Genomic DNA, 72,089 nt, shown 5'->3' with positions numbered 1-72,089 from the left:
CCCCATTCTTCACTGTTGCTTTGCCTTTGGGAAATAATTTTATATATAGGCTCTTTCATTTTCAATCAATGATGGGTATATTATTCATAAGTTTTGGGTTATACAGATGCAAGGCACACATCCATCCCTCTGATCACTCTTGACCCATTAAAACCTTTTAAAGCCGCTACCTTCCACTGATCTTTGCAATGATCAGGGTAACTATTATATCCAAAGTTTCACCCATGAACCAAGGCCCGAAATGTGTCTTATTTGTTTGCTTTGTACTTTATTTGTTCTTCAATGAAGAGAAACCATGTTTTGTTATTGTTTTAATTGCACCTCCTTTTATCTATATTCAGGAGAGCTTAGGATCATTTGAAAAACTATTCTAGATATTCTCAAAATAAATGTCCACTATTTAGTAGTTGTAGAATTATTTAATATACAGCTGTTCTTATATTATGTAGTCCTTCTTTCATGTTTTATAGGAAGTTTAATATTTTTATCTACTGAGAAATATTAATTAGAATGAAAGATCAATCAATAATAACCACTATGTGAATTAAATTATCTCCTGCATGCAAGATTGCAGTTATTAGATTTTGTGAGGATATTTCTATTAATTTCTTTGTTCTTTTGTGGAGGAAACTAGAAATGGATATGAAAGAAGGCTAAGTAAATAGATATGCATTTATCTATCAGTAGAGTTTTTAAAAACATTCTGACAATAAATCAAACGCTTAAAATAAGAGACTGGGTAGGCCACATTGTTTTGCAAAAAACATAAGAGAAAGTTAACAGTAACATAATTTTCACTTAGATTTACCAAATCAGATAGAACATATCTAAATATCTTTACCTATCTGTCTACCTATTTACCTATCATAACTTTAGCTGTAGGTTATTTATGCAGCTGGCACCATGTATGCTTCTCAGAGATATGAGTGTTTGTCACTAAGTTTCATGGACTATTTGGATATACAAGATGAATTGATAAACCCCCAAGAAATAATTTATACAACCTTATCATACCGTGGAGGATACAAATGTAATGGGGTAGGCCAGAGCAGAGGTCCCTGAAAAATAGGGGAACCGCAAGCCCTGTAAAAGGCAGGGTGGGGCTAGAAGGGCCCTGAGGGAGCCCAAGGCACAGTGTTTGAGGCACATTGCATAACAAAGGCAGATAAAACAGCTTCCTGACGGAAGGAGCTGTGCAGGGAGGCTGCTCCCAGGGCAAATTGTAAATGTGACTAAAAGATAGATGGGGGAGAAGCTCATTAGTGTCTGTGGGGGCTGAACGCCCCACTCCGAACTAACAGATACATATGCACCTTTGCATGGCTGGGAAACTTTTGCCCGGATTAAAGAGGGTTGAAGACATCTGGGAGCTGACAAAAATGGCACCATAGGAAAAGCTGGACACTCCCACTGGCTTCCTGAGCATGTGGGTATCAAGGAGGGCCTTTTAAAAAGTAAAATGTAAAAGAGGGTTCTCTCTTTCTCTCTCTTTTGTTGGGGGCTGGGATAAGCCTGAAACAGGCTGATACAATCCGACCTGAAGGTTGCGCCTGAATAACAGGATGCTGCGGTTAGGAGCCATAGAACTCCCCCTCCTGGACATGCGGGTGGCACACCACTCAGTGCCTTGATCACGTGCCTACCATGCACACCCCGGCCAATCGCAGGCTAGAGCACGCTTTGAAGCCACCTATCCACTGCGCTTCCTCCACTGCCCTCCTCTATATAACTCCCTCCATTTTGAAATAAATTTGCAGCTTGATCAGAATTGCTGCCATTCTTCGCGCCTCCTGTCCCATCCCCCTTCATCCGTTGCAGGTATATCGGCGGACCCCGTTGACTGCCTCGCGGGCCGAGGCACTCTCTCTCTCTCTCACACACACATGCTTGATATGAAGTGACTATTTTGCTCTGGAACTTGGTGCAAGCTCTTTCTCTCTTTGCTCTTTTGGCATTCGGATGTTCTGGGCCTCTGGCCCTGCTCTCTGCAGGTACAAGAGTGCTCATGGTGTTACCGAACAAGAGGTCTGGGGGTGGGGGGCAATATTTGGCCCACCTAGGGATGCCAAAAACTGCTACAGAACAGGGGTCCCTCCCAAGGACAAAATACTAATATCTACTGGGCTCTTCTGTCCGTCTCCAATTGGAAAGACATCTCTCAGTGCCAGAGATTTGTGAAAAGGAAACAAAATGTTTATTTAATGCTATTTAGGCTTAACGCCTCCACTAAAATATCAAAGTCCTTTAGGGTATACTCCTACACCCACACAGCGCTCCCTTCTCCCACTGTCCCAACTCCGGGTACCGTAAATCAGGAAAAGGGCACAAGTCTGTGTTGCAGGCCCCTGGCACCGTCAGCTGTGTCACTGTGCAGGCAGGATCTCTAGTTAATTCAAAGTACTGTGGTACCCTCTTATGGTCCACTGGCAAGAGTTCTTTTGTACCCAGTTCTAGTCAAAGTCTCTCTTGCTTTCCAGGCCACGTGGCCAAAGGGGGCACCCCAAAGCCGCGTGGGCCTCTTCTACCAAAGCTGCAGGTGTTCGCACTCCACCAAAAGCGTGTGGCTTTCTTCTTCACCTGGCTGCAGGGATCTCCATTCTGGCAAAGCTGCGTGGTTTTTCCTTTCAACTGGGAAAGAGGAGGTCCACACTCTGCCAAAACTGCGTGGCTCCCCCTTTTATCTGGCTACAGGGGTCCCCATTCTGGCAAAGCCCAGTGGTACTCTTTCACTCTGCTGAGACCGCGTGGCTCTCTCCTTTTTCACCTCTGCAAGAGGAGGTCTTAACTCTGTTGAAACTGCGTGGCTCTCTTTCATCTGACTAAAGGGGTCCCCATTCTGCCCCAAACCACGTGGCTCTTTCCTCACCTGGCCAAGAGGGGACTGTTACTTCGCTGAAATCGCGTGGCTCCCTCCTCACCTGGGCAGTTATCCCCTCATATCCCAGAGCCCATCTTTTCCAAGCTCCCATGCAGGCCCTATAACTTGGGGAACCTGCCCCCAGTTACATCCTTGGTAGAAGCCACTCCCTTCTCCCTGGCTCAAAACTTGGCCACAGCTATTTAACATATCTATGAAACCAGTGAAAGGTTATAGATATGCTAAATAATCATTCCAGAGGTTAGCTGCAAAACTGTTGCTATGCAAAACAGCTCTCAGTGGCCCTGGCTCTATTTGTCTCTTCCAGGAGGGGGGTGGTGAGGACATCCTATATGTCTCTCCAATATTCCTATACACTTTGAATTCTGGACACTATTCCAAATCTTTTTTGCCCCCCCCCCTTGGCTGCACCCTGTATCAATGGGACCAGGTCATGCTAAACCCACCAGAGGCTTAGACCCTTCACAAATGGAAACCCATTCCTGGAGACAGGGCCCCATGCTGAGACATATACTTCCTGGACTGCTGCGTGGAGACTGAAAACAAGTGCACCCCAGGCCCTGAAGGAGAGAGCGGCTGCAAAAAGATGGCGACTGTGAAACCCACAGGAGCCCATGCCAGAGAGGATGGACATTTGTTTGTATGACAGGCTTAATGACAGATAAGGAAATGGGGAACATCAGGACATGAGAAGTTCTGGATCTCATGGGAGAGAAGGGTTCGGAGCAGGAGTGCTCTCGGCTCCTCAAGGTTGGAAACCTGTTGATAAAAGCCTGTTTCCTTCAATACAAATTATTGGGTCATGTGGGTTAAAGGCACCACGTGGCTGAAACCCAGTTTGCATGGTTACACTGAGGTCCACAAATGCTAAATGAAAACACTGAAATGGTAGTTACTTACAGGCTGAGTTAAAGCTAGAATCTAAGTCCCTGACCCTTCATTCAGTTGCCTTTCCTTAAATCTATAATACCATATAAGTTATTGCTTCTCAGACTCTTGGTTAAGAACAAGTGTACTGTCTGTTCTAATAATGCCATATAAATGTTATCTTAGAAATCAGAGTAAAGAAATCTTTGGTTTTAATTTGATTTATCTTCTACCTTCTCTCTGTGAAACTGCACTGTAAGGAAATATAATGCGTAATCGATGAGTTAAAGAATTAGTTATCTGTTAAAAGGCAGGAGACTTTAGGATTTTATTCAAGTGTATGGGCTTTTGGGAAATGAGTCCTCTGCTATAATAACCTCACTTATGACACTAAGAGAACATCTCTCAGACAGGTCTTGCTTTTTTTCTTAGCCTGAACACTTTAATCCTTATTAATCCATATGCATCAAGGTATATAAAACCACAAAATATCCTACTACACCTCTGATAGTCAGCTTTTTCCACATTACACAACCAAAGCATATTTTCCTTGGCATCTTTAATTTAATTAATGCTTATTTTTTGAAGAGTGATTATAATTCTACACATTATGACACAATTATATGTCAAGAAGTTCATCCTTTATCTTCATAGAAATACTGTGAACTATGTACTATAATTATATTTATTTAATACAAGTGGAAATTGAGAACCATAAAGGAGATATAATTTGCCCAAAGTTGCAATGTCTGCTATGTAGAGTTGAATCAAGGTTTTTCTGGCTGCTGTGGCTATACCAAAGCACAACAGAGAGAAATTTAGGGAAATTCCTGGCAAGTGGAGTAAGGAAGTAGGAATTAACATCCTCACACCAAAACCTTCACCTCCACACATGATCAAAGGGAAACTGTTTAAGACAGAGAAATCCTTAAGGTGATTATAGAGGTCAACAACAAAATTGACTAGAAGCAAACCATTCCAAGATGGAGGAAAAAATGACCAGAGACAGACCCCAAAACTCATTACACTATCATTGTGATGAAAACTGACACCACAAGTAGAAGGGTGATTGAGAGGGACAGATGCCATGAGACTTTTGCCATGACATCTCTAAAATGTTCCATGCTAGGAACAAGGTCTCCTTCCAATTAGGAGGTGAAGACAGAATTTGAAAACACAAAATTAAAAAACTGAAAACCATGAAATCCCAAGAAGTAGCTGAGCATGCGTGCAACCTACTGGTAAGTTGGCCCGTGTCCACTGGAATGTGAATTTTTTGCTTCTTCCACAACAGTGCCTGTATCCTGGCCTCTTTCTCTTTCTTTACTTGAATAAGAGATGCTTTGTTCTTACCTTAGTTTGTCCTTAAATTTTTTCCTGGATAAGTCAAGAACCTGGAAGTTGTCTGCCAGGGCAGGGATAGCCTTCAGTGTGGAAGTGGTCTGGTAACAATACTAATTTGAAATTGCAAGAAAAAATAATTATTGCACTTTCTAAGCAAATTCAGCAAGAAATAAACAATGGGCCTTGCTTCTTCACATCAAAGCCTCTTGAAATGATGTTGCTTAGCCAGTATGCTTTCCTAAATCGGTGTATCCTTTGGGAACAATTAAACAATAATTACTTATAAATGGCTTCAGGGAAATGCTGAAGCTGGACTATGTTAGTGTAGAACTCCTAAACAAAATAATTGCAAACATGGCCATGCTTAAAATATCTTTTATTTTGGTGGAACACTTGATGATATATGGTATAAATTAGAGCACATTTGTCTTTGTAAGAGCAAGCTACGTATTTGATTCAAAGTTGATTTTGCACAATTGTTGCCCTAATAGAAAGATAATGATGCTTAAAAATAAGAAGCCATATACATATAATCAAAATATATCATATGTTTACTAAGTCTAGTAGTTTCTAATGCCAGAAAGGGTTATGTTTTAGTAAGTATATTTTTCAATGAAAATGAATGCAGTACTTTCTTATCATTAAAGAGACTATTTGTTCTTTCTCCTTTATCAAAACTAAACTATAGTTTTAAGAAAAAAAGGCAGCACTATAAATTATGAAATTAGACAGTTAGGGTTAATGTGTTGGGTATACTGATATAAAAATCCTAACAAAGGAACTTTATAAATCTTGATCTCCAAGGACTATAAACAACAACAAAAAAGAATGCTGCATTCAATTTTAAAACATTTAGGTTCTCCTGGTGCCCCAAAACATAAAGAAGAATGCAAGTTTAAAAATGAGCCATGGACTTGTACTTTTGGCCATCGATTAACTTTTACCAGACTAGCACAAATGCCATAACAAACAAACAAACAAACAAATGAACACAAAACAAATAAAACAATAACAACAATTTAAAAACATCAAGGAAAGTGGATTAAATATATGAAAAATCTTTTTTCATCTATCAGACAAAATAGTATACAGGACTGTGATTCCTAAGGGAAGAAAAACAAGGGAGAGGATACCTGTGATCATGCTGGCTCTATCTCTGGAGGGACAAGCCAACCAAAGCAGAGCAGGTTCACTAAGTAGCAGAGACAGACATCAGAGATCAGGCAATCAGAAGGCTAGAATGTGCTGGGCACAACAGTAGATGGGAAGGAAATATATAGACAGAATCTCCAGAGACTACATAAGTGCTTGTGTTGCAGCTGATCAAGGCCTGACGGGTCATGGTATTTGGGCAGATGAAAGACTATTCATGCTGGGTGGGTGAACCATGTATGCTGCAAGCTGCATGTACCCTTGCATTTCTCTGTGTGGCACACATCATGGCCCTTGCTTCCCAGAGTGGCAACCAGCAGGGAGCCCCTAGCCCCTTTTAAATACTAGGATAATGAAAACTGTCTTCAAACCAGAAAATTACATAACATAGCATAATTCTGCTCATGTGAGCCCACTTCATGTTATGGGAACAGTTTATTGGACCCAGTCTGAAGGCCATAAGAACACTACTTATCATACCCATTCAATGCTATGGGAACACTGCTCCCCTTAGTTACCCAAACACCTGGGTGAGGAAGCCAGACTGCCTTCATTTACCATACAGTGCTCCTTTGAATCTTTGCCTGAATTCTAAGCTGTGCATGAGGAGAGTGAGATACTGCAAGTCTGCACAAAGAAGAGCTTCCAAAGAAAGAATAACTACCAGAAATAATAAACTGCAGAAATAACAGCTTATACAAAATTTGGAAATGTTTGAATTTCAGGCAGCCAAAGTGAAAACAACACTGAATAGTCTAGACCTCAAAGAGGCCATGCCCTAGAGTCTGATTAAACTAACTCTAGAATTATAACTACTCTTAATTTGCCCTAGCAAACATTAAACTAAATTTTAAAACAATCATGTTTATCTGTATATTAACTACCTGACTAAATTAATGTAGAACAAAACATAACATTCTTTAGAAGAAGGCAACACATTCTAGACATTCGACAATGTATCAATACAAAGTTAAACATCCAACAAAAAAATCACTAGGTTTGAATAAAAGCAGAAAAACACATTCTAGTGAAATCTGAAGTGTTAGAACAAAAAACGACATGAATAATGACAAGAATTTTAAGTTTTATAAAATGGCTAATATGCTCAAGCATTTAAAGAAACACAATGAAAACATGTAAATTGAGATTGAAACCATGAAACATGAAATGGAACTTCCATAGTTTGAATAATACAACAGCTGTAATTAAAAAAAAACACTAGATGGGCTTCAGTACTGATTAGACAGTGAAGAAGGTGACCTTGAAGCTACAACAAAAAAATTATTCAAATTGATACAGAGAGAGAAAAAGGCCCAAAAAAATCTCTCATCATCAATGACTATGAGTAAGCAGTCTAAAATAAAGGCCTTCAGAGTTCGCAAAGGAAATAACAGAAGAAAAAAAGGGAGACGAAAAATATTTAAGCAAACAGTTTATGAAGCCATTTAAAATAAATAATTTTGGCATTGGCACTCCTAAAGTTAAAAAAAAGATGAAAACAAAGTGCTAATTGTATGCCAAATGTTCTGAGTGGCTTTATATATAAAAATAGTTAACTATAATTATAGTTTTATATATGTATAGTTCAGATTTAAAATTATATAGATAATTCTTTTTTTAAAGATTTTATTCACTTATCTTTAGAGGGGAAGGAAGAAGAGAGGGAGAGAAACATCAATGTATGGTTGCGTCTCATGCGTCCCCTGCTGGGAACTGGCCTGCATCCCAGGCATGTGCCCTGACTTGGAATCAAACCACGATCTCTTAGTTCGCAGGCCCGCACTCAATCCACTGAGCTATATCAGCCAGGGCATGGATAATTTTTATTGAAGCTTACTTTCTTCACAGTATTCAAATTATCTGTAGTCCTAATTTTTATTGGTTTATTTATTTATTTAATGTTGGAAACAGACTACAAGCTCCCTATCATTTTGTTTATTATGTATCCTCAGTACCAAGAAAGTTCCCAATATGTAAGAAGTATTTGATAAGTGTTTATTCTATGCTAGCCCTTTGTTCTTAAATTCATTTTCTTTCCATTTTTCTTCTAATGATGGCCCTGAACCTCCTTCCAACTTCTGTATTTTTCAATATGTCTGAACCTCACACTGAATGATGTCCATAGAGTTTTCAAAGTTAATTCTACTAATTAATTTTGTCTCCTTGTTACATTCCCTGATTACTCAAATTGTATTGTGTGCCAAATTCATCACTTGGTCAAATCATTTGATTTTTAATAATATGTTGGTAAATATTGCTCAATTAAACAACTAGTCAACAAATGGACATTATTGTTGTCTTTTTTATTTTTCTATTACTGTAAGTTCTCACATTTAATTTTTTACCATCTAATTATTTGCATGGTAAGTAACTCTGAGTCCTACCCATTTAATAAAATTTGGTGCACTTTTTGGTTAAGGTTTCTTTCCCATTAAAAAGAGGGGATTTTAAATAGGCCATTACATACAGCAAATATGTCATAGATATCACATAAAAGTTATTTTATTGTTGACTTTTACATGTACCTCAACTGCTCAGTGTATGGAAAGAATGCACATCATGAGAATATAAATACATTGTAATAACCTAATTTAATAACATGTTTTTTTTTAAGAAAAACACTGTATTAGGAGTTAGACAACATGGTTCTAGTCTTGGCTTTGTCACTTGGTGTCAAAGTTTTAGATCATTTGTGATATGACTAAGTTCATGTAGTTTTCAAAAATTCTTGAACAGTAAAATCAATTTTCTAAAGAAATCCTTCATTATAACTCATTAAATTAAACATATAAAGTGAAGCAGATCTGCTTAAAGCTGAAAAAGAAGAGCTAAAGGCCTGGAGACCTCCAAAGAAGTATGTCCATCCACTCTTCTCTAAATTTCCATCTTTCCACTTGGCGAACTCTAAATCAACTCCATGGAATACAGTTTACTCAGTAAGCTCTGTAGTGTTTCTTCCAGCTTTACATTTTATGGTGAACTGTAATGACTAGGTGCATTGCAAAGATTGAGCTCTTGTTGTTATTTTACTATTGTTATTTGTTTTGTTTTTAAGGGGAAGTGCAATTATAATTCATTAAGAGGAGGAAAGCTATCTCGTTTTCCTTAATCAATTGTATGACCAGAAGATATGTTGATTCATTTCCTGAAGTCTATTAACACATTTTGACTAGTTAGCTAGATTCCCCTCACCGTCATATTCCACTAGCATAAAATTGCCTCAAATTTTAACTTTTTGTGTATGCAGTATTTTAGAGACAAATCCAAAGGCAGAATTCATTCTGACAATTTATTTTCTTTCTTTTCTTTTTTCTTTTAGAGGGAGTGAGGAGAAAACAAGGATGAATGCTCATTTCTTTAAATTAGTGGCAACGGATAAAAACTGAAGATCATTTTGAAATGCAGAAAATGTTCAATCTCTAGACCATCTGCAGCAAATTTACAGCAAACACTCCTGCATACCTGGAAACAGTTTTATGCTACAAACTAGGAATTTCTCCAAACTTACAATTACATGATTCAAAACAGGTAATTTTTATCCCAATGTTGTGTTTTCATTTCAGGTCTTAGTTAATGCTGTCTTGATGGTTGCTGTTTGATGAATCAGCTTTCCTGTTAAGAGAGGTGCAGGGCCATCATGTAATGAAAACACTCTGTATTTTATGACTCCCTGGGCTGCAGTTCTGCATATTAAAATGGAATTTCAATCTCACTGTTAGAAATAAAATCAAAACTAGCATCTGTGGTTTGAACAGAACTGAGAAAAATGCTGCTCATTTAATGTTAACAATATTTTTCATGCTAGACAGTATAAAAAAGAGGCTCTGAATATAATTTTAAAATGCCTATAAAGTAGAAATAAATTGGTAGAAATCAGCACAATAGTTCAGTACATGGGTTAGTTCATTATAGCCACAAATTTGAAATCTGCAAGTTTTCTGTTCTAGTTAGAAGTTTGCCAGAACATTCACAAATTAAGTTTCCTGCTGTTCGCCCAATAGCCCTGGTAGCGGGTTACTTCCATTCCTCTGATTACAAGTGTTGAACCTCTCTGCTCACTCTTTGAGAATTTCTTTCTTTTTCTAGAAATCATAGCTCATTCACATTCAGGAAGAAGACGTAGGAGAAATATTTCATAGCCCAGAATAAAAATCATGACAACAGATTGGTGAAAAGATTCAAGTTTTTATATGGTTTTCATCCATCATATTTACAAAAACAGCACAAGCTTGATACTGATAGCTTCGTGGCAGATTCCCGGCTCCCAGGCAAGATTGCAACAATAAGAAGCACATACAAGGCCAGTGAGATAATTGGATGAGGGAGGCCAGTGGAAGGCGGCCACACTTGCCATAGAGGTTAGAATGGCTACTGGGGCAGGGGCTGTATGGAAAAACCTATCAGTCTAGCAGAGGAAAAGGAAGGGGTCGGGTGGTAGGGGCAGACCCTCCTGGAGAGCGCTGAAGTTTGGGTGGAGAAAGCATCTGGTCCGGAAAACAAATATAAACCCAAGGGGAGAAAGGGACGGGGCTCTTGCCTACCTCACAAATGTACTGACCAGTACATTTGCAGGACCTCCTGGCCCTGGAGGCCACAAGGCCAATGGCAGTGCCGACCCCACACATGGGTTCCAAGGAGGGAACCTGAGACCTGACAATGGCTGAGAGAAAAGCTGAGCTGCCCGGATGACCTCTCAGTGGTCCTGTGACTCCCAAGGGATGATACTTTGAATGGGAGAGAGAACTCTGGATGCTGCCTTGGTTTTGCTCTGGCTGAGGGTGGCTGGGTTTTCCTCCAGTGTACCCAGAAGGGATGGGCTTTGAGAGGAGTGTACCATGCTCCTAGTTTGTGCAGCATTTTAATAAAGACCTCTTTACTTTCTCACGAACCTCTGCCTCTAAGATTTGCCTATTGGTGACATCAGGCAGCCAAAATCCCACTTTGGTTGGACACAAACTCACATAGGGACACAAAAACAAACTTCCTATTAATGAGTTAATCAACAATCAATAAAGTATTATGGAGTGTGCTCAGTGTTGGGCCACCCAACTCTTTCATTCTTGTCCTTTATCTCTTTCTCTCGTTCTGTCTCATGTACACAGACACACTCACCACCTACTTTAATTATGCAGTACAGCCTAGAACTTTTTTTTATACAGAGCATTACTTCAATACAGGCTTAGCTAAAGAAGATAGAAACATTTCAAACAAACAAACTAACCCTACGCCTATAAGAACTCGAGGAACAACAACAAAGACAGACCAGAGCAAGTAGAAGGAAGGAAATAACCAAGATCAGAGCAGAATTAAATGACATAGAAACTAAAAGCACAATTCTAAAGATCAATGAATCCAGGAGCTGTTTTTTTGAAAAGATAAACAAAATCAACAAGCCACTAGTTAGGCTTATCAAGAAAAGAAGAGGGAGGACCCAAATAAACACACTCAGAAATGAAAGAGGAGAGATTACAACTGATACCACAGAAATACAAAGGATTGTAAGAAATTATTATGAAGAACTGTATGCCAAGAAATTTGAAAACTCGGGTGAAATGAACAAATTTCTAGAAAAATATAATGTTCCAAAACTCAGTGAAGAAGTAGCAAAACACTGAACAGACCAATAACAGCAGATGAAATTGAAGCAGTAATCAAAAAACTCCCATCACACAAAAGCTCTGGACCAGATGGTTTCACAGGAGAATTCTACAAAGCATTTAAGGAAGAGCTAACCCCTATTCTTCACAGACTATTCCAAAAAATCCAAAAGGATGGAAGACTCCCAAATTCTTTTTATGAAGTCAGCATGATTCTAATTCTAAACCCACATAGTGACACAACAATAAAAGAAAACTTCAGGCCAATATTGTTGATGAACATAGATGCTAAAATCCTCAACAAAATATTGGCAAATCGCACCCAACAATACATTAAAAAGATCACACACAATGACCACGTGGGATTCATCCCAGGGATGCAAGGATGATTCAACATTCGCAAATCAGTAAATGTAATAAATACATCACATAAACAAAAGCAAAGACAAAAGTCACATGACCATATCGATAGACGCCAAAAAAGCTTTTGATAAGGTACAACACCCATTTATGATAAAAACACTCAGCAAAGTGAGAATAGAGGGAACATTCCTCAATATAATAAAGGCCATATATGAGAGACCTACAGCCAGCAACATACTCAATGGGCAAAAACTAAAATCTTTTACTCTAAGATCAGGAACAAGACAAGGTTTTTCACTTTCACCACTTCTATTCAATATAGTATTAGAAGTTTCAGGCACAGCAATCAGACAAGAAAAGGAAATAAAAGGCATCCAAATCAGATAGGAGGAAACAAAACTGTCATTGTTTGTAGATGACATGATAGTGTATGTGGAAAATCCTATAGACTCTACCCAAAAACTGCTCGAACTAATAAATGAATTTGGCAAACTAGCAGGATACAAAGTCAATATCCAGAAATCAAAGGCATTTTTATATACTAACAATGAAACAGCAGAAGCAGAAATCAAGAACAAATCCCATTTGATATAGCAAAAAGAAAAATAGAATATCTGGGAATAAACCTAACCAAGGAGGTAAAAGACCTGAATGCAGAAAACTACACAACACTGAAGAAAGAAATCAAGGAAGACACAAACAAATGGAAACATACTGTGTTCATGGATTGAAAGAACTAACATGATCATAATGTCCATACTACCCAAAGCAATTCACAGATTCAATGCAATACCTATTAAAGTACCAATGGCATATTTCACAGAGAACAAACACTTCAGAAATTTATATGGAACCATAAATGACCCCTAACAGCAGCTGCAATTTTGAGAAAGAAGAACAAAGTAGGATGGATCACAATACCTGATACCAAATTGTATTATAAGGCCACTGTAATCAAAACAGCCACATAGACCAATGGAAGAGAACAGAGAGCCCAGAAATCAACCCAACTCTCTACAGTCAATTAATATTCGACAAAGGGGGCAGCGACATAAAATGGAGTAAAGATAGCCTCTTCAACAAATGGTGTTAGGAGAACTGGACAGCTATGTGTGAAAAAATGAAACTTGAGCACCAACTTACACCATACACCAAAATAAATTCAAGGTGGATAAAAAACTTAAATGTAAGCCATGACACCATTAAAGTCCTAGAGGAAAACATTGGCAGGAAAATCTCAGATACTTCATGCAGCAACAATCAGAGTTGGTTCTCTGATATGTCCCCTAGAGCAAGGGATATAAAGGAAAGAATAAAGAAATAGAATCTCATCAAAATAAAAGGCTTCTGCATGGCTAAAAAAAAACAGCATTAAAATTTAAAAAAAAACCAACTGTATGGGAAAACATTTGCCAATGATACCTCAGACAAAGGTTTAATCTCCAAAATATACAAAGAACTTACACTACTCCAGTCTAAGACAAGCAACCCAATTAAAAAATGGGCAAAGGACTTCAACGAACACTTCTCCAAGGAGCATATACAGAGGATCTAGAGGCACATGAAAAGATGCTCGATATCGCTAGCCATCAGAGAGATGCAAATTAAAACCACAATGAGATACCACCTTACACCAGTCAGAATGGCCATGATAAACAAAGCAACAAACAACAAATGTTGGAAAGGTTGTGGAGAAAGGGGGACCCTAGTTCACTATTGGGGGATTGCAGACTGGTAAAACCATTATGGAAAACAGTATGGGATTTTCTAAGAAAACTAAAAGTGAATATGCCTTTTGACCCAGCAATTCCACTGCGAGTATTATAGCCTAAGAACCCTGAAACACCAATTCAAAAGAACCTATGCACCCCAATGTTTATAGCAGCACAATTTACAATAGCCAAGAGTTGGAAGCAACCTAGGTACCCATTAGTTAATGAATGGATCCAAAAACTATGGTACATTTACACAATGGATTTCTATGCAGTAGAAAGAAAGAAGGAGCTCCTACCCTTTGCAACAGCAGGGATGGAACTGGAAAACATTATGCTGAGTGAAATAGGCCAGGGGTTGAAAGACAAATACCATATGATCTCACCTTTAACAGGAACCTAAACAACAAAACAAACAAGCAAGCAAAATATAACCAAAGACACTGAAATAGAGAACAAGGCTGACAGGGACCAGAGGGGAGGGGGAGGGAATTTCAGGGGAAAAGAGGAAGTATTCACAGGAACAAGTATAAAGGACACATGGACAAAAACTAACAGGGGTGGAAATGGGAGGGAGGTGGGGAGCACTGGGGGGGGTGGACTGGGATGGGAGTAAAAGAAAAGTGTACTTGAACACTAATTAAATTAAAAAATATAAAAAATAAGTGGAGAATTACTTCAAAAGCATATAATAAAACCAATATAAATAAAATAACTACTATGTATAAAACACATATCATATCTCAATTGTCAAGCTAATGCTGTGCCCAGTCTTCCTCTCATTCAGTCTTCCCACCAACCCACGAAGTATATGTTATTAATATCTTCCTTAAAAAATGCGGTACCTAAAGTTCAGAGTAATGTATGCCAGGTTGTAAAATTGCTAAGTTTCAAAATGAGATTTAAGCTGATGCTTTTGTAATTCCAGAGCCCATACTCTTAAATTTTAAATCATAATACTTTATTTCTAGTCTTGTAGATATGTGTGGACATTTTATACAGCTGGTATCTTGAACTCTAGTCTTATGAATAAAAAATACTTTGAACTCAAGCAGGAAAGAACAAATAAAATGTTCTATACTTGTTATCATTGTATTTCTCCTCCTGCTTTCCACTCTCCTAGAATTCTGCTTTCAGTAGAGATAAATTAGTTGCTCTAAAGACCAATAAGTGACATCTGCAAGTTATAAGACAATGACTGTAGGTAGAAATGACCTTCTTTTCCTTTGGCAAGCAATAGGTGTATGGGATTGAGCACTTAATAAATGTCTTCTAGAAAATTCTTAATGATAATTACAACAGTCATCCTAAAACAATGTGCAATAATTAATTTAACATCTCTACATATAGTATCAAATATGAGAAAACTTGATTTAACACATTAGGAGGAAAGACGTTTGTGTTATGAACAATCCATATAAACTTGATTCACCATGTTAAACAAAGTCAATGCAATAATTTCCTAATTTTCTTGCAGAAATGTTTAGATAATAATTTAAACTATAACATGAATTCAGCTTTTTGTAGAGTGATATAAAATAACAAAACACCATCCCTAGTCCCTGTATGCTTAGAGTCAAGTTGAAAAAGTAAATATGTGAAAAATATTGAATCATCTAACATTAAAGTGTGTTGGTTGAGCCCTGGCCAGGTCCTCCATTTGGTTGGAGTGGAACTGTCCTGGCATGTCCGGGTGATGGGTTCAATCAAGTAAGGAATACGTAAGTAAGTGAAACACAAAATCAGTCTCCTTTCCTCTCAAAGTCAACACATAAAATTAACGAAAATATGTTAGTCAGCTTTTAATTTCAAAAAAAAGATATTTTAGTATGTATTCCTACAGTGGATTCCTGAGAGGTGTAGCTTAGGCTATGTCTTGAAGCAAGAATAAAATTTACACATGTAGGGACAGGGTTACATTTTAGATAAAAGATAACTTTGAGATAATAAACAGGGTATCATTTCACAATTTCTAATCTCCACTTCCAAAATGCAAAATGTTTAAAATTGAAAGTTTTTATAACTCATTCATTGGTAAAATAGTACCTAAAATAATAAAATGTTCTTAATAGTCTTTCTGTACCATATATATATGTACATATATATACATATGAATGTACCCCATTTATATATATACTAGATATCTGCAAAGTATTAATGTGTTTTGTGTTTGTTTATAGATGCTACACCATATACAATTTAAATTGTTGTATAATATACAGATATGCTTCCATTAGTGTTTTCTAAGAGTCAAGACTTAAAACTTTTGAATTATTTCATATATCTTTTCCCAAGTGTTCTGGATAGGGGGTTATGAGTGAGTCAACTTTATTTTATTTGGGTTAGGAGTGACAGAAGGAAAGAGAATTGAGACATGGAGGAGGCCAGGGTGGACAGCTCACAATGAGGCAGATTAGACAGAATCTTAAAGACAAGCAAGTGAAAGAAACTGATGCAGTAGGCATTAGGTGGGTGACTCTTCAAGATGAGGGTAACATGGTAGCAGTACAAGAATAAAGGAAAAGTTGCTTGCCAATATATTTTATATAGCTTATATTGAGGGAAAAAAGAGAGGTAAAAAACAACAACCAAATGACAACAAGCCCCAGAACATTACTGTAATACTTATGTACTTTTCAATGGTAAGGTCATGGCCCAGCTATTTAACTTTCAACACCTTAGTTTCCTTATTGATATGTAAAGATAATAACAGCACATACATTATGAGAATCTTCTGAACATCAAGTGTTTTAGTACATGTGTGTCACCCAGCAGATTTCCTAACATACATAAAAAGCCCAATAAGTAGCATCTATAAATATTATTATCATTATAGGACTAGTGACACTGAATAAGATAATTATACAAGAAAGAAATATAAACACTTTTAAGTCTACATTTGATCACATTAAGCCTGAGGATTGATGCTCTGATTCTTAAATGATACAGAAAGCATCATGGAAATTATTACCTATTAAATCAAATTCAGGGGAAATGATAAAACATATTAATAGAATCATATAAACTTCTGGCAGATGTTGGATTCATGGTCAAAAAACTACTCAGCTATCAAACAGGCAAATTTTAACTAGATAGAAAGATTGTGGCATTTTTGGTCTTTTTTTCTTCATAAAATCAAGATAAATGAATGACAAAACTACTGTACCTTCCACTGGACATAACCAATAAGGCCACAGGAATATAAAAACAAACAAACAAAACAAAATCACTACCTTGATCATTATAGAATCAAGCTACTGGAAGAGTAGGCATGCACCCACAAATAGAGAATTACCCTGGTGTAATGTTGAAGGTATACTTTACGTTAGAGACACTGAAATCTAACTTTAAAATCCCTTCTCTTCAAAATACCATGCCACAAAAAAGCCATAACACTTATGTGAACTAAATTCATTTTCCCACTTGAGTTTGTCATACTTGGAATATTTATTATTCTTGTACAGAATATAATAAAATTTTCTTGAATATTTAAAATAAATAAAATTTTTTATTTACTAAATGGTAACTCAGAAAGAGATATTTTGCTTTATAAAGGGATTTGTTAGAAAAATGTTCTAGCAATGAGTATTTCTGTGGTAAGCTATGCCTTCAACCTTCCACTAGAAAAATTTCCCTGAACATGCTTAATTAAGCGCCTAGCAAACATGGAGCTTTATATTCCACATACAAAACTAGAAGTGATTATTCCCATTTTTTGGATGTTACAGTCCAGTGTCTAGGACCACATTGCAACTGAGCATCCTAAGTCAACAGTCTGGAATAGATTCCTCTTCTGAATGCCAGGACTCTCTCTGTTATTGATGTGTTAATATACCCGAGCTGTAAAGTTGTCAGATGGTAGTTCAAATTTTTGGTCTGTCATTCACTAAGTTTGTGACACTTGGCAACTTAAATTGTCTACTTTTTCCTCATTTATAAAGTAGATGTAATGCCTTCTCTATTGTAATGATTAAATATGTACGAAGAGTCCAATATAGCATAGAGAAGGTACTTAACAAATATTAATACTCTTTCTGATATCAGACTGTCACTATGGTTTTCTCTCACCCTTCAGCGTCTTTGGCTTCCCAGTTCCAGATGTCAGCTCAGTCTTTTGACTACTGTGCTTACTTTACCCATTGGTGGTAGAAGGAGTAAACTCTTAATGGGTTTCTTACTGATTTTTCTACACCAACACTCATGTTAAATTGGGCCGACAGAGTTGAATGCATGCCTCAAATATAAAATAACAAATTTTTATTGCTTCTGTTATATTCAGGCATGATAGTAAATGGCAGGATCAGTTCCTTTTCAAAGCCCTGAGGGAAAAAATTTGTTTCTTTGCCTTTTGAGCATCTAGTAGCTGCCTATGTCCCTTCCCCCATCTCCAGAGTGCATCCCTCCAATCTACTTTCATTGCCACAATGCCTTCTCCCCCAATTCTGACTCTCTTGTATTTTTCTTATGAGGATGGTTGCTACTCCACTGAGCCCATCTGGATAATCCAGTATAATCTCCCCATCTCCAACTCCTTAATTTAATCACATCTTCAAAGATCCTTCTGCAATAGAAGTTTGAAATTCACAGGCTTTGAGGATTAGAGTGTGGGTACATTTTGAGGGCTGTTATTTAGCCTGTCTCATATATTTTTACTTAGATGCAGATAATTCCCCAAAGTTACAGGTATAGAAAAAATACTTTTAGAATGTTACAATGAGATTTAATATGAAGTTCTGTTATGCTCTTTAAACCATAATAAAAATTCTGCAATTTGTTTTTATCCACAAATTGGAAAAAAGTATCTATCAAAGGGCTGAGTAATAGAAAAACACTAAATTAATAAGAGTATTAATATAGCAGGGTCGCTTAAAGCATATCATTTCTCTGTACACAAAACATCAGATAATCCTCCAACAAATACTTGTTAAAAGAATAGCATTATCATGTAACAAGGTTATCTATTACTTAGGATGCTTCTCTATTTACTTTCTTTTATTTCTATTCAAATACAGTGCATGTATTCATATTCATTTGTATTAGTCACAGTTTCCAATGTACTTGTTTATCTGATGCAAGGTTAATGCAATATCAAAAAATTTATGGAATTAGAATTTCTTGTTACTGACTGACATGTAACACTGCCTTGAAAAACTTTGTATTGCATGTGACACGAAAAGAAGAAAAAAATGGAAAACTAATATAAACTAGAGGAATATTCTAATAATGACTTTCTTACATGGCATTTCTTATTGTGCAAATTATGAGCTGGTATAGAATGTTAGAAAACAGTATTCTTTTTTTAAAAGATTTTATTTATTTTTAGATAAAGGGAAAGGGAAGGAGAAAGAGAGGGAGAGAAACATCAGTCTGGTTGCCTTTTTCACTCCCACTTTGGGGGACCTGACCCACAACCCAGGCATCTTCCCTGATTGGGAATCAAACTGGAGACCCTATGGTTCACAAGCCCATGCTCAATCCATTGAGCTACACCAGGGCAAAAACTATATCTTCTATTGTTTTTTGTAACTATGTTTCCAATATCTGAAATATATTCACTAACAAAGAAGAACATTGCTTGCCCTGGTTGATGTGGCTTAGAGAATTGAATGCCAGCCTGAGAACCCAAAGGGTCGCTGGTTCAATTCCCAGTCAGGGCAGATGCCTGGGTTATGAGCCAGGTCCTCAGTAGGGAGTATATGAGAGGCAACCACACATTGATGTTTCTCTCCCTCTCTTTCTTCTTCCCTTCTCCTCTCTAAAAATAAATACATAAAGTTTTTACATTTTTTTAAAAAAGGACATTACTTGCATTATTTAAGGACTGAATAATTAGCAAGTGAGTCTCTAGGCAAAGTCGATATGCTTTATTCTTGGAAAATCTAGACTACCGCATTAACTACATCTTTGTTCTCTGAAAGATACCCATCAAGATGGTAGTCAGTGATCTGCTGCAAGAATTTTTCTGATCTGAATTGTTTTAACTTTAAAGCAAACTCATTTTTTCCTTAATTTGAATTTAAATAATGATCTCTACCAACTGGTTGAAAAACATTAATGTATTAAGTTTCTCTTGGGATAAACAAAATTAGTTTACTTATCACAGACCACATCTAACTGTTAGTCTCTCATTTAGTCAATAGCAGTATGTGCTATTCATGCTCTGAATTTGAAAAATGCTAACCAAGGGAAAAGTAAATGAAAGGGAAATTAAATGCTCTCTAACAGATGGACAGATTCAGTGTGTTACAAACTTCAGTGAGGTGAAGACATAATCTGTGGTGATTCAGGATTTTTTGTGTGTGTATTATGCATAAGTTTGCACATGTACATCTATTTTGTAACTAAGGAAACTCTCAGTCCTCCTGGGGACATCGGCCTCAAATGGACGACAGGCTTAGAATGTAGTAAAAGTTATTTCAGCTGAACATTAGAGCATATGTAGCCATTACACCATGTTTAGGTGGAAACAGAAAGAGGTATATGGATACTTCGATTACAATGACAAATTTTCAGCAATTCTTTAGAGTCCAGTTCAGTTCACTTCAAGAATTTTGTTCCTATTACATGCAAAACTCTTAGCTGAATCTAAGATATGTTCAGAGATGTAGACTTTGCCCATAATTCATATACAATCTAATGTTCATGTTATATTACTTAAGAGATATCGGGGAGACTTCAATAGGACAATAATCCATGACTGATTTTCTTAAAAATAAATCTCATAAAAATGAAGGAGAAACTGTTATGATGATTTTGTAATAATTAGAAGATACTTAAAGACATCAAAATATGTGTGAAATATTGAGATTGTAATTTGAACAACTATAAGAGGATATTTCTAAGACAATCCACAAAAAGTAAACATGTTGGTACTGTACAGGAAAATTATGTGACCTATTTTTTAAAGGAAAATAATTAACATAATTGGAAGACTATTTGAATTTCCTCTTATAATGTTCAATGACTTGAGTTAATGTATTAGATCATGTTACAAATATCAACATGCATTTTGTTGTTCGTTAAAAGGATATACCTACATGCTTTCCCCACAAAAGTATGCCCTGATCCCTAGAGCCCTAGATTATTGGACACCTTCCTTTGCATTTGATGTGTTGGAGAGGTGACATAATCCGCTTATTGGGAGGATGGACTTTGGAATCAGAGGGTGATAGCTCTCAGTGCTGCCTTCCTCACTTACCAGCTTGCTGGGTGCCCAGTTCCCATCATCTGTGAAATAAAGGTGGTGTTAATAACTGTGATGTGGGTTGTTGACAAGATTTAATGAAAGGGCATTACACAAAGGGAACAGCTTAGAAGGAATATCTCAAACTAAATATCTTAAGAGTTTTGGGCAATGGTTGAATTTGTGCTAATTTTTATACAGACAACTTCCTGTCATGTGACATTTGGAGGAGGCTCAAGTTAGGAAGAATGTACTGTGGGAAAAAACCTAGGTCAGAATTACACTTTGCAAGGCAGAGATATCGAAAACCTCACTCCCCAGGATTCTCAGCATCAAGAGATCACACACACAAAAAATACTCCATATCTATAATTTAAAATATGTTTCAAATTATAGGGTCTTAGCTATGGAAAAAAGTGATTTTGGCACTATGAGTAGGAAAGAATATAAATGTCATCAAAGAGATCCATAGTAGAGCCTTACAGAGACTCAGAACAAAGAATAATTTCTAGCTTGGGAAACAGTGTTGGATTCATGGAAGAAGTTGTCTTACAAATGAACTTGTTAGAAAGCTTGTGCTTTTGACACACAAAGCTGAGGATACAAAGGGTTATGACAAATGTAAGGTAAATTAGAAATAAAGACATACAGAACCAATTGAGCAAGGGTTATTTTCATATAACCATAAATATTGAATAGTAGACCGTGACAATATCACTAGAAGATATTATTTTTTCAAAATTTGACTTTGGAATCTTATACATATTTATTTTCAAATTATATTTTGAGCTCTGGCTCGTGTGGCTCAGTGGAATTAATGCCAGCCTGTGAGCTAAGGGCTCCCTGGTTCAATTCCCAGTCAGGGCACATGCCTGGATTGAGGGCCAGGTCCCCTGTAGTGGGTGCTTGAGAGGCAACCACACATTAACGTTTCTCTCCCTGTCTTTTCCCCTCCCTGTCCCTCTCACTAAAAATAAACAAATTAAAATATTTAAAATATATATATTTTGAGATATAACTGATATAAAATAAATCACTCACATTTAAGGAAAGCAATTTAAAGTTTGATATGGGTGTAAAATCATAAAATAAACATCACACTCAAGAGTGAATGAGTGAATAAACATCACTCCTAAAGGTTTCCTCATATTCCTTGACACTCACAGACCTCAAAAGTAAGATAGACAAGAAACACATAAAGAATCATAAAGAGAACTTCTAGATATAAACATTAAAGCGCCTGTTATGAAAAATATATCATAATATTGAAAGAAATTAATGAGTGTAAACATTACAAAAAAATCAACACCACACAATAACAAAATGGTAAAAAACGTGGGGTAAATATATGAGATTTAAAACATTATATTTAAATCTCTTTAAAACATAAATGATTGTTGAAAGAAAAATATTACTCTTTAGGGTCCTGTGTATTCTTTATGCCTATCAATTAAATCTGCTTAAGATTTTTTTTCTGGAGTTCAATTAAATTATTTACAGACACTTTGATCCATTGGGCCTTGCTTTTAAAATGTGTTAGGCATCAATAAAAATAATCATTCCTTACTATTGGCAAAACCCTTCTGATTACTCTACCACTTCCCAGTGAGTAATGAGATCTTCTAGTTTAAGTGGGAGGAGCAGGCACTACTCCTGATCCTGGGTGATCTCTGGACAATACTCCTTTTAACAGTTCTGGATGTTTCTTTCCTGAGCCTCATACAGTTTTGTTGCAACCATGAACTGGTCAGTACTCTGAGGAATGCTTGAGACTTGTCTTAAAATACTCATCTGCAAATGTATAGTTCTCTATTTTTTCATAGCTTTTGTCTCTTCAGTCGTCTATCCTCCAAACTCTAGCCACCCTGGTCTCTCAAACTCTCAGCTCTAACCTCCTCAATAAAAAGAGTCCTTCAGCTTCCCCTGGGTTGCCCTTGCTTATGCAGCAGCAAGAAACTCCTTCAAGGCACTAAGCTAAAGCAGTTATGTGGCTCATTTCATGTCTTAAGGGACCCCTATTCTTTACTGTCTGGGCTCCAGTTCTTGAAAACCACTGTTTCTCATATTTTGTCTATTTGGTTTTGGTTGTTTCAGGAGGGAACATATATCCAGTCCCTGCTACTCCACTTCAGTCACAGGAACAAGTCTCAAACACTTTAATAAACGATCTTACACTTTCCTAAATTCTGATAAAACATCAGCTTGGGATACAAAGGACATGGGAAACAAAGGACAACTCCAATTTCTTTGGGGGGAAAATTCAGCATATCAAAGGAGTACTGGAAATAGAAAAAATTTTCTGGTCCAGGATGTGGATCATATATCTACTTACCTTTTCCCCTGAAAGGTAAAGCTAGATCGATCAGAATTCAATGATTTATCCATGGATTGAGGGACATCAGCAGAGGCTGGGAGGGTTGCATGGGAGAAATTCATGTTATTAATTTTATTATCATGCTATTATTATTCCTCATTATATTCCCAAACTAATGTTGGGATTGACTTCAGGGGTCTGAAAGGGAATCCTGGATGGTTGTCATTATTGATTTCTGAGACTACTGCTGGTTAGGTGTTACCAATAGATTCTTTTCTTATAACCTGGAGGTGTTACCAACAGATTCTTTTCTGACACTTGAAAGTGCCAGATACATTAGGTAACTTGAAAGACAAAGGCCTGCAGTTGCTTCATCCTAGAAAAATAGAACACCAACAATATAACTTAGGCCCTTTTTTAATGTAAATTAGTCTGGTTCAAGTATTACAAAAGAAAAGATAATTGTATAACCTACCTAATCCTGATGAGCTAAGGTAGACTTTCTACATTAAAAAGATCCATTCTCTGTTTCTAAGGATGTCAAAAATATTTTTCCTCTCTCTCTTCTGTTGCTTTTGCCCAAAGAACTTCCTGCATTATGTTTATTAGTGCACTGTGTAACACCCGAAAGAGCTTTACTTATTCAGTACTGTAGGCATTTTACATTTCCACTTTCTCACCCTCAAAATATAGACTTTGAAATCCATCCTTTCTATCTGTTTAGGGCAGAAATTGATCAAATGTTTTGGCTGGCTTTATATTTGAAACCAGTCAAATGGACTTTGAGAGCATCTCTCTGCAATTTATTTCTCCCACTAGTCATATGGGATAATAATCGCCCCAGTGAGTGTAAAACTGGGTAAAGTAAATTTCATCTGTTTTGTACAAGTTCAGTAATTCTAAGATTCTCAACATCATTTTATTTATTATCTTAATAGTGTATTTTCAATATTAATATCACTCCTTTGTATGCTACATACCTTTAATATTATTCTTACTGGCGAATTCTAAATCATCAGAAAGGCTAAATCACTGCTTTTCATGTTAAAGCAACTACCTATGTTATCAAAGTTTTGTGAGCCACTGCACCAAATTTCTGGCTATGGTATCTTTCTATATATCTTTGAGGTGCATGCTGTTTGACTCAAAGGTAGCCATCTGATGACTGATGTTTCCTCTTTGTCTCTTTTATCTGGAACCTTTTCCTCCTCCTCTTTCTTTCTATGCTGCACATGAATTTTAATTTCTGCTCAATTCAAACTTAGAAAATAAGGAACTAGTGTTTCAATATCAAGTTCTCTTCCACTGATAATCTAAAATAAGCAAATAATCTATATTTAAAAATATCAAACATAAATTTCTTTATGAAAAAGTCATCTTAACATGCTTAGCCTATACCATGAGCCCACAATATTCCCTGATGTGCCAGCTAGTAATTTATCCTCTACTGAAAAAATGAATGCACGGACATAAACAAATTTAATCACTCAATCTTTTATCAAATGAAAGGTACTCTATTTTTTTCTAAATTTAATGAAATGTGATAGAATTTTAGACATTTGTTTCTCCTAACCAAGAACTCCAGACTGTTCTCTTGAAATAACAAGTAGGCCATTTTTCCATGAGATATTCCACAAAATTTCTATACCTGTAAATTCTACATCCATCAGGTTTTTAATCTTTGTTTTCTTCTTGTTTGTTCTTTTACAGAATTGAAAAAAAGTATGATATGCATTGTTCTACACCATGATTTTTCACTTAATAATATGACTTGCAGACCAAATGTCTGTTTGTTATGGTAATTTTATTTTACCTTTTTCATTTTTTTAAATATATTTTATTGATTATGCTATTACGGTTGTCTCATTCCCCTCCTTTTTCCCCTCCACCCTGCACACCTCTCTCCCACCCACATTTCCCCCCTTTAGTTCCTGTCCGTGGGTCATACATATAAGTTCTTTGGCTTCTACATTTCCTATACTATTCTTAACCTCCCCATCTATTTTCTACTTACCATGTATGCTACTTATACTCTGTACCCTTTCTCCTTCTCTCCCCCTGCCACTTCCTCACTGATAACACTCCATGTGATCTCCATTTCTGTGATTCTCTTTCTGTTCTAGATGTTTGCTTAGTTTTTTTTGTTTTTGTTTTAGGTGTAGTTCTTAATAACTGTGAGTTGGTTGTCATTTTACTGTTCATATTTTTATCTTCTTTTTCTTAGATAAGTCCCTTTAACATTTTATATAATAAGGGCTTGGTGGTGAGGAACTCTTTTAACTTGACCTTATCTGAGAAGCACTTTATCTGTCCTTCCATTCTAAATGAAAGCTTTGCTAGTTAGAGTAATCATGGATGTAGTTCCTTGCCTTTCATGAATTGGAATACTTATTTTTAGCTCCTTCTGGACTGCAAGTTTTCTTGTGAGAAATCAGCTCAGAGTTTTATAGGAACTCCTTTGTAGGTAACTGTCTCCTTTTCTCTTGCTGTTTTTTACATTATCTCCTTTTCTTTAACCTTGGGTAATGTAATTATGATGTGCCTTGGTGTGTCCCTCCTTGGGTTCAACTTCTTTGGGACTCTCTGAGCTTCCTGGATTCCCTGGAAGTCTCTTTTCTCTGCCAAATTGGGGAAGTTCTCTTTCATTATTTGTTCAAACAAGTTTTCAATTTCTTACTCTTCCTCTTCTCCTTCTGGTACCCCTATGATTTGGATGTTAGAACATTTAAAATTATCCTAGAGGTTCCTAAGCTTCTACTCATTATTTTGAATTCTTGTTTCTTCATTCTGTTCCGGTTGAATGTTTATTTCTTCCTTCTGGTCCACACCATTGATTTCAGTGCTGATTTCCTTCCTGTCACTCTTGGTTCACTCTACATCCTGTATTTCACTTAGCATAGCCTTTATTTTTTTCTCTAATTTGCGACCATATTTAACCAATTCTGTGAGCATCCTGATTACCAGTGTTTTGAACTGTGCATCTGATAGGCTGGCTATCTCCTCATTGTTTAGTTGTATTTTTTCTGGAGCTTTGATCTGTTCTTTCAGATCAAAGAAATTTCCGATCAAATAAATGGTCCTAATTTGGGCCATTTATTTTTCCTTTGGTTCTCAGGCCAGCATTTAACCACTGAGCCACATTAGCCAGGGCAACTTCTAGGGTAATTATTAATTAGCTTGAGGAAACCAATGTCTTTTTCTTCAGTATGCCATGCAGTACTCAGCACAATATCTTAGATAAAGTAGGTGATCAATAAATATTTGCTGATTTGAAATGATTAAACTCAGAACATCTTTACATGTGAATAAGTTAAATTTATCAAGGAAATATTTAAACTAGCCTTGTTGGAATTCATCTATTACATTAAGTGGGTAGCAACTGTGCAGTAACTAAATAAATGCTTAATTTTTTCTCCTATGGAGTAAGAAAAATTAGATTTTACTTAATTACAAAGATCAGCAAACAAAGAAGACTATCAGCACTAATGGTTCTCATTACTATGAATCAAAATATTTGGCTTTTAATAAAGGAAAAACTAGAGTGTGATGGCAAAAAAGTGATGATCAATAGCAATGATTTTGTCGTAAGTCTGGTCAAAGTCAGGAAACTGACTTTATGATCATTGTGTTATCAAAAATTAGGAGAATTATCAAATCAACTAAGTCACAAGAAATAAAAACAAATTTTATTTTAAAACAGTGTGTGTCAAATTTCCTGCTTAGCGAGAGAAAACAGGCTTTCCTTGGGGGTAATTTCTGAGCTTTTCAGTGAACAGTGCTTTTTTTTTAAAAATTCTATTTTACTTTATTTTTGTATTGTTATTCAAGTACAATTATCTCCATTTTCCCACCACCGCTTTCCCCCACCCCACCCACTCCCACACTCAATTCTACCCCCTTTGGCTTTGTGCCTGGGTCCTTTATACATGTTCCTTGAACACTCTTTTCCTTCTTTCCCCTGTTTTTTCCTCTCCCCTTCCTTCTTGTTACTGTCAGTTTGTTCTTTATGTCAGTGTCTCTGGTTATATTTTTCTTGCTTGTTTGTTTTGTTGATTAAGTTCCACTTATAGGTGACACTGTATGGTATTTGTCTTTCACTGCCTGGTTTCTTCACTCAACATAATGCCCTCCAGTTCCATCCATGCTGTCCCAAAGGGAGGAGCTTTTTCTTTCTTTCTGCTGTGTAGTATTCCACTGTGTAAATGTACCATAGTTTTTTGATCCACTCATTTACTGATGTTCACTTAGGTTGTTTCCAGCACTTTGCTATTATAAAGTTTGCTGCTATGAACATTGGGGTACATAGGTTCTTTTTGATTGGTGTTTCAGGGTTATTGTGGTATAATCTCTGCAGTGAAATTTCTGAGTCAAAAGACAGTTTCATTTTTATTTTTGTAAGGAAATTCCATACTGTTTTCTATAGTGGCTGTACCAGTCTGCATTCCCACCAATGATGTACCAGGGTTCCCTTTTCTCCACAGCCATAAATATGTTTTTCTTTTTTTATGTTCAAAGTAAAGACATTATGGAGTCCTTATATGTTTAATCTGACTTCTCTCAAATTCTTTTAAACAAATTTTTTCATTCACAGTGGAGTCACAGAACTTAGCTCCCTTTTATAATGAGGTATCTTTAGAAAAAAAAGAGGAAGTTTTTACAAGTGATTGGAAAGAATAACATTAAGATTGAGAGAGCAGCGTAAAGGGCCTGCATGTGGCATTCACTTTTCACTTCATCAGCATTGTAACCCATTGTCCATGTTGGTTTCCACAATATCCATTGTGAAAGTATTGAGTGTTATAGTTGTACAGAGTATGTGAATAAGTTTTTTTTAACTTGCTCAGAAGCAGTAGTCAGCATATGCAACTTTTCCATACAGGAAAAAAAGTATAACTTCCAAATGGATACAGAAATAAATGTGTATTTTGAATTACCAAAAAATTTTTAGAATTCAATCTATTCCAAATGCAAATTCTTTATATTCTGATGTAATTGTGATGTAAGGGGGGGGGAGGAGTAAGAGTTATATTCTTACATTATTGATAGACAAATTTAGTCAATAGGCTAAAAAAAACAAACAAGGTAAAAAAGTAGAAAGAAGACAATACTAACTTTAGAAAATGAGTTCAGTTTAGAAGATTCTGTTAATTTGCTAAATTCAGATTGTTTGGTTTTTTGTTTGTGTTATGTCAAACAAATTAAAAAGTGAAATACATTTATAAAACTTGCTGTGCCCCAGAGATTACTTTTAATAACGAGAAGTAGCATAATTTCAAAATTTCTCTCAATTATGATTTCATAAACACATTTTATATGGTTGTTTCTTATAATAACCCCTCCAAAAGTTTCAGGTAAGTAATAAAAATGTTAATAACTACTGAGCATTTATCATAAGCCACATCAAATGCAAAATGCTAAACATTTACTGTCTCATTTAATTATTGTAACAGGTGCTATGATTAAAATCCACTTTACAGACAAAGAAACTGAGAACTAGAGAGATCAACAAATTTCTCAATAGCACACATTTACCCAGAGAGGCAGCCAGAATTCAAAACTAGGACTGGCAAGCTAGAAGGTGCATTTAATCATGTCTCCTCTAAATATCCTATAGGGAACAAAGTAAGTTGGTTTAATAATGATAATGTTGATGTCCCAGCTGGTGTAGGTCAGGGGAGTGAGTTCAGGCCTGCAAACCAAGATGTTGCCAATTCGATTCCCAGTTGGGGCACATGCCTGAGTTGCAGGCCAGGTCCCCAGTAGAGGGCACACAAGAAGCAACCAGGCATTGATGTTTCATTCCCTCTCTTTCTCCCTTCCTTCCCTTCTCTAAAAATAAATAAATAAATACAATTTAAAAAGGATGACAAAAATAATAATGAGGAGGAGGAAAAAGAAGAGAGGAAGGAGGAGTGGGTGAGGAAGAGTAAAAAGAAAAGGAGGAGGAGGGGTGGGAGGAAGAAGAAGAACAAACTTTTATCTGAACACTTATTATATTTGAACACTGGGTAATTTTCCCATCACTTTAAATAACTCATTTAGACGTTATAGCAGTCTATAGAGTACTTTTACATCCCTATCATAAACTGGTTTATAACATGGCACAGAGAATTATCTCTTACTTGCTGTGTGTCACATAGCTGATAAGTCAGATGTAGGAATCAAATCATGAACTGCATGGTCTTTAGATAATATTATACTGTGTATTCAATATGTGGATAATAAGGTAGCAAGAAGCTTCAGGACATACTCTTTGTCAAAAATTTAGAGATTAATAATAATATTGAAGTTTGGCTGATATGAAGAGATCCAGAGTCACTGAAAACCAGTAAAAAGCTTTTACAGTAATCTAGTATGGCATTATGACTATTTTCATAATAGTCAAAATAGAAAAAATAGTTTATTTAAGTTACATATCAAAGTAAAGTCATAATGTGAAAACTGGGTTTGAGAAGAGAGTGAAAATGTCCCCAAGATTATGAGTCATGCTGTTGGCAGTGGCTTCTGGTAAGAGGACAGTTTTTGAGAAAGTAAATTAATTGGTACTTAATATCTATGTTACTTAGCTATTATATTGTTGCTTTGTCATCTATTGAGTTGATAGGAAGCTTGTTGCAATATTGTATTTGTTTATAAAGAGCAGAGGAGTCTATTAGAGCAGATTGAGTGTTTGAAGCTAGCTCCGGCTCCATATACTGCTATTCATTAAACATATGACACAGAAAACAACGTTTATCATCCAAAATATCAGTGTTCTCAGCTCTAAAACATACTATCTGCACTTGCAGAAGGGCTGTAATGATCAAAATAATTCATATTATATATGGCTTTCTAACATATAGAAAAATGGAAATAGTGTGTTATTATTTCTATGTCTAGGCTTTTACTCACAGAATATGCACATCCTTACTATACTATCTCTAAAAATTAAAAAAATATTTTATTGTTTATGCTATTACAGTTGTGCAATTTTCCCCCTTTTTCCCCCTCCATCCAGTCCACCTCCCACTTCCATAGCCAATCCCTGTTGGGAACCACTCTGCCTGGTTTCAGGAGTTGTAACTGCCACCCATGGCTAAGGCTGAATGAGCGACCTCTGGAATGCCAGCCACTAAGGAGATAAAGCTTGTCTCTGGCAGCAGTGCTGCTTCTGCTTCATCCCCTGCCCTCAATGCTTGGTCAGTTAGTAAAAGACAGGTGAAACCCCTCAGAGGAGAGTCAACCTAAGCCAGACACAATCACGTGGGAGGCCCTCAAGGAAGGACTCAGGAGGCTGCAGCAAAGAGGGAGTGATGGACCTTTACCCCCTGGCTATTCTGACATAGCCTGAGTCCGCATTTCCAACTGGGAGAAGCATTTCCTGGCTCTAATCCACTTAAGCCTAAAAACCTATGATGGGGAGGGCAGTGTAGCCCTTCACTGCCTAGGGCAGGGTGATGGGACATAAGAAAGAATTCATAAAGTCCTGTGAAACCTGCTTTGCTAAGAGTGCTTTCATTCATATGATAAGGGTCCAAGCAGGAAATGAGTATGTCTCCCAAAGTTTTTGCAACCCCCTTACGTGACAGACACTGACTCAGACTAAGCCCTTAGATTTCTTTGAAATGTTATCTATTGTTTGATCCTTGCCACCTGACATTGATTGATGAGCTTTACCTGTATTTCTGTGTGTTCTGAACCTAATAAAAGCTGTTGAAGAAGAGGTTCTTGGTCCTTCTCCTGTGAGAGATGGACCACGTCTCCTCTCCAGGCAGATCATGTCTTGGTAGTTTCATTTTCATCTGTGGCAGACGGGGGGACTTGCTGGCAAAGTTGCACCCACAAATCCCCACTCCCTTGTCCATGTCCATGGGCTCTTCATATATGTTCTTCAACTTAATCTCTTCACTTTCTTTCAATCAGTCCCCACCTGCCCCTTTCCCTCTTACAGCTGTCAGTCTAAACATTATTTTTGATGGTGGCATGGGTTCACATTTCAGCTCTATCATTTATGTTTTATGATTTTGAACACATTACTCTAAATTTTTATTTCCATTCTATAAAATGGAATGTAGTGGTACCTGACTCATAAGATTGTGTGGAGCATTTAGGGCACAGACGATGCATACCAGATGCTGAGAAGAGTGCCTGAAACTCATAGTAAGTCAATAAATGTCATCACTATTGTTAACACTAGCATTATTAATAACTCAGTGATTTTTGTTTTTCAGCCATCTAGTGATTCTCTTATGGTTTACTATGGACACATTGGTTTCTCTAACATTAAAATGGGCAAAAATTAGTACATCAATTTTCACAGGTATTATCATATTTAAATATATTCATAATGATCTCTCAACATGTAACAACATTTAGAATAATATATTTCTGTTGTTTTTAATTGCACAAATACAAAAAGTTGATGCCTTCCTTATACGTATATCCAAAATACCCTGAACTATTTTTGTTGAATAATAATTATTTATTATTCAGTCATTGAAAGTGTTTTTCTTACTACATAGTTCTGGTATGTCAGTTTGATTTAAAAGCAAAGTGCCCGTTTGTTTTTCTTTTACTTTCAATAAGTGTGTTGAATAATCCCATGGGAAAAGCTTTTTCTGTGACAGATATTTATCATAGTAAAAATGCTGAGACTATAATATATTTTAAAATGTTACCATGTGACCATTATTTCAGTGCATATATTTCTGTGTAACGACATTTGCCATCTGGCATTCTTACAAATAAGTCTTCTTTCTTTACATGCTGCACATCTTTTTGCTTGTCTTTTTTCAGTTTGTGTCTAGTCATAATTAATCTCTAAGTTCACATAATAGGCTTCTCCTGCATGTCTTCTTAGCTAAGGAAATAAGTACTCAAAAGTGCAACATCATAGGCAGGGAACAAAAGATTCACATTCTGCTTTCTGGGTTAGAGAGCACTGATGTGATTCTCAGGAGCCAAGCTTCTTAGCAAAGAAATGAAGGATTTATAGCCCTCCAGCTTTCTCAGCTACCAAAGCTCTTGAAGGCTTTCAAGAGCTGACCTTCTTAGCAAAGTGCTGGATTCTTTTAATGCACTCACTATCAAAAGGTAGCATACCTGATTTTCCAGTATTATGTGGATGCTATTAAAAGGGAGTTTCCATGGATACAGACATCAGTGGGAATGGAGCAGGAATGTCCTCTTTTCAGACTTATTGTTGCTCCAAATATTACTAAAACCAAGATCATGTCACTCTTTGTGTTCACATTTCTCATGGTTAGCTTCTTATTTATGAAGCAATGTTGTTGGTAAGTAATTAATACCTTTCTAAACACCAAGGTATTCATGAGAGATGTGGTATCATGTGCATGGAGGTCAGTTAATTATCAATAGTTTATATAATAGGAGTTTTGTTATGGTATTTTTATATGACTTTAGAGGATACGAATGAATAAGAGACATCATACCTTCTGTACACAGTGCAGGAATAAAGACCCCTAACAAGTGTGCTTTATTTATCCTGGTTTAAAGATGTTTTGAAAGCCAGTATTCAAAGATTATGAGAAATCACCTGAAATTTCTTTGAGTAAATTGTTTGGGATATAAATCAAGATGGAGGCTACCAAAAGGACAGGCTCCCTTGAATTGACCCCTCACTGGGGACCCAAATCCTTTGCACCAAAGTGGGTAATGGTCAGGAGGTGGATGAGAGAAATTTCTGCACATGTTGACATGGGGACCCCCACACCGTGGTACCAAAATCCATTGGTGAAGCCCTGGCATGTGCTGCAATTAGAATGACAAAACATAAAAGGTGTTCTCTCAGTGAAAGTGTTGATGGGATTATGAAAGTTGGAATGTGTAAACAGGCTTATGAAAGCAACTTGTCTCTCCTTTACCTGAGTGTTTGATGGGAAAAGTTATTCTGTCTGGCTTTGCAACCCTTACCTTACTGCATGTTGTACAATCAAAATTGTTAATAAAGTCAGAATGGAAGCAATAAATAAATAATAAGACTACCCATTATTTAAAGTAATAACAGTATTTATCAAATTGAAGACCCTCTTTAAATAATGCGAAGTCACACTTGTATCACAGCACTGCAAAATTTGCCTTCACCTTTCTTTTTGCATTTTGGGTGAGTTAATTCTAACGTTATATTGTGCCCTTATCATTACACATTTGTGGAGTATTATGATTAAAGTCAAATTATTTTTTACAAAGAATTAATTGAGTGTCAAATATGATACTATTATGAATAATCACAAGTATTAATTATCAATGTCTAGCCTTTAAAATTTTACTTAACTGCTCATCAAAAGAAATGATATATAATAAATAAGACCTTGAAATTGGGAAAAAAGTTATCTTCAAATGATAACTTTTATGTATGTAAATTATTGGTAAGAAATCAATTTCTAAATACCTTTAAAGAAAGACATTTAACATATGCTTTCTTCAGTATTGCCATTTTCCATTCTTTGAAAAGAGCTAAGAAAATAAATTAATTATGCCTTTAAATATTTACCTACATTTCAGCCAAAAACTTTGAAGGGTAGGGAAAGTAGAGAAAACTTTCACAGAAATTCATCAGACCTTCTATTGCTGCAAATACGTGTTAGGTAGCATGAGCAATTTATTAGATTTATTGCTTGTACTTGTTCACATAAAGGAAGTTATAAGGTATTCCACAAAAGAAGATAAAATTGAAGGTTGTTGGTATAAACTGTTATTGTCGTAAACTATCCAAACAAAGGATGTGACCTAGGAATAAAAAGTAATTCATTTTATCTTTCTGTCACCTAGATATGTCTCTCCTTTGAGTCATCTCTGAGTACTTTCTATTGTTTTATTTTTCACCTTTGTTGTGAAAGCATTCTTACTGTTTAGTAAGCAGAATTAGAGTAGCTGAAGTTTACAGAGTCAATGGCTGACAAACAATAAGGTCAATGTCTGTTCCGTCCTGAAAAAATTGAGGTTACAACAGGTGAAATTATCATTCTCTTTTGTTTCTGTGGCTCTAATAGAATGCCAGAGAGTCCCTGACCTCTACTGCCAGTGGTATCTGACTCTAATAGCAATGTGCAACCTTTGACACTCAATTAAAACAGGAAATAAGGCAAAGAATGGGTTAATATGCATGTCTGGCCAATAAAAGCCTTTGAAAAAATTCCAAGGTTTTTTTTTAAATTTAATAAGCCACAACCCTTATTCATTTGGCACACAGATATTAAAGTTATGGTCAGTAAAGTTAAAAGACATAGAAACAAAAAAGTAACCTGTATTGTTTGTTTTCTTTCTGACCCTAAGACCTGAATCTTAAGGTGTCCCACAACAGACCAATTCACATTACACGTTCTGATTTCCCAGGGTAAGGGAGTTGCTGAAAGTGAAAGAATAGTTGTTTTGGGCATAGAAGTTTGCTGCCTTGAATAGTCATATATTTTTATTTAATGTGAATTTATTTTATAACTAGAAGAGTACCACAGTGTAGTCTTTTCTTATGGAATACAGGAGTGTAAATTTTGAGGAGAGTTGAGGGTCAGTGTTGATAACAGTTTTGCTGATCAAATGGAGAGACATCTACATCAGAGAGAGCAGGTTACTGTATTCTTATGGATCTTGCAAAGTGACAGTTGGATTTGGGTAAATGTTTCTTACATATATTCAAAGATACTCTCTCATGTTTTATAGAGGAAGTGATGAGAAGAATGTAGGAAAAAGGACATTTTTGGCAAAAAAGCTATGTCAGAAGAAGAGTGGTCTTGGAATTTATTACATCTACATGCAAATCCTAATTTTATTTATTAGAAATGTGCCTATGAATAAATTAAATGATTTTTGATATATTATATTCTGTGAATTAGAGATAATATTATATACCTCTTTATGCTGCATTATTTCTTATTAAGGCTTTTGACTAAATGAGATGTTCTTATATAATTATTCAGTGATCAGCATACAAGCATAAAATAAATATTTCTTAGCTCCTCATTAATTTATTTTATGTATACATATTTTTTATTGAATGAATAGATTTCATCTAATATGAAAGTTGTTTGAGCTCAAGAAGCACGGCACTGTAGCACAGTATTTCATGGAAGGTGGTCATACATTTTAATTTAAAGTAAGATGGTTTTGACAGGCTTTGGCACACACACACACACGCACACACACACAGGTACACAAGCATGCACACACTTCCGAAGAGATATTGAAAGATATAAGTCAAACGCCCATAGCAGCATACTGTGGGTGGTAAGACTGCGGTATATTTTTCTTAGTTTTTAACTTTCTATATTACACATTTACTGTTTTTATAACTATAATATAAAAAGACATATTAATGTTTTCAAATCATCTACTTAGTCTATAAATTATAAAATAGATATTTGATACTCTTGTTTATGGTGCCAATTTTGAATAGTTTTATTTAAGACATTGCATTTTCCACTATACAATGCAGTGTTATAAAGTGCATTATTTTCTTTCCCTGTGCACATACTCCATATTCAAGTATCAAGAATGCTGTTTTATTATACAGCAGCTCAACTTTTAAAACTGCCATGGAATTTGGTACAAATTTGGGCCTTTCAATATTTTGTATGGAACATTGCTAAATATGCGCAAGAGGTTGGCTTAATCAACCTCTTCAATGGTGGGCCCAGAGGAGGAACCCCCAGATGAAGGGGCTCCACCACCAGGGAAGACCCCAGGCATTCGTCCTGGCACGCCTCCTACACTCTGGTAGAGATCAGTGGTGATTGGGTTGCAGACTTTTTCCACCTCTTTCTGCTGAGGTTCAAATTGTTCCTTTTTCACAGTCTGATTCTTACCAAGCCAGGTGACGATTTCATTGCACTTGTTAAGAGTCTTCTGTTTGTCCTCATCATTGATTTTGCCTTGAATTTTTCAACTTCAATAGTTGCTTTCATGTTGAATGCGTAGGAGTCAAGTGCATTCCTGGAAGACACCTTGTCCTGCAGCTTCTTGTCTTCAGCTTTGTACTTCTCACATTCCTGGACCATGAGCCCAACAACTCTTAAAGAGCCTCTCAGTTTAAAAAAGAAGAATATTATCTAGCACCATCTCTTGCTTTCAGCACTCATAGGTCCTTAATTTCTTCTGAATGCATGTATTAACTGATGAAAAGTGTGTTTTCTATACGTTGGCTGATACTAACCTCATCTTCTCATTTTAAATAGACACTGGCTTATCTACTACCAATTATATATCCTCCATTTTTTTACATACCTACTGTGTTTTTCAGCTTCAAATTTTCTGAATTGCTTTGTTTACATAGGTCTCTTGTACACAATAGATAACCTTATTTTGCTTTGTGAGCAATCTTTTTTCTTTTAATAAGCCATTTAATTTTATTTTAAAATTTTGACATTACATATTTTTTGTCAGTTCTGTGATTTATTTTACTTTGTATTAGCTGCTTAAGATGTTTTTCACTATGTAGGTTGTACCCTTTATTTTTCTTTTAATATTTTGATATTTATGATGCTCTATTATTTTATCCTATTGTTAAGCTTTATATTAAGACCAAAATATTATGATCTTATCTTTCTTCTTTAGACAATAATTTTGGTTCCCCAAACTGATAAACAATTAAATAAGAGTATATCCTTTCTCATCCTTTTTTTTCCATCTCTCTGACTCAACTATCAATAAAATGGCTTTATATTTTGGGTACTCTTTTCCTATCCTAAAACTTAAAAATTTCTGAAATATATTTATGAATTGCTGCTGACAGTATCCTTTTTTTGTCTTATAGTTTAATAATATTATCAGTAGGTAGTTTGATACTGATGATTCTAGATTAATTCTCTTTGGCACAGAATATGTCTTTTCAATATATATGTTCAGATATTTTATTTTAAAAACATCTCCTGAAATATAATTTTAAATAATTCTTCTGTTTCATTATTTTGTTTTTCCTTTAAGACTCCAGCTATATTTTGCTCTACTACCTTTGTCCATCTTCAATATTTATTACTTTGTCCTATGGTTCCTTTTCATAATTTTTAATTTCAGTTTTATTTTCTTACCTCTTTGCATTTGATCTGCTCTGTATTTTTACTGTACTGCTTGTCAATATTTTTTAGCTTTCTGTAATTCAGTTGTTATTTCAAAAATAATTTTATGTTTCATTTCTGTTCCTAATTCATGAAAGGATAAGATGGATTTTCTGTTTTTTTCAACTCCTCTGATGTTTTAATGGATGTCAATTCCATTTGTATATTGTACTTTTTGTGGTTTTATTCTCTTTGCCTTGATTTTTCTTAGATTGATCCATGGCTTCTCCACCCAAAAATATGGAGCACCTACCTACATCTATGAATTATGGTGATGATAGCATATATGAATCAAATGTAGTGTTCATTGAGAGGTTTTGATTTTAAGTAATTTTCCTTAAAAATTAAAATTTTAAAAATCATATATTTTTAAGTTTATATCATTTCTTTATTTTTTATTATTTTTAATCCTCACTCAAGGATATTTTTATTTTTTTTTAGAGAGGAAGGGGCGAGAGAGACAGGGAGAAAGAGAGAGAGAAAAAGAGAGAGAGAGAGAGAGGAGAGAGAGAGAGAGAATGTAACAGAGAAATATCAGTCAGTTGCCTCTCCTGGACTCCTTGCTGGTGATTAAATCTGATACATAGACATATGCCCTGACTGGAAATTGAGCCCACACCTTTCAGTGTATGGGATAATACTTTAATCAACTGAGTCACACCAGTGAGAGTTTAAGTTTATATCATTAATATAGAAAGGTATAAGAATATAATTTTATATTGCCCAAGCATCATTTTTATGTCCTTCTTTTATATGGCTTCTCTCCACTTTGTGGACAATATAATGTCCCACAATTGTCCATGGCTTACCTTTAGGACAAACATTTGTGTCAAAAAAGTTCTTATTTTATTTATTTTAAAATTCATCAATACTCTAGTAAATTGTGCATTTTCTCCTGGATCTTGAGAAGTCTTTAACTTCTGCGTTTTTTTCCTGCAAGAGTCCAAGCAAGAAATTTGAGTTTTTTAATCATTCAAAACATTGCCAACAAATTCTAGTGTACCTAACAGTCTCCAAAAGATTGCAAAATCAAAAGAGAACCAAGGAAATAATCCTATTTGTTATTACAATAACAACAATATAAGCTGCTTAGAAACACATTTAACAAAAAAGTTAAAAGATCTGTACTAAAAAAAACTATAGGATACCAAAGAAAAAAATTGAGGAAGATAGAAATAAATGGGAACATACATCATGTTCATGGATTGAAAGAATTATTATAATTAAAAAGTCCATACTACCCAAATAAATCTATATATTCAACACAATTTTTACTGCAATACCAGTGACATATGTCACTATTGCCATTGCCAGAACTAGAGCAGAAATTTCAAAATTTTACATAGAACCAAAACCAAAGAAACCCTAATAGCTTCAGCAATCTTGAGAAAGAAGGACAAAGTTAGAGGTATACCCATATCAAACTAATATCTGTAAGTCCATTGTAATCAAAACAGCCTCATACTGGTATAAGAACTGGCATATAAATCAATTGAACAAAATAGAAAGTCTAGATATAAATCCATTTCTTTATGGTCAATTAATATTTGGTGAAAGGGCAAGAGCATATAATGGAACACAGAAAATTTCTTTAATAAGTGGATTTGGGAAAATTGGACATGTACATGCAAAAAAAATGAAACCATACCATCAACTTACACCACACACAAGGATAAACTAAAAATGGATAAAATACTTAAATTTAAGTCACAAAACCATAAAAATCATAGAAGAGAATTTAGGCAATAAAATCTCAAACATCTCTTGAAGCAATATTGTTGTCAATATGTCTCCTAGGGCAATGGAAATAAAACAAAACATAAACAAATGGGACTACATCAAAAGAAAAATCTTCTACATAGCCAAAGAAACCATCAACAAAATTAAAAGGGAACCAGCACTATGAGTGTACATATTTCCCAATGATACATCTGGTAAGGGGTTAATCTCCAAAATATATAAATAACTTAAACAAGTCAACACTAGGGAGAAAAACAACCCAATTAAAAATGGGCAAAGGACCTAAATATATACTTCTCCAAAGAAAACATACAGGTGACCAAAAGACATATGAAAAAATGCTCAACATTACTAATCTCATCATAGAGATGCAAATTTAAACCACAATGAGTTATCTTATCACACCCACCAGAGTGGCTACCATCAATAAATCAACAAACAATAAATGGTAGCAAGGTTGTGTAGAAAAGGGAACACTAGTGCACTGTTGGTGGGAAAGCAGACTGGTGCAGCCACTGTGGAAAACAGTATGGCCATAAAAAAGAAATAAATCTTACCTTTTGTGACAATATGGATGAACCTAGAGAATATTATGCTAAGTGAAATAAATCTGTCAGAGAAAGAGAAAAACAATATAATTTCACTTACATGTGAAATCTAATGAACAAAATAAACAGAAATAAAATAGAAACAGAGGCATGTATACATGGACAGAATGACAGCTGTTGGGCTGGCAGGGAGGACTAGATGAAAGACAGTGAAGCGATTAGCCAAAGAACATATGTACAACCCATGGACATGGACAACAGTGTGATGATGGCCAGAGGGAAGGAGGAGCAGCACCTTGGAGGGTGTGAGCAAAGTGCTGAATTGGAGACATCTGCAATAATATCAACGATAAAAATAAAGAAAAAAAATTGAAATGAAAATCAGATTTTTTTATTTTCAGAAATGATCTGCCATAATCTATTTTTCAATACTTGTGTGTCCCCTTAAACAGTTTTCTCTTGTTTCTGTGACCCCTATTTTTTACTACTACCTTTTTTATAATTCCCACAATAGTTTACCATATAGTGGACATGCTTTGCTAAAATTTTATGTTGCCCTTTAAAAAATCTGAATTCACAAATAAAATTGGAAAGTAACTTTGTTTTTCAAATCTAAAATTAAAAATTTTAAGACAGGTTAATTTTGGCTTCATAAAATAATTTTGGAAAACTTTACATTGCTCCTGCAAGTGTAAAGGATTTATACTAAATGAAAATTTTCTCTTTATTACAAGCTCAGTGAATTTGATCCTTCAAGCTACAGAGTACAACACCTGATTAATTAGTTTTCCTTAGCAAAATTCTATGATTTTTTAAAAAAATTTATTTATTTATTTTTAGAGAGAGGGGAAGGGAAGGAGAAAGAGTGGGAGAGAAACATCAGTGTGTGGTTGTCTCTCATGTGTCCCCTACTAGGGAACTGGCCTTCAACCCAGGCATGTGCCCTGACTGGGAACTGAACCGGTGACCTGTTGCTTCACAGGCCTGTGCTCAACTCACTGAGCCACACCAGCCAGGGAATATGATTTTTTAAAAATATATTTTATTGATTATGCTATTACAGTTGCCCCATTCCCCCCCTTCATTCCCCTCAACCCTGCACACCCTCTCCTACCCACATTCCCCCCTTTAGTTCATGTCCATGTGTCTTAAGTTCTTTAGCTTTTACATTTCCCATATTATTCTTACCCTTCCCTGTCTATTTCCTACCTATCATCTCTGCTACTTGTTCTCTGTACCTTTTCCCCTTCTCTTCTCCCCCCACTCCCCTGTTGCTAGCCCTCCATGTGATCTCCATTTCTGCGGTTCTGTTCCTGTTCTGTTTGTTTACTTAGTTTGTTTTTGTTTTTGTTTTAAGTGTGGTTGTTAATAATTGTGAGTTTGCTATCATTTTACTGTACATGTTTTTTCTTTTTTTCTTAATAAGTCCCTTTAACATTTCATATAATGAGGGCTTGGTGATGATGAACTCCTTCAATTTGACCTTATCTGAGAAGCACTTTATCTGTCCTTCCATTCTAAATGAAAGCTTTGCTGGATCCAGGATTCCTGGATGTAGGTCCCTGCCTTTTATGACTTGGAATACTTCTTTTTAGCTCCTTCTTGCCTGTAAGGTCTCTTTTGAGAAATCAGCTGACAGTCTGATGGGTACTCCTTTGTAGGTACTGTCCCCTTATCTCTTGCTGCTTCTAGGATTTTCTCCTTCATTTTTATCTCTGGTAATGTAATTATGATGTGCCTTATTGTGTTCCTCTTTGGGCCCATTTTGGCCAGAGGTCCCTGTGATTGTTGTTATTCATATCTGACTCATTCCATTTTAGTTTTTCCCAAATATCTTTTCCTTCATTGCAGGTTTTTTTGGTATCTTTCTCGGTGTTCTTCCGACTTACTTAGTTATCTATCATTTATTTATTTTACAGTTATATATATTTGTTGAAATTAGTTTAGATAATTCTACTTTAGTCTATGGTATTATTTATCATTCATTATTTTATTACATCACTTTGTGATTTTTAATTTAAAAAACTTCTCTATTTGTTTAAAATATGTTTTATTTATTTTATTTATTTTTATTTTTTTATAAAAGGAAAGAATTTTTTAATGTACAACCTTATGAAAGTTAGCAATGGAAAAGGCAGTAAGCCAAGGATTTTGTTTACAATATGTTTTAGAGAGCCCCACACCCTCCCTTCCCCTCAACAACTTCTCTCCTCGAATTTTTTGAATTCTTGTTTCTTCATTCTGTTCTGGCTGAATGTTTATTTCTTTCTTCTGTTCCAAACCATTGAGTTGAGTCCAGGTTTCCTTCTCTTTACTGTTGGTTCCCTGTGCATTTTCCTTTAATTCACATTTCATAGCCTTCATTTTTCCCCTATTTTGTGACCATAGTAAATCATTTCTGTGAGCATCCTGATTACCAGTGTTTTGGACTCTGTATCTGATAGGTTGACTATCTCTTCATCATCGCATAGTTGTATTTTTATGGAGCTTTGATCTGTTCTTTCACTTGGGCCATATTTTTTGTCTCAGTGCACTTGTTACTAATAATGGGCAGAACCTTAGGTATTCACCAGGGTGGGGCAAACCATGTCCCTGTGTTGTGGCACTCTATGTAAGGAAGGGGTCCAAGAGGCAACAGTGCTGCTGGCTGGGCTCTCTGCTGGTTTCAATCACTCCCTCTGCTACCTACAAGCAAATTGGGCCATCCTGCTGCTCATTCCCAGATGGGTGGTTTTGTGTACATTCTAGGATCCTTTGGGTCTCTCCAATGAACTCTCCTGCGAGGCTGAAAATTTCTCGTGCTGCCTCAACCCCCACAAGTTTTTTTTTAGTCAGAGATTTCGAGGCTTCGTTTCTTTGGGCTGGAACCCTGGGGTGCATGGTCTGTCTCATTCCCCAATTGTTCCTCCTGGTTTATCTGCAAGCAAATGTGGGGCATCCACATTTTCTAAGACATATAGTTATCCAATGTGGGAAAACATAGAAAAAGCCTTCCAGGCATAAATTATCTAATAATTATCACCTGTTTGGTCAGCAAGAGTGTTGTGCAATCTCATGAAAATGAACTCTGCTGAAAAATATCCTCTGCCTTCCTGTTTCAGAGTTAGCTAAAAACATCATAGCAAGAATTGCATTAACCGTAGATACTTAAGAGTACCGTTTTTAAATATAATTAGGAAAGTACTCATGGAATTTGTTTTAGAAGAGCATTTATAGTAAAGAGTCTAAAATTTGGTTGAAGGAATTATTTCAATGGCTTCATAATGCCACCAAACAATTAAACTTGGGTTCCAACTGAATGAACTGCTTAGCAAAAATATTTTTATATCCTTATTAAATATTTAATTAATTATATCATAATTATGTTTCCATATTAATCATTAGCTCCAAATAATGTTTTTCCAGAATTTTTCAAGTTTCTCCAATATTTTTGTTTGAGTAAGTAATAGAAATACATGAAAGAACTTATTTAGTCAACTTTGGCTTTTGCCCTTGCACCAGCCTCTAAGTGAAGCTCTTTCAGAGACATTGAAAAGTCAAATGAAAGGAATAATCATTAGCATTAGGCTTTAAATATAGGGAAGAAACTTGTCTTTAATAGGCTGTCTGGGTGCCTGCAGAATACACTACTTTTCCAGTGAATGTAGTCAAAAGACATGTGACTGAATACTTTAAGTACCAAAAGTATTAGAAGGCAGAGGATATGGATTTTAGTTCTAGTCCCAGCCTTGTAACTCAATAACAAGTTATTTTACCTATAAGATATGAGATGTATGCTATATTTTCTATTAGATAAAAGGGTTATCATATGTAAGGTAATATATGTGAAAGTAGTCTGTAGTACTAAGTACTATGGACTATTATTAATGAAAATAATAATGTTAGTTAAATTTTCCCTGTTGCTTGATATGTATTAAGTACCTTTGTATATGAACTCACTTTATCCTTACAACAACCCCGTGATGAGTATACTCATTATTGTTTTAATACTGTGGAAAATGACACTGATGTGTGCTTAAGTAATTGGTCCAGACACACAAAACCAGAGATGGTAGAACGGGGAATTGACATGCAGATACATCCATTATATGAACTTTCTCCATTACAGAACAATTGGGTATCCTTTTAATTAACAGTAAATAGAGAAAGTAAATCTAATATTCTGTGCTTCTAACTAGTGTATTTCTCAGTACACTTGTCAGAAGATGTTTGAACCACATGTAAATTTAGAAGAGCTTATAAATCCTTAGCAATATCCTGGGAACATTTTTGTCATAGTTTAAAATATAGACAAGAGCATAAAAAGATAGCTAGTAAAAGAAGAGGAAAACAGAGGACAAATTGTTCAGATAATTCCAAAACAAGTTGTTGGCTTAAACAACAGTGTGAGGAACTAAGTAGTGTTTCAAGAGAAGCAACTATTTTTAGGTAATATGTAAGTTAACTAAAAGGAAGGTATTCCAAGTGATTGTGATTACCTAGCAAACATTCTGAAGGTCAAACAGAAACATATCATGCCTATTAACACCATGATCTGTTGAACTTAACAAGGCTTAATAGGTTAAGAGTAATAATATTGGCTTATAGTTTACAGGATTTTATACATTTCCTTATCATTATAACAGTATTATACCATTAAATTTATTCTCAAGTTTTACTAGGAGCTTAGTTATTATAACTGAAATCTGACTAAAGGTTGAAGAAAAATATCTTTTTCTATTAATCAGTCACTACAAACTCTGAACCCTGTGCTCCACATACCTCATCTCACTTAGAACTCACAGCAGCCCCAAAGGCAGATGTCATCATCCCACTGTTGCTGGTGAGACTCACAGAGATTTAGTAGAATACAAGAGAAAATCTCAATATGTTTCTGAACCAGTAGATGAATCTATTAAATCTATTATTTATCCTAAACTATAATATTTACCTATTCAGAAAAGGTTATTTCCTTTCTATCACATTGCCACCAAAAGTGTATTATGAACCATTACTGAGTAGAGTAAAAATACAATATAAGTGAACCAAAGAGAAATACTGTTTTAATTTACATGAAGTAACATAAAACTTAAATTACTGAAGCTTCTTATGCCTTTACCAATGGGTCTCTGGTATTCACATTACATCTATGTTGCATCACTATAGAGCCAGATTGCATGATTGTGAAAATCCAAGGTTCTCCATCATGTAATATTGGGCAAGTGACTCAATATGCCTTTAATTGGAATATAATCAACAACAAAAAAAACCCAAACAAAATATAACCAGAGACATTGAAATTAAGAACAATCTAACAATAGCCAGAGGGGAGGGGGAAGGGGACAGTGGGGAGAAGGGTTTTCAGGAACTACTATAAAGGACATATAGACAAAACCAAAGAAGAGGGGGGAAGCAAGGGAGGGAGGTGCGTTTGGCTGGGGTGGTGTGGGGACAAAATGCAGACAACTGTAACTGAATAACAATAAAGTAATTATATATATATATGTGTGTATATATACGAGAAAGCAGAGGTAAAGATATCTATCTATCTATCTATCTATCTATCTATCTATCTATCTATCTATCTATCTATCTATCTATCTATATCTGCTTTCTCATCTGTAAAATGAACAGAAAAAAGAACCATACTAGATTTGTAGGACTATAAGGAGTGACTTAACATGAATAAACTGTGGATGGCATTTATGAGCTCAAAAACAAAGTCATCATTATAATAATAGTTAGTATTATTATTATTATCTTTGAGCAATATTCCCAATAAGATTGAACTTCTAATATTAACAACAACCCTAGTTACATTGTTCACACATATAAAAAATAGATATGTGGGGGGTGTTAAAATAATAAAATTCTATAAACTGTAAAGCAGTTTGATTTTTTTTATAGGGTCAGGATCTTATTAAATTCAGCAATCAATGGTGTTAATAAGCACAATAAGTTTCTGGTGTTTCATATTTAGCACTTATTTGGAAAATTATATTCAATTGGAATATTACATTGAGTTAGAATTCTATCCAGTTAAATAACTCATATGCTTCCAAAAAACATTTTCACTTTGGTCATTATTATTATTATTATCCTAAAATCTTATCCTCAGCTAACACAAACTAAAGATAATAAGAGGATGAAGATGATGATGATAAAGATTATGAAAATGGTAGAAATCTTACTATGTGCTAGGCACAAGGAAATCTTTATTTGAAGAAGTACAAAAAACACATACTCGTTTTCACTGTTATACCCAGCTAGGAAAATTACAACTAGGGCATTACCCAACCCAAATCTGCAGTTCCTGGAACAGGGTAATGAACAAGCATCAGGGAACAATTGGGTTTAAAATTCTAGCCAAATAAGGTAACTAACCCAGCCTGCCAGAAAGTGCCCGCCAGCAGCAGCACCCGCCAATCAGGGACCCTCGCCGTTTTTAAATAAGCCAATAGCTAAGCGCCACCTCTGCTTCTGTATGCCTTTGCTTGCTTGCTAGAAAATATAAATACCCAGTAGTCTGTGAGCCAGGCGCGACTCTCATTTGCAGCCATTTTGGCACTCGCGTGTCTCCGGAGGCACCCCGAGAGTTCGCCCCCGTGCAGGTAAAACTTTGAAACTTTGGCCAGTAAAACACCTCTGACTACCCAGCAGTCTCCGACCCTTCTTGCTCGCAAGGACGGGATGTAACATTCACAATTATTATCTCTTTTGCTGATCAAAATGGATTTCAGGTTGTATGTCTGTACCTTATTATACTTATATATTGAATGATAATATTTAATTAGTTTCCTGCATTTATTGTCCTACTGAAGTATAGTTGAGAGACCAAAACTCAGATAACCAAGTCTAGAGAAAAATGTCAAAGTGATCATTTTTGTTCTTTCTGTTCTGTTTGTGTGTTCAAGATGAAGTTATCCTGTTCCAGTTTATTATACTGGGACTCTTTTTTAATTTCATTTAATTGCACCCAAAATCTCTCAAGATATAGTAAAAAAGGATATTTAAATTTTCTTAAGTTTAACCTTTTATTTAAAATGTTCTTGATTGATAAAAATTATAGTCATCTAATAATTCAGATGTTTCTGGAAATGTCTGAACAATTAACACTTCAGTGACATAGGATATCCATTTTTTTAATTATTTTCTTTTATTATTTTTTATAGGATATTCATTTTTTAATGAGAGCCCGGAAATACTCCAAAGTGCGTGTTTTGGTGTATGTAGGAGGGTGTTGGTGGAAAGGAAAACATCCTAAGAGAAGGGAGAATTTAAGACTAAAGAGCAGTTGAACTTTACTGATGAAAGACTAAAAGAGAAAAGGTCTAAATAACAGAAAATGTCTTTTGTTCATATTTCTTTCCTAACTGATGAGCTTCACCCTGCAAAGAGGAACCTTTCATGAAGTGAGAGTCAAATTGAAAACTTATTTCACTGTGTGAAGTTATTGCACATTTATGTAACATTTGATTGCAAATTATCCTGCTTAATCACAAAGGGTAAACCAATGGAATGTTGTAGAGTCAGGAAACACAGGGAGACCATATGAAGGAATAAAGACAGAAACTTCCATTTAAAGAACTGAGTTTATTAACACATTCCCAAGGATGCCTTTTTTTCTTATCACTTGAATTTCTTTGAGGGTCTGTTTCATTCCTTTCTCATTCTTTCTAGACTTCTTAAAATGTCTTTGTGTATGTTATTAAAGCCAACCCCTAACCCATTATTTAAACTCAAACCATAACCTCCAACTAATTCTAACATTAACTCTTAACATTTAACCCTAATTATAAACTCAACACTGACACTAACCCCAAACCTAACCCTAACTCTAATCTTAACCCCAACTATAACTTAAAACCTAACCCTACTCAAAATTTAAACCTAACTCAAATTTTTAGAGGTAATTATAACCCTAACACTACCAAAAAATCAACCCCAGCTTTCCATAATTTCGTATTTGACCTTAAATGAGTTTTTATGGATCAGTCTATATAAAGAAACTGTTCTGCCATTCTCAATGCCCTTACCTTGTTTTGTCTTCCTGATCATATAGCTACCTCCCATATTATTTTTGATTTTTAATTCTCTCACCAGATTAGAAGTTCTAAGGAAGCACATACACTATCTATTTTGCTCCCCAGAGTCTAGCCATAATGCCTGTCAAGGAGTAAACATCCAGAACATGTGTCCAATGAATGCTGGATAAATTGCAGAGTCCAAGTACACACACAAAAATAATAGACTTGGGAATAAAATAGGTACATTATAGGTGATTTTGTATGTGTATAAGAAAGAGACAGCATATAAGAGGTTCCAAAATACAGAATGCCTAAAAGGAGGTATTGTTAACTAGGGAACAATAGCCTGGCTGCCTATCCTTCTTTTCTTTTTAAATTCAAAAGGATCATCACCACAAACCATAATTAGTCTCTTCTCCGTAAATTAAGATTTTACATTTACTCCTCTTCTTGGAAGAATGGAACAGTAATGAAGTTGTCAGCCAAACCAAACCTTACTCTAAATATTTTTCACTGTCTATAATTTACCGATTACTTATCATCTATCAAATATGAAACCAAATGTTTTACACATGTGATGTCTATCTAGGAGGTAGGTAGCCATGTACTATGAAAAAAACAGAGGCATTTATTGTAGAAGACTCAAGATACAGAAAACATGTGTACGCAGGACAATGACAGTTCAGTCCTCTTCAAAGTAGGCACCTTGGGACTTCACACAATTCTCACAATTGCCATTATTGTTACCCCGTCATATTTTTCTGAATCTCATCAGATGTCAGAAATTGCTTCCCTTTCAAAGGTGATTTTAGTTTTGGGAAAATCCAGAAGTCACAGGACAGCAAATCTGGGCTGTAGGGAGGCTGAATCACTTGAGCGATTCGCTGTTTTGCCAAAAAGCTCTTCATGAGACATGATGCATGAGTGGGTATGTTGTTGTGATGAAGCTGCCAATCACCAGTTTCCCATAGCTGCAGCTTTCTGAATCATTCAAATAGCTTTTGGGGAGGAATATTCAAGCTTAATGGAAAATTGGGTGCACATTTGTTACTATATTCACTCAGTCATTTTGAATGTGACAGCCACACATTACATTTGCTCATTTAATGGCGCCTACTGCCCCCACTTACTAGTACAGTGAAGTCATCATTGTTCACACATGTACATTCCAGTCCACTCTCCTTGGCTGCTGGGTTATCTAGATATTGCACAAGTCATTCCCATTATATTAACAATAGTGGGACTTCCCTGGACAGACCTCCTATTACTTTAATGTGCACATCAACTTTACGTAATTGATGCTGTTATTACCAGCCACATTTTATAGATGAAAAAAACAGACTCAGAGGGATTTGGTACACAGGCAACTATAATTCTGCTTAAAAATTGTAGAGATTTTTCATGTAGCATTCTGATTCTAAAACTCATGCTCTTACCTAGGACTCTGTGCTATTTCATTATTATTCCCAGGAAATTTAGACTGTTGGCCAAGTCCCAATTGATCTCACATTGATTTTTACCAATTTTATGGACCTTAATTTTATATCACATTCTCCATCCCACATGTAACTACCACATAACCATTCTATTCCCTCTAAATGCATTTTATTTTTTAAATTAAATTTATTGGGGTGTCATTGGTTAGCAGGATCATATAGGCTGTGTGCCCACTGCGTAAAGTCAAAACATGTGTGAGGCCTCCTCCACCCTCATCCGCACCTGCTTCCCTTTAACAATCACCATATTGCTTTCTATGTCCACGAGTTTCTGTTTTATATCAGACATATGAGTAAAATTTTATGATTCTTAGCTTTTTTTGACTGAATTATTTCACTTACAATAACATTCTCAAGGTCCAACCATGTTGTTGTAAGTGGCAGTATTTCATCTTTTCTTATGGATGAGTAGTATTCCACTGTATATATGTACCACGTCTTCTGTATCCAATTCTCTATTAAATTATGTTTTTGTTGTTTCCACGTCTTGGCCCCCATTAATAATGCTGCAGTGAATGTAGGGATGCATATATCTTTGCATATACATGATTTCAAGTTTTTTGGGTAGATACCAAGGAAAGACTTTGCTGGGTTATATATTAACTACATTCTTCTTTTTTTTTAAATAAACCACCAGACTGTTTTCTATAGTGTCTCTACTGGTCTACATTCTTACTAGCAGTGAATGAAGGTTCCCTTTTCTCCACAATCTCTCTAACACTTCTTATTACCTGTCTTAATGATAATAGCCATTCTAATTGGTGTGAGGTGGTATCTCATTGAAGTTTCAATTTGCATCTCCTTAATAACTAGTGAAGTTGAACATCTTCTCAGGCATCTGTTGGCCGTTTGTGTGTCTTCTTGGGAGAGGTATCCTCAACCCATTCTATAATTAGATTATTTGTTTATTTGATGTTCTAAATACACTTTTGCTTAAGAACTTGATGTTTAACTCATCTACAATGCTACACACTGATCCCATGACATTTTTCAAAATAAATACAAAAACTTTGTTGATATTTATATCTACTTCCTAATAGATATTATCCTATTGTAAATTGAACAGAGTAAAATTTCTAAATTTTACTATAAAATAATTTAATTTCTCTCACTTTTGCTTTGTTATTTTCCAAGTTTTTCTGCTTTACCCTGAGTTTGTGAAATGTAATTCTTACAAACAGTGCACTATAATATATTTAAATGTACATAATTGAATATTTTGTACGTTTATGAGTGGTACAATGATAATATAATCTTTTTAGATTATTTCTTTCTTTACTGTTTTTTTTATTTTATTGCTTATTTTGTAACTTATCAAGCCCTAAAATGGTTTCTTTATTCATTTTGTCTTTTTTTGATAGCACTTCAGATATTAAAACATCAGGATTTGGCATTAGAGCTGTGTTTAAATTTTTACTGCTACCAATTTTTAGCTTAATGAGTCATTTAATCTCTGCAAATGACAATAGTACTGCATTCTTCAGGGTTGGTGTATAGAATAAAGAAGATAACTAATTTGCCCTTGCCTTCTGCTATTCAAAGCCCTCCAGAATGGCATCATGAAATTCTATGTGACAATAGCCTCCACCCCAGTTAAATCTGTGCATTTTTCAAATGCCACTTTCCTATTGCATTGACTGCTATTTCCTGCCTTGGGTGTCCGACATTTAAATAATAGTATTGCAAAATAGTTGCAACATAGTCCATTGAAGTCTATATATATTCAGTAGCTATATATTTAAGTAGCTTTTCAATATTCATTACCTTAAGTTTATAAAAGTATGAGTCAACAGGTAAAATGTGACTCTTGAGGATACAATACAGCTAATTACTACTAGACTGAGAAACTGGGCCAGGGAGCCTGACTGATTCAATTTATGATTCTTCTTTCATGACCTGTGTCATCTTGAGTAAGTCACTGAATATCTGAATGACTTAATTTCTTCATACATAAAAATGGAATAAAATGATCTAACTCAGAGTTTATTGATAATATTAAGTGAATAAATCCACATAAAGGGTTCAGTTAGTGTTAGCTATTATTATTATTATTATTATTATTATTATTATTATTATTATTATTATTTTGCTCTAGTATATTTTTCCACTACTTTTTGGCTGATATGCCTGGATTTGGGTACTGATGGTGTCTTCCGATCACTTTCTTGGTTGCATTATTGTGTTCATAGTTTGGGTGGGTTCATGTGCGGTGATGTCAGTATAGCACAGATATGTGGTGCAGTGATGAATATAGAAAACTCAGGAGTCAGACCACCTTGATTTGCAGCACTACCTACTAACTGAGTGCTCACAGATTAGTTGCCTCTCTACACCTTGTTTTCTTCATTGGTAAAATGGGAATATTGAGAATACCTGTGTCATAGGGTAATCAATCAAATGGGATAATACATACAAAGTATTCAGCACAGCGTTTAAAAACAGTAAATGTTAGTCATTGGTGTTGTTGCTATTGGTGGTGGTGGTATAATGATAATTTTAAAAACTCTATTGTGAAATAGTGATCACAGTTATAAACTCATGTAAAGACCTATATGACATGCCTCCTGTAGAAAAAGTATTATGCTGTCTAGAATGAAATTTCTGAGACAGACCCTGGGAAGTTCCAGGAGTAAATAAATGATATGAAGTTGTAGTTGGCAATTTTTTTGCAAAAGACCAGGTTTTCATTTCAAAATAAATATTTTCAATTTTGTGGGCCGCACAGTCCCTGTCACAAACTCTCAACTCTGCTATTATAGGGCAGAAACAACTATATACAATAAAATTAACACATGTATTTGTGTTATAATGAAACTTTATTTACAAAACTGGTATCAAGATGATGCTCATTGGAGTTTGCTGACCCCGATCTTAAAGATTGGGAAATAACCCTATATAGAAATATAATAGTGGCATAGCTGTGCAGTGTAAATTTAAATTTATAAATTAAATCAGTTGTGTAATTTTTTTTCTCCAACAGCATTCATATACACTGGTGGAAAAGAAAAGAAGACAAATAGAGGGGTTCATGCACAACTGGCGGTTCGTCAGGAGTATAAACTGAAGGTTAAGATAATGAGGTGAGTGGATGTAAAAAGAGGCAGTCACAATGTTAAGTGATAGAAGCACCACCAGAAAAGAAGAAAGCTTGCTGGGGTTAGTAGCTGGTGCCAAGGGTGGGTGGATGGTCATGGAAAGGAGCTTGGTGTGGCAAAAACTGGCATTGAGGTGCTTGGACACATTATTTGGAGAGATAGCAGTGGTCCCTTTTCACCCATGGTTTCACTTTCCACAATGTCAGTCACTAGTGTTCTGAAATTTAAGTTTTAAATTGCATGACGTTCTGAGTACATAACAAAATGTCATACATTCTGTCTTTGCCCTGCTCAGAACCTGTATCATCCATTTGCCCAGCACTTCCACGCCCTATACACTGTACCTGTTAGTCATGTAGTAGCCCTCTTTTTATTTATTTTTAATTACATTTGATAGTAAATTAAGATATTTTTTAAATTTTATAATCACCCAAGGTCATATTTTTCATTGCTTTTAGAGAGACTGTAAGGGAGAGAGGAAGGGAGAGAGAGAAACATCAATGTGACAGAGAATCATTGATCAACTGCATCCCTTAGGTGCCTGGACTGGGGATGGTACCTAAAAATTGTCAGTTATGGTACTATAATAGGGTGCAGCCAGCCCCCCACCAAACAGAGATTTGTAATGGGGTCCAGAGCTCAGGGTGTCCAGGAAATATTAAAAATATAGGGTGTCCTCACCCCCACATGTCTGAACTACAGGATGGAATACATGGAACACAGACATTGAGAATTGTTCTGCATAGCAACATTTTTGCAAATAGCCTCAGGCATGGTTATTTAACATATCTATAACTTTTAAGTGGTTTCATGGATCTGTTATCCTTGAAGTAACTGGGAGGCAACTCCCTTTGGTTACAGCACCTATGTGAGAGCTTGGAGAAGACTGGCTCCACATTGTGGCATTACACCTGCCAGTACTTACTGGGGCAGCCCAGAAAAGCTGGGAAAATACAGGAATGCTGGCAGGTGTTGCTGACTGTGGGAGGAGTCAGAAATGGACTGAAGAAGAAAATTGGTGCTGGGATTTAAACCCAGGTGCAGCAACCAGATGAAGGTTGGGACCATGCAGCTTTGAGTGCTCCCTTTGCCACATGGCTTAGGGAGCAGGAGAGACATTGCAGGAAGTAAAGGAGTGAAAGGACTCTTTCTGGGGGGCCAGGAGAAGGTGTCATTCAGATTTGGATTGCGAACTGGAGATCCCAGCAACACAGCTAATGGTGCTGTGAACCTTGGGAGGACTGCCAGCTGAATACAGATTACTGGGAAGAACTGGGGGCTACCAGAGCCACAAACTTCTATTTTTTTCCTGAGATACAGTATCCCAGACTGGGCAAAAGAGGGAAGGAAGGACTGTGTGTGTTCGTGGGTGTTTTAAGGGATTTTGGGGTATTAACAAAGACATTAAGTCATTACTGAAGTCTGTATAACTTTTTGAATAAATACTTCCTTTCCTTTTCACCAGTCTCTGGTATTCCTGGAGGCAGGCAAGGTTAACCTAATACAGGGGAATGCCCTGAAGGAAGGGGGGTCCTTCAGAAATAGTATTTTGATCACCCCTCATGGGTCTGTTCATAACAGTACGATGCTCCAACCACCTGAGCCACAGTTACTAGGGCTCATTTTTAAAAATATTTCAGGTGTAAAGCATAATTGTTAGACAATAATAGAATTTACAAAGTGATCTCCCTAATGATTCTAGTACCCTCCTGGCACCATACATAGTTAATACAATATTATTGACTATATTCCCTATGCTGTATTTTATAACCCCATAACTATTTTATAACATTTTAATTCTTGCATCTTTTTCACATATTCCCATAATCCCTTCCCTTTGGCACCCTTCAGTTTGTTCCCTATACCTATGAGTCTGTTCCTGTTTTGTTGGTTAATTTATTTTGTTCTTTCAGTTTCACATATAACTGAATCATATGGTATTTGTCTTTTTCTATGTAGCATTCCTGTTGGTATTCAAATCAATTGTTGTGGTATCAAAGGGCTTGTATTCAATTAACCTTATTTTATTTAATAATGGCTACAAAGCCAGTCGCATAAATTTATTACAGTAATTGCTATAATTATACTATTTTATTATTAGTTATTATCAATCTCTTACTATGCCTAACTTATAAAGTAACCTTTATCACAGGAATTTAAGTACACAGTTCCATACTACCTGTAGTTTTAGGTATTCACTGGGGGCCTTGGACCATATCTACTGTGGATCAAGAGAAACTATTATAAGGTGCTAGTTGGAGACTGAGATACTTGAAATCAAGATTTTGGAGGAAATGATGGTTGATTCAGATTATGACTATAGCAATAATTGTCTGTGGTGGAGAGTAAAAATATATACAGATAAAATAATTCAAGGAAATGAGGAATCTAGATGTTGTATATTTGATACATGTGAATATTTAAATTTCTGAGCCTGGAGTTGTGGTAGAGAAGAAGTTAAGCTAGAAACGGACTTTCAGAGGAAAGAGCTGAGGTGTGGTGTTGGTGGATAACAACAGTCAGGCTGAGAAAAGGAATGCATTGTGTTGTTGAATAGCATGATCTTCAAATAAACAATGACTGTTTAGGAAGAAGAGGTTTTCATGATTTATGAGTGCACATGGGGAGAAAGGAGGGAAGCTACCTCAAGGGTTTGTGGCAACTTACACAATAGCAATAACAAGTAAATATAAAGAAGGGAATTTGTACAAGTATATCAAGCCTCAAAGCTCATTCTGAAGAATTACAACTTTTGCCCTGGCTGGTGTGGCTCCATGGACTGAGTGCCAGCCTGTGAACCAAAGGGTCACTGGATAAATTCCATGTCAAAGCACAGGTCCCCAGTAGGGGGTACACAAGAAGTACCCACACATTGATGTTTCTCTCCCCCTCTTTATCCTTCCCTTCCTCTCTTTCCAAACAATAAATCAATAAAATATATTTTTTAAAATGATAGCTTTTAACATGTTCTTTGTCTCCACTCTATATGCCCTCATTTTAAGTGACAATTTCCTTTTAAAGGTACACTACACAATTACATTCTGAGGGAGCTTCATAAACATGTCAACTAAAGATTTTAATAGGTAGCAACACAGAATTAACTATCATAGAAATAAATAATTCATTAAAGAAAATGTAACACAGTTAAACTTCCAATTTCAGAAGCCAGAGTTTTGTTATAATAAAATGATCTTATTTAATTAGAGAATATGGCTATTTTTAAATTGAGAGTATCATATCACCAGGGCTTTAATACTTTTTCTGCTACAATCTCACTCTTGTTCATTAAAACCATGATTTTTTTTGATACTAAAATTATAGACAGATAGGTAGATAATTTTAAGACCATGCTAACCATACTTACAAGTTTTTCTGGAGTGTTGTAATGGTAAAACCAAAACACAAGTCAATGACTTAGAAGAATAACTAAAAAAATTCAACCAATATGGTAATTTAGACTATAACTCACAAAATCTTGGGAGAAAGTTATAAATACATACCTTCATCCACATAACAGCACCCTGTTAAAAATTGCTAACATTGAATATTAATAGATATCACTTGAAATCTGTCAAGTTACATTATTTTGAACAAAAAATATCTTAATCTTTTAAACTCTGTAATTTTATTAATAATTTGTTTGATTATCCAGTGAAACAATAAGTACATTAATCTATAATAAATCTTATAATATAGTAACTACATAATACAAAAACTGAATACACCAAACTGCAATAAAGTTTAAATTCCCCGTTGAAATTACATTTAGAAGTATGTCAGAATATATAAATATATACACTTAAAAGTATATATAAACATGAGACATGGCATATTTATATTCAGTTATGTGCTTTTGTATCACTAGATAGTCATACATGTCATTCTTTCTACCTGAAATCTTAACTTGAAATATTCAAAAGCACCAAGTTTTACCTCAATTTTTATGTCTTCTCTGAATGTTTTAAAGCATGTTTTATTGATTATGCTATTACAGTTTTCCCAATATTCCTCCTTTGCTCTACTGCCTGCAGTACCTCCCTTCCCTCCAGTAATACCCCCTAGTTCCTGTCCATGAGTCATGCATATATAAGTTTTAGGCTTCTCCATTTCCCATACTATTCTTAACTTCTCCCTGTCAATTTTGGTCCTACCAATTATGCTTCTTAATCCCTGTACCTTTTCCCCCATACTCCCCTTTCCCCCTCCCTGCTGATAACTCTCTAAATGATCTCCATACCTATGATTCTGTTTCTGTTCTAGTTGTTTGCTTAGTTTGAATTTGTTTTTGTTTTTTAGATTAAGGTGTTGGTAGTTGTGAGTTTGTTGTCATTTCAATGTTCATAATTTTGATCTTCTCCTTTTTCTTAAGTAAGTTCTTTTAACATTTCATATAATAAGGACTTGGTGATGATAAATTCCTTTAGCTTTTCCTCATCTGGGAAGCACTTTATCTGCCTTTCCACTCTAAATGATAGCTTTCTGTATAGAGTAATCTTGGTTGTAGGTCCTTGCTTTTCATCACTTTGAATACTACTTGCCAGTCCTTTCTTGCCTGCACAATTTCTTTTGAGAAATCAGCTGATAGTTTTATGGGAACTCCTTTGTAGGTAACTCTGCTTTTCTACCACTGCTTTTAAGATTCTTTCTTTATCTTGAACATTTAGCTTTTTTTTTTAATATTATTTTATTTACTTTTCAAGTACATTTTTTTAAATCAATTATTATGGGTCTTGGTGTGTTCCCCTTTGTCTCCAACTTGTTGGGGTCTCTGTGGTTCCTGGACCTGTATGTCTATTTTCTGCACTAAATTAAGGAAGTTTTCTTTCATTAACTTTTTCAAATAAGTTTTAAATTTCTTGCTCTTCTTCTTCTTCTGGCATCCCTGTGATTAAAATGTTGGCACTTTTGGAGATGTCCCAGAGTATTCTTACCCTCTTTTCATTAAAAAAAAAAATCTAATTTCTTCATTCTGTTCTGGTTGATTGTTTATTTCTTTCTTTGGTTCCAAATCATTGATTTGAATGCTGGCTTCCCTCCCTTCATTGTTGGTTTCCAGTGAAACTGTGAATTCCACTGTGGATTTTTCTTTATTTCACTTAGTGTAGCCCTCATTTCTTCCCCTAAGCTTTGCAGTACTCAATGAGTTCTCTGAGAATCCTTATTGCCATTGTTTTGAACTCTGCATTTGATAGGTTGATTATCTCCGTTTCACTTAGTTATTTCTGGAGTTTTGTTCTGTTCTTTCATTTGTCCCATATTTCTTTGTCTCCTTGATTTTGCATCCTCCCTGTGTTTATTTTTGTGTATAAAGTAGAACTTCTTTGACTCCCTGTCTTAGCATACCTGTTAAGTTGTATGGGGTGGAGCACTAGGTATTTACCAGGGCAGGGCAACCCACTTCACCACTTTGTGGCTCTGTATTAAGGAGAAGAGTCAGAGAGGAGACAATGCCACTGCCTACATGCTATAGGCTTGCCAGGTACTTACCCTATTTCCAGTCACTTCAGCCTCTTCTGGTATGTGACTGGTTCTCCTCTGGCTGCTGCCCTGGTGATGGTTCCCAGAGAGGGTTTTTTGTGTATGTCCTATGAATGGACTCTCCAGGGAGAATGGCAGTTTCTTCTGCCACTCCAACCCCTACTGGTTTTTATGGCCCAAATTTATGAGGTGTTATTTTCCCAGTTCTGGAAACCTGGGCTGTGGGGTCTTGTCTGGGGCTGAGATTGCTTGCTCCCAAGGTATCCCTTCAAATTTTTATCTACCACATGTGCAAGGTTGTCATACTTCCAAACTGTTAGATTTTCTGGCTGTTCTGTGTGTTTTTTGTTTTGAGGTTAGTTGTGATTCTTCTTGTGGTTGTATAAGGAGGTGAAACACATCAACCTATGCCACCATCTTGACCAGAAGACTCTGAAGTATTTTTCATTTCAACAGATAGATCCTGTGTCTGTGATTTTATAATGTCCATCATTCTTTCCAATTGTATTATATATTGGTGGTGCATAATGACCCCTGGGAAAGAGGCATGTTTTTAAAATGGTCAGTCTGTTCTTATTTACCTAACAGAATGAATTACTCATTGTCACTAGAAAGAAAAGGAAGGAAGGAAGGAAGGAAGGAAGGAAGGAAGGAAGGAAGGAAGGAAGGAAGGAAGGAAGGAAGGAAGGAAGGAAGGAAGGAAGGAAAGGGGGTAGAAGGAGGGAGGGAGAGGAGAGTGAGAAGGAAAGAGGATAAAAATAATATTTTTGATCTCAGAGTAAAACATCTAATCTCTGTTTTTCCTACCCTTAAAGAGAATTAAAAGGTTTGTTTACATATGTGTTTTTATGCCTCATTAATTTTTAATATTTTATTCTCCTCTGAGTATATATTTTTCCAATGATTTTTAGAGAGAGAAGAAGGGAGAGGGGAAAGGGAGAGAAACATCCAGCAGTTGCTTCTCCTACACTCCACTGGAGAAAAAACCTTCAACCTAGGCCTACGCCCTGATCCGGAATCTATCCCTTCACTTTTCTGTTTACCAGAGGATGCTCCAACCCATTGAGTCACACAGACCAAAGAAGATATATTTTTAAATATTTGATTCTGGGTTTTCTTTTTGCTTTTTCATAGTGAGTTATTTTTACACCATGTGATACATTTCCCATACCTTATGATTCATTATGATAGAGGCAGGGGTATTGGATAAAAGTGGGTGTGGCATGCCCTCCGTCACCTCAGCCAGACACTTCCACCTGTATTCAGTTTCTTGTTACTGCACACCTCAGAGGGGCCTCTCCTTTTCCTGCAGATGTTCAATAATAGCAGCTAGATTAGCCTCATGATTTTCCTTAATCTAGTCCATTTTCAAGATCAGCTTTTCCTTTAGCATTTTGTTGATGTTGTTTCTCTCCCACAGCTTCTGTAGGACTTCTTGTTCATGCCCCCTCATCTTCTTTTCTGCCAACTATTTCAGCACCTGGGCCTCCTGAGACTTTCCTCTTTCCTTAGCAGTCTCCAGTTTTTTTAATATATATTTTATTGATTATGCCGTTACAGTTGTTCTATTTCTCCCCTTCATTCCCCTCCACCCTGCACACCCCTCCTCCACCATTCACCCCCTTTAGTTTATGACCACGTGTCTCGAGTTCTTTAGATTCTATATTTCCCATACTATTCTTGCCCTCCCCCCTATCTATTTTCTACCTACCATCTATGCTACTTATTTTCTGTACCTTCTCCCCCTCTCCTCCTCCCACTCCCCTGTTGCTAACCCTCCATGTGATCTTCATTTCTATGGTTCCACTCCTGATCTAGCTGTCCTCTTAGTTTGCTTTTGTTTTAGGTGTGGTTCTTAATAACTGTGAGTTTGCTGTCCTTTCACTGTTCATCTTTTTTATCTTCTTTTTTTAGATAAGTCCCTTTAACATTTTATGTAATAAGGGCTTGGTGATAATGAACTCCTTGAATTTGGTCTTATCTGAGAAGCACTTTATCTGCCCTTCCATTCTAAATGAAAACTTTTCTGGATAGATCAATCTTGGTTGTAGGTCTTTAGATTTCATGACTTGGAATATTTCTTTCCAGCCCCTTCTTGCCTGTAAGGTCTCTTTTGAGAAATCCGCTGACAGTCCAATGGGAATTCCTTTGTAGGTGACTGTCCCCTTATCTCTTGCTGCTTCTTGAATGTTTCAAGATGTCCTGAAGGTTCCTAAGCCTCTCTTCATTTTTTTGAATTCTTGTTTCTTCATTCTTTTCTGTTTGGTCACTTTTTTCCTCCTTCTGGTCCACTCCCTTGATTTGAGTCCCAGTTTCCTTTCCATCACTATTGGTTTCCTGTGCAATTCCCTTCATTTCAATTAGTTTAGCCTTCATATGTTCCTCTAATTTTTTATTAAAATCAACCAGTTCTTTGAGCATCCTGACCACCAGTGTTTTGAACTGTGCATCTGAAAGATTTGCTATTTCTTTGTCACTTAGAGTTATGGGCTTTGGGGCTTTGAGTTCTTCTTGAGCCATAATGTTTTGCTCTGTTCATGCCAGTTACATTTGAAGAGCAGAGCCTTAGGTTTCACCAGGTTGGGCCACCCAGGTGGGGCCTGCGTGGTCCTTTGTCTCACTGCTCGTTCCTTTACTGGTTTATCTGTGTGTGAATGTGTAACCGCAGTCAGCCCTCAGTGGGTCCACCACCTTGCACCCTCAGTGGGTCTGCCCACTGCTACTCCACACCTGGGATCCGCCCACTGCTTCTTCATCACCTGGGTTGAGTGCCCGGGTAGGTCCGGTGGATCTTTCCTGCCCAACCCCGCTCTGCTGCTGGCTCTGCCTCTCTTAACAGTTTGGCTGAATGGTTCGTTGTTGTCAGACTTTAGTATAGTTCAATTTTCTGTGGTTTGGCTGCATTTTTGTTGCTAAAACTTTATTGTTTTTAAAGTTGGTTGTGTGAGAAGGCACAATGTTTCCACCTACATCTCCATGTTGGCGGAAGTCTCCAGTTTTTTTTTTTTTTCTAGATTTTCTTCAGAGACAGGTCTTTCTTCTTTGGAAAAGCTAAAGTTTGTGGGGCTTCTGAGATGGGATATGGTAGCTTAAAAATTAGCTCAAAAGCCTGTCCAGAGGCACATTTGTTGGTGTGCTTCACTTCTACATCATGGTAAGTAGATGTCGGTGTTGTGTGGTTCCAGACAAAAGCAGGAGCAAATCAGTGACAGCATGGACCCCTCCTTCATTTTTGCCTTGTAGATTATTGCTGCTTGAGCCATGGAAGAGATGTGCGGATTCCAAGAGGTGAGGAAAGGGAAAGGTCCAGCTATAGAAACAGAGAGAACCAGATGGAAGACCCTTGGGGTATTTTGAAAACATGATACTACCAATGATAGCTCCTGCAACACCAATTTGCAACCACAGTTTCAGAAAGCTGAAAGCTTTATTGTTCTCACTTCCACCATTTGCACATAATTGCTCCATAAAAGTGTTTTTCCTCCTTTATTTCTATTTTCTTCTTTTTTTCCTCTTCTCTTCTAATCTGGCACTAGACGATAATATTTATTTGATAAAATTTCTCCTAGAATCCAGAGAGAAGAGTCCAGTTTCTCTTAACTGGCTTACTTTATATTTAGAGAAAATAGTTTAATATATCCAAAATTATGTATATGAGTTTCACTGATCATTATATAGTTTTTTGGTTAATGAAAAAATGCTACAATATACTTGCTTATAAACTACATAGTAGTGAGAGTTTTACTCATAGTTTGAAATAGAAGAAAAAGAGAAGGAGGAGGAGAAAGAAGAGAAGACAAACTGGAGCTTAATAGTCAAATATTTAACAGAAAGTTGCTATCTACCCTGTTTTGTCCTACCACCCAAATATAGAAAAGAAATTTAATACTGTATGCAATCTTTGCTGTCAACATATCTATAATTCTTCAATTATTTGTTTGCTATTATGGTAATGTAAAATATTTCCTATACCTTCCCATATAAAGTTTGCTTAGTAAATAATTATTAAATAAATACCTTAATTATAATTATTTTGAAACCTAAGATCAGGAAAAAGTGAAACAAAAAGTACGTGTATGAATAAAAACACATGCACAATCCAAGGCAATATGTTCAAAATAACTTATTTGAAGTACCTAGGCTTCCAGTTCATGTTCATATATGTGTGTGTTTTGTGTGGTTTCGATGGTTATAAAGCCATTATGTATGAAGGACCCATGGACAAAGACAACAAGGGGGGAAAATTGGAGGTGGGAGGCAACAGTGGGAGGGGAGGGGAGAGTAATGGGGGAAATGGGTATAACTGTACTTACACAGAAAAAATAAATATAAATAAAACCATTAACCTAAAAATAAAGCTATTATTTTTATATAACCATTTCAATAGAAAATTAAAGGTATACCATGCTCTAGCAGCCACCAGAGTTAAACTACAAAATAATGACCTGTTATATATAATTGTAGATATTGCACAGAATAATTGACATTTTATATGCTCATAATTGACTGGTATTACATTCTGCAATTCTTTTATTTTCCAGCATAAACAGTTGATAAGGTGTAACAAGCAAGTATGCCTTCAGTATCCAAATTGCCACAGTAAAAACTTTTAACTTAACAACCTCAAGGACATCCATCCAACTGATGTGGCTGTAAACATTCAGCAGAATGAAAAAACTTAAATGGCCATTGAATCAATCATGACAAATAATGACAACCCAATACTCTCAATGACTTAAAATAATCAAGATTTACTTTTCAACTATGTCACAAGAGGGATAGCATATTATACATCAGAATAGCAGAATACTACATGAGAGTATAATACCAAAGGTTGTAAAGGATGTGAAGAAAGAGAAATCTCGTATATTACTTTCAGGAGTATAAATAGTTAAAGTCATCTTAGAAAGTAATCTAGCATTTTTACTACAGTTAAATATATTTTGCTATGTGGTTTAGGAATTCTACTTCTAGGTATATATCTCAGAGAAAGTGTCCCAAAGCTTATAAAATGCACGCGAAATTCTGAATAATAGTAAGAGAATTTTGTGTATATATGTATATAAAATATTCTCTGTACAAATTAAATTATTTATAGCACAAAACACCACATACTTAACAACATTACGAATATTAAATTACCTATATGAAACACACAGTATAGTTAAAGTACCTATATGAAACACATAGTATAGTTCTTAGAAAAAATGAGAAATAAGAATGGTGATAATAGATGAGAATGTTTAAATATCAAATGCCCTATGATAAACTAATGATTGAAAAAAAAGAGTGCTACAAAATAAAGAATATATCCGACTGGTGTAGCTCAGTGTACTGAGTGTGGGCCTGTGAACTGAAGGGTCACCAGTTCAATTCCCAGTCAGGACACATGCCTGGGTTGTGGGCCAGGTCCTCAGTTGGGGGCACGTGAGAGGCAAACATACATTGATGTTTCTCTCCCTCCCTTTTCCTTTCTAAAAATAAGTAAATACACATTTTAAAAAATCCCCCCAAAAGATATCAGATCAGGATGGATAGAAAACAAATACAGATGTTAGAATTTTAGAAAATTATGTCAGTGGTTTCAGTAAAGATGCTTCTGCATCCAAGTACACAGTACCCACCTTCATTGTTTCTATTTATCCACTTATTCATCTATATATCTATCCATTTGTGTAGTAATGTCAACTGACATCTTGCTAGATCTTGGACAGTGTCCTAGGTCATGTTGTTTAAGTTATACCTGAGATAGTCATGAAGCTGTTTATTCTAACTTTGCTGTTGGAATTTGGAGACGGCCACTGCATTGAGGTTGAAAACAAGCCAGATGAACTTCCTATTTTTCTTTCTCTAAATATACACCTGATTAGACATACAATAGTAGAATAAATAAAACTAAATATTTAGTCTTATGCTGAAAGAAAATATTTCTATAGGAGACACATTTTATCATACATCTATGAAAAGATCAGATGAGATAGGTATAAATAAAAATAACCTTGGATCAACATTTCCATCTCTCAATTCCTTGAAAAGTACAATAATTTGTATTCAGAAAGATTTGCTTGTTAAAATTTGTTTATAGATTCTAATAACAGACAAATTGTATTAAATACCTAATTGAGCCACTTCTTTGAGTTTAACAGAGGTTTGATTTTGCAATAACAGTGATCAGCTCTTAGTTGGAACCTGAGAACAAAGAAATAAAGATAAATGAATATTGAGAAATGCTTGAAAGGAAAATAATGAATTGCTATTACAGAGTTTTGCCTCCAAAAGTAAAAAAAACCGAATTGCCAACGTTTTTTGTTCACTAAATTGGATAAAATAATAGCATGTTCGGCTGAGATTTTTGAGACTACTTTGAATGTATTTACTTATTTTTTCTTCAAAATATATGCTATTTAGAATTCTATATGTACAGAAGTGTTTTTTGTAGGAGCAAGAGGGAAATATGTGTGGATAGAGAAACTGTACATCTAATGTTGTTTTAGTTGTATTCATTAATTACCACTGATCAAATGTTCTTTTAACCTTTATATATATATATACACACACAAATACATGTCTACATACATATATATGTATATATTAATAATTTATATTGTATCTCAGTGTATGTTTATGTGTGTATATGTTCAAGCAAACCTCAAGAACTAAAGAATAAAGAATAATGAAATCTTATCTGGTAGACATCTGTGTTTTCTGGATGTGCCCATTCTTGAAATAGTTCCATATTTTCTCTTGGGAACCCCCCTTCTACACTGTATGTAGTCTCTATGAGTTGGTTTTTATCTTAGACCCACCTTCCCTTAAATTAAGAAAACATGCAACTGAATACCACATAGGTGAACACTACTCATATGTTGTATAAGAAATTGACACAACCAAATAACAATTTTACTAATTCATTTGTGATGCAGCAGCATCATCTCCACTGTCATGTGTCATTGATGTTAGTGTTGAAAACTTGGGGTTGATATTCAGCAGGTGCAACAATGGTATTTTCAGGGGATCAGATCTGTGACATCCTTCTAGTCATTGTTCATTGTTGTTTAGCTTTGTGCCTCATTCTCAGGTTTACCCATAGTTTTTTAGAGTTACAAATTATTTTCAATGATGGTTATTTTTGTTTAAATTCACCCCAAATTACATTTCAGTTACTTTAAACTAAAAAAAATATCTGCAGATGAATATAGTAAGTCTGAGCAAAGTTTCCTAGTTTTATAAGTCAGTTGTTTACCATTTCTACACATTTCTACTTGGCTATTTTTATTAGTTGTCCTTGGTATGTGTAATAATTCACTGTCATGCACACAGGAAATATTTTATCTCAGTCTTTCAATATTATAACTTGGTTTATTTTCTTAATTTTAATGTAATATTCTGTAAACTATTTGCATACTTCAACTTATATTAAAAATCACCCATTTTAGCCAAATTTTATCTCCTATATGTGCAATTTCCTATATTTCTTATTTTTCCACACTAGTTTATTCTTAAATGCAAAAAGGACATCTCCTTAGAAGAAAGAGCAGACAACATCCATTGTTGGGGCTGACTATATTTTCCTCTCTAGCTCTGAATTGTAAAACTACTTTTCTAGCTGTTTGTACCTAGGCAGTCTCCTGGGAGAATCACTTTTCATATAACTTCCCCACTGGATTATTAAAGACTCATGTTAGTTACATGAATGCTTTCAAAATTATTTTCACGCATTTTTTATTTTCTTACCCTCATAATTTTATGATATAATCAGAGCTAATATATTTACATTGACTTTGAGAAAATCCTGAAAAAATATTAAAGGCAAAACTAAAGTTTATATTGTTTGGAAATAATGCCAGGATTTTAGTTTTCCTAATGCTACTCTGTGTTAAATTTCCTAGAAGGAAAAAAAGTATATGTAATTAATTAAATATTAAAACAAAGTTAAATCTATCACAGGATAGCTAACTTCATTAATTTCTACCACTGTCTTCTACTATTTCTATTTACTTTTTTAAGAAGCTGGGTTCAGGTATCTTGCAACAGGATTTTTTTTTTTAGTGTTTGAAATGTTTTCAACTCACAGAAAAGTGCTAAATACTGTGTAATAAACCTTCCATTTTTATGAGCCATTTTGTACTAGTGGGTGACTTCATGCCTTATCACCCCTTAGCATTTGTTTGTGAAGTTTCTATAAAGACATTATCCCCCATGACCACATTGTGACTGTCATAACCAGGAGATTAATAATAATATGTTACTAATATCTACTTATGGAATCACACTTATTTTTCTTTGGTTGTCCCTATAATAACTTCATAGCAAAATATCCAGTCCAGAATCTACGGTTACATTTAGTTGTAGGATACCTTTAGTTTCCTCTGATTGGAAGAGTTTGTCATATCTTCCTTGACTTTAATAACTATGAAACTTTTGAGGATTATAAGCAATATGGCTTATAAACTGTTGTTTAATTTGAGTTTTTCTAATGTTTTCTAAGAATCATATGACAAGTGTGTCTCTTCAGCAGGAGTATTACAGATGGAGTATCTCTTCTCATCACTCCTGTCTGATGGTGTGTAAATTTGATTTGTCCATTACATAGCCATCTTGATTAAGGTAGTATCTGACAGGATTTGTCATTATAAGGCATTTTGTTTTTATTCTGTAATTCATGTTTATTGGTAGAAAAGTACTTAGACTACATAAATACAGGGTAGGCCAAAAGTAGGTTTACAGTTTTGAGTATGTGAAACCCAGAGTTTAGTTCTTGTATTATTTTTATCAATTACTGCATTATTTTTCTATATGTACAGCTATAAACCTACTTTTGCTCCACCTTATATTGTATTCTTTGTCACCCTTTAAAATAATTTATTTATTCCTTTACATCACTCTGGACTCATGGATTTTTATTTTATGAAAATAATATAAACTTTTATTATTGTTATATATTTTGATGCTTAATTCAGAAAGTGTGATTGGCTTTAAGTAGGCTTATTTGTTATTTTTGTGTCTTCATTATGTTATGAATAAATCTTATATCTCTGACACAGTTGTATCAAGCTCAGCTTTTACTTAAACATTCATTTTTCTAATGAGCCTTAGTTTCTTCTAGCAGAGTGTGGTAATTAGAAAGCAAGACCTTGGTATGAGAATTTCCCGCTGCTAACGGGATGTTGCAGACCAAGAATCTCTTATTGGACAGAGCTAATGTATGATGTATATATGTATGTACAGATGTGTCTGTGCATATATTTATGTGTATATACACAGATCTGTATCTATATATTTGTTCATCTATTTTTTAATTTAATACTATGAGTTTACACTGATATCCACAAGTCCGATTCCATCACTAAAATTTTATTTATTCTGTGATTGTTTTTGAAATTTATTTTTGCAAATTTCTTTTTTTTCATATCTGTAACTGCTGAATCTGGCAGGGAAATATATTCTCATTTATGGTCCCTATTATCACACACACATACATTTCATCCCTTTATATGAACCTGACTTCTCTTTGCTATTTCCTGCCTCCCCCCACTCCACCCATAGACATGCTTCTCAGCACACTTGGATATGGACCTGCTATACTGGGAAATCCCCATACATGAACCCCTGCCTCAGACCACTCAAATGAACACTCTTTCATAGTTGTCCCCGATGTGAGTACCCACTCTTCAGGGTCAGATTTTGACATCTTATATCAGGTTAGCGTCACATCTCACTCTCTGCCACGTGCAAGTCTAAATTAATAGTTGTTGTTCTACATTTTTCAAGAGGAGAAAAATAAAGAAGAGAAAGAAAAGGAAGGAAAAAAGAAACAATCGTATGTCTTAAAATTACAAATGACAATAGTAAAATGAACCATATCTTCGTAATAGCTTACTTGGTTTCCTTTGGTTGTTGTCTCCAGAATCACTGTTTGCTACAGGGTTAAATAAATTGTGTTTTAGAATTCTCATTTTTCAAGTTTGTGATATGAATAGAGCTAATTATAGAGACTGAAATTAAAGATTACTCATAAGTTTTGACCTGAGTAGTGAAATTTTCTGCAGAATATGAATGTAAGAATTATAGCTACTATAATAAAGCAATTGTTAATGTTGCTGAGAAATTAATATGTAAGTATTGAAGTGACACCATACATATTTCAGAAAAAAGGCTGTAAGATTAAGTTAGAGCCTTAACAACAAAATAATATATCCATGCTAAAATAATAAAAAATGTCACTCAGTGATGAAATTAATTAAAGCATGGAAATGACTGTTACATCAGTGGAAAATCCTGTACTGAATATAGTAAACAAGAGTAAACTTTAAACATGGAGCTTTAAGCAAAAGACCAACTAAAAAGTGCTAAATGAAAGAGGCTTATCCATTCAAAACTGAGCAGACATCTGAATTCATTTCAAACCAAATCTTGCATGTGCTGGTGTCATTTTACATTTTAAATTTCCTTTTACATCAGTCATTTTTATTAGGTTCTTCAGTAAGAAGATGCTGAGTAGTAGTTAGTAGTTTAAGCAACTTATTGGGGAATAACTCTAGTGGCAAATAAACAGGGGAGGGTAGATGAATCGAGCAGAATAAACCTTCCCTCTACTCTGACACCTGCAAAAAAATGGGAGGTGGAGAAGGTTGAGGGGGACTTTAGACCAGGATACAGATCTGAAAGTGTATCAGATAACCCACTGGGCAGTTCTGAACCAAAGATGGCCCTTTAGTAAAATCTTGTATTGCTCTAATCTGGCACAGATTTCAGCCATTGGCTAGAACTGGCTGATAAACTGAAGTTTATCCTGAATTTCTGAAATGGAAGCTAATTAGAACTGAAGCTAATTACTCTCATCTCAGTTTATCACATAGTTCTTTTTTGAGAGGAAACCAAGTTGCATTTCTCTGGCTACTACAGGTAGATAATTTTATTTGAACAAAAACATTTTAAATTTATCAGTTTATCAATGTAATATATTTCTCTCATTCATTTGGTACATATCAAATGTCAAGCTTCAAGATACTATGATTAAAATGAAGTATTTATTTTTCTCAAGAAGCTTAAAATCTGATTGTAAGGAAAACAACAGTAAAAAAGGCTACCAGATTATTGCAGATGTTATAATAAGGTTATATGTAGGGAATTCTGTCAGAAAAATGATTGAGTCCTTAACCCAGCTTTCAGGGACCCCTAAGTCTTTCTGGAGTAAATATAAATAAACTGAAGTCTAAAATGAGTAGAAAATATTTAGGCTAAAAAGAGATAGACTGCAAACAAATGTACAAAAGGCAATTTTAGAGTAAACATTACCTTTGAACTTGGTTTATATATTTAAAACTAAAGTCAGACTGTATACATGCACTTTTCATAGCCCTCTCCTCATACCCCAAATCACTCAAAAGTAATTGGAATATATTTTTCAAAAAATAAACTCATAATAGTTCAAAACTGAGAAAATATAGCATCACCAGATCAGAAATTAGAAGCAATTCTCAAAGTTTGAAAGTGAATGGGGTTAGGTTAAGAAAAGTACTTGAAAACCCAAGCCCTGTTTGTGCTAGAGTAAGTAACAATGGCAGAGATGGCAAATATCAAGGTAAGCTAAGACCAGAGTAACAGGTGATGTCTGGGGCAAGAGTCAGGAGAATTAGCTGAGAAGGGGCTGCAATTATGGATCACACCTGTTCCTGAGTCCCAGTATATATAGAGCTTGAACTGAATGGCAGGCAATAATTGCACACTAAAAGAAATAACTTCCTAGGGAGGGCTTTTAGTGGAATATGGGACAAATATAGTGAAGAATAATAATATATGTCAAGTTTAGTCTTTGCTTTTCCTGTCAAGCATTCATACATAAATACACATCTAAAAAACCCTCGCCCAATACAGAGTAACTCTTTCTGGTATAAGTGAGAATACAAGTTCCCACTGTCCAAACTAACATTCAAATACCTTATGAACTACAGCCTGAGAGCTATCCATCAACTGTTCATGAATTTGTTTCATAATTAAGTTTTTTGATATTCTGTAACTTATAAATTACAAAGTTCACTACTAGCCATATTCTTTAGGTTACATTTGTATTTCAGTTAATACAAGTTATTTCATGACCATAAAGCAAATATAAATGTATGTAAATATAATAAATGTACAATGGCTAACATAACCATGGTATTCCAGGGTTATGTGAGTCATTTTCTTCAATCACAGCAACAGGCCTTTGAACAATAAGCAGTGGTAGCAGAAATGTCAGTTTAAGAAATGCTAAATCATGCAGACAAGCTTAAGTATAATTTCTATTCCTGTCACCATATCTAATGACTGGGATTTACTTAAATTAGAACAAAAAGGCAAGAAAGGGAAAATGGTATTTATCAGTGGACCATCTCCTGTACTTGATTATTGAGAACTGTATAGGCAGTAGAGGCTTTTGACATGAATTTGCAAGAATACAAATTATCTCTCACTAAAAGTTTATTCTGAGAAGTCTAACCTTATTTGTTTTTTACCAAACACTTAAAACCAGCCCTTAATTTTTTTTCATCCATTTCCCTGACCATCTTACAATTCCATGAATCATCACCCAAAAACTGGAGTGTTTCTCACACTGGAGTGTATCTTTCTCTTATTGGTATAATGAATCATGAGATTAACCACACTATTTGAAGTTCTGCCTAATGATAGGACTACCATTTTCTATTTTAACTCAAAGTCACCACACAGTTGAGCTGTAAGGCTGAAGTTGGTTATATCCAGTTGTTATGAGAATGTCCTGCATTTAAGTATGTAAAACAGATTTAACATAGAAAAGCCATATGGAAGAGTTAATTTCTAAGTTGAGGGCTATGAAGCTTATTTTAAGCAGTGACTGCAACATTCAGATATCTTTAAAGAGAATTCCAATAAAAATATTAAAGGAAGATTTAAAGAAAGATAATAAAGTAATCAACCAAGTGAAATAATTTCCTATTAATCCAAGTAAGAATTGATAAAATATAAACTAAAAAAGTTGTTACAAAAAGACAAAAGTTGGGTACATGGAACAACATTTTGAAATACAAATTGTATATAATTATGAGTAAGAATATAATTTAAAATAATCTTGTAAATTGATTACAAGTTTTTTATTGTAAAATGATATTTATGGATTTACTTAAACTTATTTTTCAAATATATTAAAAACTTACATATTTTCTTTTGATAATTAACAGTGCTAGTAAGAATGCATTTATAATATCAGTGCACTTACTTTTGAAGGCTGTAGATTTGTTCTTGAATCTTTTCCAATTTTGTAACTGTTTATTGCAATTTGATTGAAGAGCATAAATACCAACATTTGGGTCAATTCCCACCAGACTTTGGGAATACATTCTGTGAATCTGTATTTTAAAGATTAAGGGGAATAAGGAGCATGATAACAAATGAAATTACAGAATTAGCGAATATAAATGCAAAGTACTGATTAACATTTGTGTTAGTTTCTCAAAAGGCTGTGTCTTTAAGTGATAATTATAATATCCTATGAAAACAAAGTTCAGTTATACTCAAGTCTCTGTATCTATCACCTGTCTGTCTAAATCTGTATAAATTACTTAAAGAAAGAGGTTAGAATGAATTTTGTGCATTTTATTGGAAGAACCTAAAAAACAATGAAGTAAAATAAACAAATTGCTAAAGGTAGATCAACCAGCTCTTGCAGAGTATTTACAGGACAAAAAAATACTTAGAAAAATGAATTTCCAGGCTCTATTTATTCTAGTGCTCATGCATTTTCCCCTATATTTACACATTTTGGTCATTTGGGTAACTTTAGGGAGAATCATGAGATATACACCAACACTTTAATTCTCTTTTTCTATCTCTCCCTTTTTGTGTCCTATCTTTACTTCCATGTTTTTAAATTAATTAATATTTGTTTAGAATAAAAAAGAATAAAGAAATAAAGTAACCAAAGAAGCAAATAATCTAAAATGTGACCATGATAACATTAACACATTTAATATCTTGGAGCATCCTTTTACATATATATTTGACATATATTTTAATAATTATTAATATTGGAAAACCATGTAAAAATACATAACTTTTCTGTAAGCACATGTGTCATTTAACAACATATTGCATGCATCTTTTTATTATCATTCATGTATTAAACAAATGCATAAAGTCCCTGCTATGTGTCAGGAACTATTCTTAGCACTTTATATACAAAATAGATTTTTAGAAACTCTTTTTTGGTTTCTTAGAAAGTTCCATACTGTTTTCCATAATGGTTGTACC

The 72,089-nt window shown here is 35.2% G+C and overlaps 2 pseudogenes; both read right to left on the bottom strand.

Moving 5' to 3' along the window:
- Positions 1-36,013: 36,013 nt before the first annotated feature.
- On the bottom strand, positions 36,014-36,402 carry LOC119062148 (heat shock cognate 71 kDa protein-like; annotated as a pseudogene).
- A 22,704-nt stretch (positions 36,403-59,106) lies between these two features.
- Positions 59,107-61,084, bottom strand: LOC119062147 (stathmin-2-like; annotated as a pseudogene).
- Positions 61,085-72,089: the final 11,005 nt, after the last annotated feature.

The sequence above is a fragment of the Artibeus jamaicensis genome, unplaced genomic scaffold, assembly GCF_021234435.1.
Source record: "Artibeus jamaicensis isolate MK-2021 breed Jamaican fruit bat unplaced genomic scaffold, CSHL_Jam_final scaffold_1964, whole genome shotgun sequence".
Taxonomy (NCBI): Eukaryota; Metazoa; Chordata; class Mammalia; order Chiroptera; family Phyllostomidae; genus Artibeus; species Artibeus jamaicensis.
The sequence above is the reverse complement of the archived record's forward strand: the minus strand, read 5'-3'. Positions and strand labels throughout refer to the sequence as shown.